Here is a 72,089-nt window from a genome sequence, read left to right as displayed (position 1 = left end):
CCAAAAGTAAAGTAGTTGCAAACTCATGCTTTTAGAGACTTGTTTGGGCTCATGAGAGGAGTAGAAAAACATCAAAAATTTCAGTCCTGCATGATTCTACCAAGAAATGTGTGTTCATTCAAACCGCTGGTTTTTGATAGTTTGGGCCCTATTGAATAATGAATGTTTTGAATTTTCTCCAAAAGTAAAGTAGTTGCAAACTCATGCTTTTAGAGACTTGTTTGGGCTCATGAGAGGAGTAGAAAAATATCAAAAATTTCAGTCCTGCATGATTCTACCAAGAAATGTGTGTTCATTGAAACCACTGGTTTTTGATAGTTTGGGCCCTATTGAATAATGAATGTTTTGAATTTTCTCCAAAAGTAAAGTAGTTGCAAACTCATCCTTTTAGAACTTTGTTTGGGCTGTTGAGAGGAGTAAAAAACCATCAAAAATTTCAATCCTGCATGATTCTACCAAGAAATGTGATTCTTCATTCAAAACGCTGGTTTTTGCTATTGGGCTCTATTGAATAATGAATGTTTTGAATTTTCTCCAAAAGTAAAGTAGTTGCAAACTCATGCTTTTAGAGACTTGTTTGGGCTCATGAGATGAGTAGAAAAACATCAAAAATTTCAGTCCTGCATAATTCTACCAAGACATGTGTGTTCATTGAAACGGCTGGTTTTTGATAGTTTGGGCCCTATTGAATAATGAATGTTTTGAATTTTCTCCAAAAGTAAAGTAGTTGCAAACTCATCCTTTTAGAAACTTGTTTGGGCTGTTGAGAGGAGTAAAAAACCATCAAAAATTTCAATCCTGCATGATTCTACCAAGAAATGTGATTCTTCATTCAAAACGCTGGTTTTTGCTATTGGGCTCTATTGAATAATGAATGTTTTGAATTTTCTCCAAAAGTAAAGTAGTTGCAAACTCATGCTTTTAGAGACTTGTTTGGGCTCATGAGAGGAGTAGAAAAACATCAAAAATTTCAGTCCTGCATGATTCTACCAAGAAATGTGTGTTCATTCAAAACGCTGGTTTTTGATAGTTTGGGCCCTATTGAATAATGAATGTTTTGAATTTTCTCCAAAAGTAAAGTAGTTGCAAACTCATGCTTTTAGAGACTTGTTTGGGCTCATGAGAGGAGTAGAAAAACAACAAAAATTTCAGTCCTGCATGATTCTACCAAGAAATGTGTGTTCATTGAAACCGCTGGTTTTTGATAGTTTGGGCCCTATTGAATAATGAATGTTTTGAATTTTCTCCAAAAGTAAAGTAGTTGCAAACTCATCCTTTTAGAAACTTGTTTGGGCTGTTGAGAGGAGTAAAAAACCATCAAAAATTTCAATCCTGCATGATTCTACCAAGAAATGTGATTCTTCATTCAAAACGCTGGTTTTTGCTATTGGGCTCTATTGAATAATGAATGTTTTGAATTTTCTCCAAAAGTAAAGTAGTTGCAAACTCATGCTTTTAGAGACTTGTGTGGGCTCATGAGAAGAGTAGAAAAACATCAAAAATTTCAGTCCTGCATGATTCTACCAAGAAATGTGTGTTCATTGAAACGGCTGGTTTTTGATAGTTTGGGCCCTATTGAATAATGAATGTTTTGAATTTTCTCCAAAAGTAAAGTAGTTGCAAACTCATCCTTTTAGAAACTTGTTTGGGCTGTTGATAGGAGTAAAAAACCATCAAAAATTTCAATCCTGCATGATTCTACCAAGAAATGTGATTCTTCATTCAAAACGCTGGTTTTTGCTATTGTGCTCTATTGAATAATGAATGTTTTGAATTTTCTCCAAAAGTAAAGTAGTTGCAAACTCATGCTTTTAGAGACTTGTTTGGGCTCATGAGAGGAGTAGAAAAACATCAAAAATTTCAGTCCTGCATGTTTCTACCAAGAAATGTGTGTTCATTCAAACCGCTGGTTTTTGATAGTTTGGGCCCTATTGAATAATGAATGTTTTGAATTTTCTCCAAAAGTAAAGTAGTTGCAAACTCATCCTTTTAGAAACTTGTTTGGGCTGTTGAGAGGAGTAAAAAACCATCAAAAATTTCAATCCTGCATGATTCTACCAAGAAATGTGATTCTTCATTCAAAACGCTGGTTTTTGCTATTGGGCTCTATTGAATAATGAAAGTTTTGAATTTTCTCCAAAAGTAAAGTAGTTGCAAACTCATGCTTTTAGAGACTTGTTTGGGCTCATGAGAGGAGTAGAAAAACATCAAAAATTTCAGTCCTGCATGATTCTACCAAGAAATGTGTGTTCATTGAAACGGCTGGTTTTTGATAGTTTGGGCCCTATTGAATAATGAATGTTTTGAATTTTCTCCAAAAGTAAAGTAGTTGCAAACTCATCCTTTTAGAAACTTGTTTGGGCTGTTGAGAGGAGTAAAAAACCATCAAAAATTTCAATCCTGCATGATTCTACCAAGAAATGTGATTCTTCATTCAAAACGCTGGTTTTTGCTATTGGGCTCTATTGAATAATGAATGTTTTGAATTTTCTCCAAAAGTAAAGTAGTTGCAAACTCATGCTTTTAGAGACTTGTTTGGGCTCATGAGAGGAGTAGAAAAACATCAAAAATTTCAGTCCTGCATGATTCTACCAAGAAATGTGTGTTCATTGAAACCGCTGGTTTTTGATAGTTTGGGCCCTATTGAATAATGAATGTTTTGAATTTTCTCCAAAAGTAAAGTAGTTGCAAACTCATCCTTTTAGAAACTTGTTTGGGCTGTTGAGAGGAGTAAAAAACCATCAAAAATTTCAATCCTGCATGATTTTACGAAAAAATGTGATTCTTCATTCAAAACCTGATTTTTGCTATTGGGCTCTATTGAATAGTGAATGTTTTGAATTTTCTCCAAAAGTAAAGTAGTTGCAAACTCATGCTTTTAGAGACTTGTTTGGGCTCATGAGATGAGTAGAAAAACATCAAAAAGTTCAGTCCTGCATGATTCTACCAAGAAATGTGTTCATTGAAACCGCTGGTTTTTGATAGTTTGGGCCCTATTGAATAATGAATGTTTTGAATTTTCTCCAAAAGTAAAGTAGTTGCAAACTCATCCTTTTAGAAACTTGTTTGGGCTGTTGAGAGGAGTAAAAAACCATCAAAAATTTCAATCCTGCATGATTCTACCAAGAAATGTGATTCTTCATTCAAAACGCTGGTTTTTGCTATTGGGCTCTATTGAATAATGAATGTTTTGAATTTTCTCCAAAAGTAAAGTAGTTGCAAACTCATCCTTTTAGAAACTTGTTTGGGCTGTTGAGAGGAGTAAAAAACCATCAAAAATTTCAATCCTGCATGATTCTACCAAGAAATGTGATTCTTCATTCAAAACGCTGGTTTTTGCTATTGGGCTCTATTGAATAATGAATGTTTTGAATTTTCTCCAAAAGTAAAGTAGTTGCAAACTCATGCTTTTAGAGACTTGTTTGGGCTCATGAGAGGAGTAGAAAAACATCAAAAATTTCAGTCCTGCATGATTCTACCAAGAAATGTGTGTTCATTGAAACCGCTGGTTTTTGATAGTTTGGGCCCTATTGAATAATGAATGTTTTGAATTTTCTCCAAAAGTAAAGTAGTTGCAAACTCATCCTTTTAGAAACTTGTTTGGGCTGTTGAGAGGAGTAAAAAACCATCAAAAATTTCAATCCTGCATGATTTTACCAAGAAATGTGATTCTTCATTCAAAACCTGATTTTTGCTATTGGGCTCTATTGAATAGTGAATGTTTTGAATTTTCTCCAAAAGTAAAGTAGTTGCAAACTCATGCTTTTAGAGACTTGTTTGGGCTCATGAGAGGAGTAGAAAAACATCAAAAATTTCAGTCCTGCATGATTCTACCAAGAAATGTGTGTTCATTCAAACCGCTGGTTTTTGATAGTTTGGGCCCTATTGAATAATGAATGTTTTGAATTTTCTCCAAAAGTAAAGTAGTTGCAAACTCATCCTTTTAGAAACTTGATTGGGCTGTTGAGAGGAGTAAAAAACCATCAAAAATTTCAATCCTGCATGATTCTACCAAGAAATGTGATTCTTCATTCAAAACGCTGGTTTTTGCAATTGGGCAAAAATTGCAAAAGTAAAGTAGTTGCAAACTCATGCTTTTAGAGACTTGTTTGGGCTCATGAGAGGAGTAGAAAAACATCAAAAATTTCAGTCCTGCATGATTCTACCAAGAAATGTGTGTTCATTGAAACCGCTGGTTTTTGATAGTTTGGGCCCTATTGAATAATGAGTGTTTTGAATTTTCCAAAAGTAAAGTAGTTGCAAACTCATGCTTTTAGAGACTTGTTTGGGCTCATGAGAGGAGTAGAAAAACATCAAAAATTTCAGTCCTGCATGATTCTACCAAGAAATGTGTGTTCATTGAAACCGCTGGTTTTTGATAGTTTGGGCCCTATTGAATAATGAGTGTTTTGAATTTTCTCCAAAAGTAAAGTAGTTGCAAACTCATCCTTTTAGAAACTTGTTTGGGCTGTTGAGAGGAGTAAAAAACCATCAAAAATTTCAATCCTGCATGATTCTACCAAGAAATGTGATTCTTCATTCAAAACGCTGGTTTTTGCTATTGGGCTCTATTGAATAATGAATGTTTTGAATTATCTCCAAAAGTAAAGTAGTTGCAAACTCATGCTTTTAGAGACTTGTTTGGGCTCATGAGATGAGTAGAAAAACATCAAAAATTTCAGTCCTGCATGATTCTACCAAGACATGTGTGTTCATTGAAACGGCTGGTTTTTGATAGTTTGGGCCCTATTGAATAATGAATGTTTTGAATTTGCTCCAAAAGTAAAGTAGTTGCAAACTCATCCTTTTAGAAACTTGTTTGGGCTGTTGAGAGGAGTAAAAAACCATCAAAAATTTCAATCCTGCATGATTCTACCAAGAAATGTGATTCTTCATTCAAAACGCTGGTTTTTGCTATTGGGCTCTATTGAATAATGAATGTTTTGAATTTTCTCCAAAAGTAAAGTAGTTGCAAACTCATGCTTTTAGAGACTTGTTTGGGCTCATGAGAGGAGTAGAAAAACATCAAAAATTTCAGTCCTGCATGATTCTACCAAGAAATGTGTGTTCATTGAAACCGCTGGTTTTTGATAGTTTGGGCCCTATTGAATAATGAATGTTTTGAATTTTCTCCAAAAGTAAAGTAGTTGCAAACTCATCCTTTTAGAAACTTGTTTGGGCTGTTGAGAGGAGTAAAAAACCATCAAAAATTTCAATCCTGCATGATTTTACCAAGAAATGTGATTCTTCATTCAAAACCTGATTTTTGCTATTGGGCTCTATTGAATAATGAATGTTTTGAATTTTCTCCAAAAGTAAAGTAGTTGCAAACTCATGCTTTTAGAGACTTGTTTGGGCTCATGAGAGGAGTAGAAAAACATCAAAAATTTCAGTCCTGCATGATTCTACCAAGAAATGTGTGTTCATTGAAACCGCTGGTTTTTGATAGTTTGGGCCCTATTGAATAATGAATGTTTTGAATTTTCTCCAAAAGTAAAGTAGTTGCAATCTCATCCTTTTAGAAACTTGTTTGGGCTGTTGAGAGGAGTAAAAAACCATCAAAAATTTCAATCCTGCATGATTTTACGAAAAAATGTGATTCTTCATTCAAAACCTGATTTTTGCTATTGGGCTCTATTGAATAGTGAATGTTTTGAATTTTCTCCAAAAGTAAAGTAGTTGCAAACTCATGCTTTTAGAGACTTGTTTGGGCTCATGAGATGAGTAGAAAAACATCAAAAATTTCAGTCCTGCATGATTCTACCAAGAAATGTGTTCATTGAAACCGCTGGTTTTTGATAGTTTGGGCCCTATTGAATAATGAATGTTTTGAATTTTCTCCAAAAGTAAAGTAGTTGCAAACTCATCCTTTTAGAAACTTGTTTGGGCTGTTGAGAGGAGTAAAAAAGCATCAAAAATTTCAATCCTGCATGATTCTACCAAGAAATGTGATTCTTCATTCAAAACGCTGGTTTTTGCTATTGGGCTCTATTGAATAATGAATGTTTTGAATTTTCTCCAAAAGTAAAGTAGTTGCAAACTCATCCTTTTAGAAACTTGTTTGGGCTGTTGAGAGGAGTAAAAAACCATCAAAAATTTCAATCCTGCATGATTCTACCAAGAAATGTGATTCTTCATTCAAAACGCTGGTTTTTGCTATTGGGCTCTATTGAATAATTAATGTTTTGAATTTTCTCCAAAAGTAAAGTAGTTGCAAACTCATGCTTTTAGAGACTTGTTTGGGCTCATGAGAGGAGTAGAAAAACATCAAAAATTTCAGTCCTGCATGATTCTACCAAGAAATGTGTGTTCATTGAAACCGCTGGTTTTTGATAGTTTGGGCCCTATTGAATAATGACTGTTTTGAATTTTCTCCAAAAGTAAAGTAGTTGCAAACTCATCCTTTTAGAAACTTGTTTGGGCTGTTGAGAGGAGTAAAAAACCATCAAAAATTTCAATCCTGCATGATTTTACCAAGAAATGTGATTCTTCATTCAAAACCTGATTTTTGCTATTGGGCTCTATTGAATAGTGAATGTTTTGAATTTTCTCCAAAAGTAAAGTAGTTGCAAACTCATGCTTTTAGAGACTTGTTTGGGCTCATGAGAGGAGTAGAAAAACATCAAAAATTTCAGTCCTGCATGATTCTACCAAGAAATGTGTGTTCATTCAAACCGCTGGTTTTTGATAGTTTGGGCCCTATTGAATAATGAATGTTTTGAATTTTCTCCAAAAGTAAAGTAGTTGCAAACTCATCCTTTTAGAAACTTGTTTGGGCTGTTGAGAGGAGTAAAAAACCATCAAAAATTTCAATCCTGCATGATTCTACCAAGAAATGTGATTCTTCATTCAAAACGCTGGTTTTTGCAATTGGGCAAAAATTGCAAAAGTAAAGTAGTTGCAAACTCATGCTTTTAGAGACTTGTTTGGGCTCATGAGAGGAGTAGAAAAACATCAAAAATTTCAGTCCTGCATGATTCTACCAAGAAATGTGTGTTCATTGAAACCGCTGGTTTTTGATAGTTTGGGCCCTATTGAATAATGAGTGTTTTGAATTTTCCAAAAGTAAAGTAGTTGCAAACTCATGCTTTTAGAGACTTGTTTGGGCTCATGAGAGAAGTAGAAAAACATCAAAAATTTCAGTCCTGCATGATTCTACCAAGAAATGTGTGTTCATTGAAACCGCTGGTTTTTGATAGTTTGGGCCCTATTGAATAATGAGTGTTTTGAATTTTCTCCAAAAGTAAAGTAGTTGCAAACTCATCCTTTTAGAAACTTGTTTGGGCTGTTGAGAGGAGTAAAAAACCATCAAAAATTTCAATCCTGCATGATTCTACCAAGAAATGTGATTCTTCATTCAAAACGCTGGTTTTTGCTATTGGGCTCTATTGAATAATGAATGTTTTGAATTTTCTCCAAAAGTAAAGTAGTTGCAAACTCATGCTTTTAGAGACTTGTTTGGGCTCATGAGAGGAGTAGAAAAACATCAAAAATTTCAGTCCTGCATGATTCTACCAAGAAATGTGTGTTCATTGAAACCGCTGGTTTTTGATAGTTTGGGCCCTATTGAATAATGAATGTTTTGAATTTTCTCCAAAAGTAAAGTAGTTGCAAACTCATGCTTTTAGAGACTTGTTTGGGCTCATGAGAGGAGTAGAAAAACATCAAAAATTTCAGTCCTGCATGATTCTACCAAGAAATGTGTGTTCATTGAAACCGCTGGTTTTTGATAGTTTGGGCCCTATTGAATAATGAATGTTTTGAATTTTCTCCAAAAGTAAAGTAGTTGCAAACTCATCCTTTTAGAAACTTGTTTGGGCTGTTGAGAGGAGTAAAAAACCATCAAAAATTTCAATCCTGCATGATTTTACCAAGAAATGTGATTCTTCATTCAAAACCTGATTTTTGCTATTGGGCTCTATTGAATAATGAATGTTTTGAATTTTCTCCAAAAGTAAAGTAGTTGCAAACTCATGCTTTTAGAGACTTGTTTGGGCTCATGAGAGGAGTAGAAAAACATCAAAAATTTCAGTCCTGCATGATTCTACCAAGAAATGTGTGTTCATTGAAACCGCTGGTTTTTGATAGTTTGGGCCCTATTGAATAATGAATGTTTTGAATTTTCTCCAAAAGTAAAGTAGTTGCAATCTCATCCTTTTAGAAACTTGTTTGGGCTGTTGAGAGGAGTAAAAAACCATCAAAAATTTCAATCCTGCATGATTTTACGAAAAAATGTGATTCTTCATTCAAAACCTGATTTTTGCTATTGGGCTCTATTGAATAGTGAATGTTTTGAATTTTCTCCAAAAGTAAAGTAGTTGCAAATTCATGCTTTTAGAGACTTGTTTGGGCTCATGAGATGAGTAGAAAAACATCAAAAATTTCAGTCCTGCATGATTCTACCAAGAAATGTGTTCATTGAAACCGCTGGTTTTTGATAGTTTGGGCCCTATTGAATAATGAATGTTTTGAATTTTCTCCAAAAGTAAAGTAGTTGCAAACTCATCCTTTTAGAAACTTGTTTGGGCTGTTGAGAGGAGTAAAAAACCATCAAAAATTTCAATCCTGCATGATTCTACCAAGAAATGTGATTCTTCATTCAAAACGCTGGTTTTTGCTATTGGGCTCTATTGAATAATGAATGTTTTGAATTTTCAACAAAAGTAAAGTAGTTGCAAACTCATCCTTTTAGAAACTTGTTTGGGCTGTTGAGAGGAGTAAAAAACCATCAAAAATTTCAATCCTGCATGATTCTACCAAGAAATGTGATTCTTCATTCAAAACGCTGGTTTTTGCTATTGGGCTCTATTGAATAATGAATGTTTTGAATTTTCTCCAAAAGTAAAGTAGTTGCAAACTCATGCTTTTAGAGACTTGTTTGGGCTCATGAGAGGAGTAGAAAAACATCAAAAATTTCAGTCCTGCATGATTCTACCAAGAAATGTGTGTTCATTGAAACCGCTGGTTTTTGATAGTGTGGGCCCTATTGAATAATGAATGTTTTGAATTTTCTCCAAAAGTAAAGTAGTTGCAAACTCATCCTTTTAGAAACTTGTTTGGGCTGTTGAGAGGAGTAAAAAACCATCAAAAATTTCAATCCTGCATGATTTTACCAAGAAATGTGATTCTTCATTCAAAACCTGATTTTTGCTATTGGGCTCTATTGAATAGTGAATGTTTTGAATTTTCTCCAAAAGTAAAGTAGTTGCAAACTCATGCTTTTAGAGACTTGTTTGGGCTCATGACAGGAGTAGAAAAACATCAAAAATTTCAGTCCTGCATGATTCTACCAAGAAATGTGTTCATTCAAACCGCTGGTTTTTGATAGTTTGGGCCCTATTGAATAATGAATGTTTTGAATTTTCTCCAAAAGTAAAGTAGATGCAAACTCATCCTTTTAGAAACTTGTTTGGCCTGTTGAGAGGAGTAAAAAACCATCAAAAATTTCAATACTGCATGATTCTACCAAGAAATGTGATTCTTCATTCAAAACGCTGGTTTTTGCAATTGGGCAAAAATTGCAAAAGTAAAGTAGTTGCAAACTCATGCTTTTAGAGACTTGTTTGGGCTCATGAGAGGAGTAGAAAAACATCAAAAATTTCAATCCTGCATGATTCTACCAAGAAATGTGTGTTCATTGAAACCGCTGGTTTTTGATAGTTTGGGCCCTATTGAATAATGAGTGTTTTGAATTTTCCAAAAGTAAAGTAGTTGCAAACTCATGCTTTTAGAGACTTGTTTGGGCTCATGAGAGGAGTAGAAAAACATCAAAAATTTCAGTCCTGCATGATTCTACCAAGAAATGTGTGTTCATTGAAACCGCTGGTTTTTGATAGTTTGGGCCCTATTGAATAATGAGTGTTTTGAATTTTCTCCAAAAGTAAAGTAGTTGCAAACTCATCCTTTTAGAAACTTGTTTGGGCTGTTGAGAGGAGTAAAAAACCATCAAAAATTTCAATCCTGCATGATTCTACCAAGAAATGTGATTCTTCATTCAAAACGCTGGTTTTTGCTATTGGGCTCTATTGAATAATGAATGTTTTGAATTTTCTCCAAAAGTAAAGTAGTTGCAAACTCATGCTTTTAGAGACTTGTTTGGGCTCATGAGATGAGTAGAAAAACATCAAAAATTTCAGTCCTGCATGATTCTACCAAGACATGTGTGTTCATTGAAACGGCTGTTTTTTGATAGTTTGGGCCCTATTGAATAATGAATGTTTTGAATTTTCTCCAAAAGTAAAGTAGTTGCAAACTCATCCTTTTAGAAACTTGTTTGGGCTGTTGAGAGGAGTAAAAAACCATAAAAAATTTCAATCCTGCATGATTCTACCAAGAAATGTGATTCTTCATTCAAAACGCTGGTTTTTGTTATGGGGCTCTATTGAATAATGAATGTTTTGAATTTTCTCCAAAAGTAAAGTAGTTGCAAACTCATGCTTTTAGAGACTTGTTTGGGCTCATGAGAGGAGTAGAAAAACATCAAAAATTTCAGTCCTGCATGATTCTACCAAGAAATGTGTGTTCATTCAAACCGCTGGTTTTTGATAGTTTGGGCCCTATTGAATAATGAATGTTTTGAATTTTCTCCAAAAGTAAAGTAGTTGCAAACTCATGCTTTTAGAGACTTGTTTGGGCTCATGAGAGGAGTAGAAAAATATCAAAAATTTCAGTCCTGCATGATTCTACCAAGAAATGTGTGTTCATTGAAACCACTGGTTTTTGATAGTTTGGGCCCTATTGAATAATGAATGTTTTGAATTTTCTCCAAAAGTAAAGTAGTTGCAAACTCATCCTTTTAGAAATTTGTTTGGGCTGTTGAGAGGAGTAAAAAACCATCAAAAATTTCAATCCTGCATGATTCTACCAAGAAATGTGATTCTTCATTCAAAACGCTGGTTTTTGCTATTGGGCTCTATTGAATAATGAATGTTTTGAATTTTCTCCAAAAGTAAAGTAGTTGCAAACTCATGCTTTTAGAGACTTGTTTGGGCTCATGAGATGAGTAGAAAAACATCAAAAATTTCAGTCCTGCATAATTCTACCAAGACATGTGTGTTCATTGAAACGGCTGGTTTTTGATAGTTTGGGCCCTATTGAATAATGAATGTTTTGAATTTTCTCCAAAAGTAAAGTAGTTGCAAACTCATCCTTTTAGAAACTTGTTTGGGCTGTTGAGAGGAGTAAAAAACCATCAAAAATTTCAATCCTGCATGATTCTACCAAGAAATGTGATTCTTCATTCAAAACGCTGGTTTTTGCTATTGGGCTCTATTGAATAATGAATGTTTTGAATTTTCTCCAATAGTAAAGTAGTTGCAAACTCATGCTTTTAGAGACTTGTTTGGGCTCATGAGAGGAGTAGAAAAACATCAAAAATTTCAGTCCTGCATGATTCTACCAAGAAATGTGTGTTCATTCAAAACGCTGGTTTTTGATAGTTTGGGCCCTATTGAATAATGAATGTTTTGAATTTTCTCCAAAAGTAAAGTAGTTGCAAACTCATGCTTTTAGAGACTTGTTTGGGCTCATGAGAGGAGTAGAAAAACAACAAAAATTTCAGTCCTGCATGATTCTACCAAGAAATGTGTGTTCATTGAAACCGCTGGTTTTTGATAGTTTGGGCCCTATTGAATAATGAATGTTTTGAATTTTCTCCAAAAGTAAAGTAGTTGCAAACTCATCCTTTTAGAAACTTGTTTGGGCTGTTGAGAGGAGTAAAAAACCATCAAAAATTTCAATCCTGCATGATTCTACCAAGAAATGTGATTCTTCATTCAAAACGCTGGTTTTTGCTATTGGGCTCTATTGAATAATGAATGTTTTGAATTTTCTCCAAAAGTAAAGTAGTTGCAAACTCATGCTTTTAGAGACTTGTGTGGGCTCATGAGAAGAGTAGAAAAACATCAAAAATTTCAGTCCTGCATGATTCTACCAAGAAATGTGTGTTCATTGAAACGGCTGGTTTTTGATAGTTTGGGCCCTATTGAATAATGAATGTTTTGAATTTTCTCCAAAAGTAAAGTAGTTGCAAACTCATCCTTTTAGAAACTTGTTTGGGCTGTTGAGAGGAGTAAAAAACCATCAAAAATTTCAATCCTGCATGATTCTACCAAGAAATGTGATTCTTCATTCAAAACGCTGGTTTTTGCTATTGGGCTCTATTGAATAATGAAAGTTTTGAATTTTCTCCAAAAGTAAAGTAGTTGCAAACTCATGCTTTTAGAGACTTGTTTGGGCTCATGAGAGGAGTAGAAAAACATCAAAAATTTCAGTCCTGCATGATTCTACCAAGAAATGTGTGTTCATTGAAACGGCTGGTTTTTGATAGTTTGGGCCCTATTGAATAATGAATGTTTTGAATTTTCTCCAAAAGTAAAGTAGTTGCAAACTCATCCTTTTAGAAACTTGTTTGGGCTGTTGAGAGGAGTAAAAAACCATCAAAAATTTCAATCCTGCATGATTCTACCAAGAAATGTGATTCTTCATTCAAAACGCTGGTTTTTGCTATTGGGCTCTATTGAATAATGAATGTTTTGAATTTTCTCCAAAAGTAAAGTAGTTGCAAACTCATGCTTTTAGAGACTTGTTTGGGCTCATGAGAGGAGTAGAAAAACATCAAAAATTTCAGTCCTGCATGATTCTACCAAGAAATGTGTCTTCATTGAAACCGCTGGTTTTTGATAGTTTGGGCCCTATTGAATAATGAATGTTTTGAATTTTCTCCAAAAGTAAAGTAGTTGCAAACTCATCCTTTTAGAAACTTGTTTGGGCTGTTGAGAGGAGTAAAAAACCATCAAAAATTTCAATCCTGCATGATTTTACCAAGAAATGTGATTCTTCATTCAAAACCTGATTTTTGCTATTGGGCTCTATTGAATAATGAATGTTTTGAATTTTCTCCAAAAGTAAAGTAGTTGCAAACTCATGCTTTTAGAGACTTGTTTGGGCTCATGAGAGGAGTAGAAAAACATCAAAAATTTCAGTCCTGCATGATTCTACCAAGAAATGTGTGTTCATTGAAACCGCTGGTTTTTGATAGTTTGGGCCCTATTGAATAATGAATGTTTTGAATTTTCTCCAAAAGTAAAGTAGTTGCAAACTCATCCTTTTAGAAACTTGTTTGGGCTGTTGAGAGGAGTAAAAAACCATCAAAAATTTCAATCCTGCATGATTTTACGAAAAAATGTGATTCTTCATTCAAAACCTGATTTTTGCTATTGGGCTCTATTGAATAGTGAATGTTTTGAATTTTCTCCAAAAGTAAAGTAGTTGCAAACTCATGCTTTTAGAGACTTGTTTGGGCTCATGAGATGAGTAGAAAAACATCAAAAATTTCAGTCCTGCATGATTCTACCAAGAAATGTGTTCATTGAAACCGCTGGTTTTTGATAGTTTGGGCCCTATTGAATAATGAATGTTTTGAATTTTCTCCAAAAGTAAAGTAGTTGCAAACTCATCCTTTTAGAAACTTGTTTGGGCTGTTGAGAGGAGTAAAAAACCATCAAAAATTTCAATCCTGCATGATTCTACCAAGAAATGTGATTCTTCATTCAAAACGCTGGTTTTTGCTATTGGGCTCTATTGAATAATGAATGTTTTGAATTTTCTCCAAAAGTAAAGTAGTTGCAAACTCATGCTTTTAGAGACTTGTTTGGGCTCATGAGAGGAGTAGAAAAACATCAAAAATTTCAGTCCTGCATGATTCTACCAAGAAATGTGTGTTCATTGAAACCGCTGGTTTTTGATAGTTTGGGCCCTATTGAATAATGAATGTTTTGAATTTTCTCCAAAAGTAAAGTAGTTGCAAACTCATCCTTTTAGAAACTTGTTTGGGCTGTTGAGAGGAGTAAAAAACCATCAAAAATTTCAATCCTGCATGATTTTACCAAGAAATGTGATTCTTCATTCAAAACCTGATTTTTGCTATTGGGCTCTATTGAATAGTGAATGTTTTGAATTTTCTCCAAAAGTAAAGTAGTTGCAAACTCATGCTTTTAGAGACTTGTTTGGGCTCATGAGAGGAGTAGAAAAACATCAAAAATTTCAGTCCTGCATGATTCTACCAAGAAATGTGTGTTCATTCAAACCGCTGGTTTTTGATAGTTTGGGCCCTATTGAATAATGAATGTTTTGAATTTTCTCCAAAAGTAAAGTAGTTGCAAACTCATCCTTTTAGAAACTTGTTTGGGCTGTTGAGAGGAGTAAAAAACCATCAAAAATTTCAATCCTGCATGATTCTACCAAGAAATGTGATTCTTCATTCAAAACGCTGGTTTTTGCAATTGGGCAAAAATTGCAAAAGTAAAGTAGTTGCAAACTCATGCTTTTAGAGACTTGTTTGGGCTCATGAGAGGAGTAGAAAAACATCAAAAATTTCAGTCCTGCATGATTCTACCAAGAAATGTGTGTTCATTGAAACCGCTGGTTTTTGATAGTTTGGGCCCTATTGAATAATGAGTGTTTTGAATTTTCCAAAAGTAAAGTAGTTGCAAACTCATGCTTTTAGAGACTTGTTTGGGCTCATGAGAGGAGTAGAAAAACATCAAAAATTTCAGTCCTGCATGATTCTACCAAGAAATGTGTGTTCATTGAAACCGCTGGTTTTTGATAGTTTGGGCACTATTGAATAATGAGTGTTTTGAATTTTCTCCAAAAGTAAAGTAGTTGCAAACTCATCCTTTTAGAAACTTGTTTGGGCTGTTGAGAGGAGTAAAAAACCATCAAAAATTTCAATCCTGCATGATTCTACCAAGAAATGTGATTCTTCATTCAAAACGCTGGTTTTTGCTATTGGGCTCTATTGAATAATGAATGTTTTGAATTATCTCCAAAAGTAAAGTAGTTGCAAACTCATGCTTTTAGAGACTTGTTTGGGCTCATGAGATGAGTAGAAAAACATCAAAAATTTCAGTCCTGCATGATTCTACCAAGACATGTGTGTTCATTGAAACGGCTGGTTTTTGATAGTTTGGGCCCTATTGAATAATGAATGTTTTGAATTTGTTCCAAAAGTAAAGTAGTTGCAAACTCATCCTTTTAGAAACTTGTTTGGGCTGTTGAGAGGAGTAAAAAACCATCAAAAATTTCAATCCTGCATGATTCTACCAAGAAATGTGATTCTTCATTCAAAACGCTGGTTTTTGCTATTGGGCTCTATTGAATAATGAATGTTTTGAATTTTCTCCAAAAGTAAAGTAGTTGCAAACTCATGCTTTTAGAGACTTGTTTGGGCTCATGAGAGGAGTAGAAAAACATCAAAAATTTCAGTCCTGCATGATTCTACCAAGAAATGTGTGTTCATTGAAACCGCTGGTTTTTGATAGTTTGGGCCCTATTGAATAATGAATGTTTTGAATTTTCTCCAAAAGTAAAGTAGTTGCAAACTCATGCTTTTAGAGACTTGTTTGGGCTCATGAGAGGAGTAGAAAAACATCAAAAATTTCAGTCCTGCATGATTCTACCAAGAAATGTGTGTTCATTGAAACCGCTGGTTTTTGATAGTTTGGGCCCTATTGAATAATGAATGTTTTGAATTTTCTCCAAAAGTAAAGTAGTTGCAAACTCATCCTTTTAGAAACTTGTTTGGGCTGTTGAGAGGAGTAAAAAACCATCAAAAATTTCAATCCTGCATGATTTTACCAAGAAATGTGATTCTTCATTCAAAACCTGATTTTTGCTATTGGGCTCTATTGAATAATGAATGTTTTGAATTTTCTCCAAAAGTAAAGTAGTTGCAAACTCATGCTTTTAGAGACTTGTTTGGGCTCATGAGAGGAGTAGAAAAACATCAAAAATTTCAGTCCTGCATGATTCTACCAAGAAATGTGTGTTCATTGAAACCGCTGGTTTTTGATAGTTTGGGCCCTATTGAATAATGAATGTTTTGAATTTTCTCCAAAAGTAAAGTAGTTGCAATCTCATCCTTTTAGAAACTTGTTTGGGCTGTTGAGAGGAGTAAAAAACCATCAAAAATTTCAATCCTGCATGATTTTACGAAAAAATGTGATTCTTCATTCAAAACCTGATTTTTGCTATTGGGCTCTATTGAATAGTGAATGTTTTGAATTTTCTCCAAAAGTAAAGTAGTTGCAAACTCATGCTTTTAGAGACTTGTTTGGGCTCATGAGATGAGTAGAAAAACATCAAAAATTTCAGTCCTGCATGATTCTACCAAGAAATGTGTTCATTGAAACCGCTGGTTTTTGATAGTTTGGGCCCTATTGAATAATGAATGTTTTGAATTTTCTCCAAAAGTAAAGTAGTTGCAAACTCATCCTTTTAGAAACTTGTTTGGGCTGTTGAGAGGAGTAAAAAAGCATCAAAAATTTCAATCCTGCATGATTCTACCAAGAAATGTGATTCTTCATTCAAAACGCTGGTTTTTGCTATTGGGCTCTATTGAATAATGAATGTTTTGAATTTTCTCCAAAAGTAAAGTAGTTGCAAACTCATCCTTTTAGAAACTTGTTTGGGCTGTTGAGAGGAGTAAAAAACCATCAAAAATTTCAATCCTGCATGATTCTACCAAGAAATGTGATTCTTCATTCAAAACGCTGGTTTTTGCTATTGGGCTCTATTGAATAATGAATGTTTTGAATTTTCTCCAAAAGTAAAGTAGTTGCAAACTCATGCTTTTAGAGACTTGTTTGGGCTCATGAGAGGAGTAGAAAAACATCAAAAATTTCAGTCCTGCATGATTCTACCAAGAAATGTGTGTTCATTGAAACCGCTGGTTTTTGATAGTTTGGGCCCTATTGAATAATGACTGTTTTGAATTTTCTCCAAAAGTAAAGTAGTTGCAAACTCATCCTTTTAGAAACTTGTTTGGGCTGTTGAGAGGAGTAAAAAACCATCAAAAATTTCAATCCTGCATGATTTTACCAAGAAATGTGATTCTTCATTCAAAACCTGATTTTTGCTATTGGGCTCTATTGAATAGTGAATGTTTTGAATTTTCTCCAAAAGTAAAGTAGTTGCAAACTCATGCTTTTAGAGACTTGTTTGGGCTCATGAGAGGAGTAGAAAAACATCAAAAATTTCAGTCCTGCATGATTCTACCAAGAAATGTGTGTTCATTCAAACCGCTGGTTTTTGATAGTTTGGGCCCTATTGAATAATGAATGTTTTGAATTTTCTCCAAAAGTAAAGTAGTTGCAAACTCATCCTTTTAGAAACTTGTTTGGGCTGTTGAGAGGAGTAAAAAACCATCAAAAATTTCAATCCTGCATGATTCTACCAAGAAATGTGATTCTTCATTCAAAACGCTGGTTTTTGCAATTGGGCAAAAATTGCAAAAGTAAAGTAGTTGCAAACTCATGCTTTTAGAGACTTGTTTGGGCTCATGAGAGGAGTAGAAAAACATCAAAAATTTCAGTCCTGCATGATTCTACCAAGAAATGTGTGTTCATTGAAACCGCTGGTTTTTGATAGTTTGGGCCCTATTGAATAATGAGTGTTTTGAATTTTCCAAAAGTAAAGTAGTTGCAAACTCATGCTTTTAGAGACTTGTTTGGGCTCATGAGAGAAGTAGAAAAACATCAAAAATTTCAGTCCTGCATGATTCTACCAAGAAATGTGTGTTCATTGAAACCGCTGGTTTTTGATAGTTTGGGCCCTATTGAATAATGAGTGTTTTGAATTTTCTCCAAAAGTAAAGTAGTTGCAAACTCATCCTTTTAGAAACTTGTTTGGGCTGTTGAGAGGAGTAAAAAACCATCAAAAATTTCAATCCTGCATGATTCTACCAAGAAATGTGATTCTTCATTCAAAACGCTGGTTTTTGCTATTGGGCTCTATTGAATAATGAATGTTTTGAATTATCTCCAAAAGTAAAGTAGTTGCAAACTCATGCTTTTAGAGACTTGTTTGGGCTCATGAGATGAGTAGAAAAACATCAAAAATTTCAGTCCTGCATGATTCTACCAAGACATGTGTGTTCATTGAAACGGCTGGTTTTTGATAGTTTGGGCCCTATTGAATAATGAATGTTTTGAATTTGCTCCAAAAGTAAAGTAGTTGCAAACTCATCCTTTTAGAAACTTGTTTGGGCTGTTGAGAGGAGTAAAAAACCATCAAAAATTTCAATCCTGCATGATTCTACCAAGAAATGTGATTCTTCATTCAAAACGCTGGTTTTTGCTATTGGGCTCTATTGAATAATGAATGTTTTGAATTTTCTCCAAAAGTAAAGTAGTTGCAAACTCATGCTTTTAGAGACTTGTTTGGGCTCATGAGAGGAGTAGAAAAACATCAAAAATTTCAGTCCTGCATGATTCTACCAAGAAATGTGTGTTCATTGAAACCGCTGGTTTTTGATAGTTTGGGCCCTATTGAATAATGAATGTTTTGAATTTTCTCCAAAAGTAAAGTAGTTGCAAACTCATGCTTTTAGAGACTTGTTTGGGCTCATGAGAGGAGTAGAAAAACATCAAAAATTTCAGTCCTGCATGATTCTACCAAGAAATGTGTGTTCATTGAAACCGCTGGTTTTTGATAGTTTGGGCCCTATTGAATAATGAATGTTTTGAATTTTCTCCAAAAGTAAAGTAGTTGCAAACTCATCCTTTTAGAAACTTGTTTGGGCTGTTGAGAGGAGTAAAAAACCATCAAAAATTTCAATCCTGCATGATTTTACCAAGAAATGTGATTCTTCATTCAAAACCTGATTTTTGCTATTGGGCTCTATTGAATAATGAATGTTTTGAATTTTCTCCAAAAGTAAAGTAGTTGCAAACTCATGCTTTTAGAGACTTGTTTGGGCTCATGAGAGGAGTAGAAAAACATCAAAAATTTCAGTCCTGCATGATTCTACCAAGAAATGTGTGTTCATTGAAACCGCTGGTTTTTGATAGTTTGGGCCCTATTGAATAATGAATGTTTTGAATTTTCTCCAAAAGTAAAGTAGTTGCAATCTCATCCTTTTAGAAACTTGTTTGGGCTGTTGAGAGGAGTAAAAAACCATCAAAAATTTCAATCCTGCATGATTTTACGAAAAAATGTGATTCTTCATTCAAAACCTGATTTTTGCTATTGGGCTCTATTGAATAGTGAATGTTTTGAATTTTCTCCAAAAGTAAAGTAGTTGCAAATTCATGCTTTTAGAGACTTGTTTGGGCTCATGAGATGAGTAGAAAAACATCAAAAATTTCAGTCCTGCATGATTCTACCAAGAAATGTGTTCATTGAAACCGCTGGTTTTTGATAGTTTGGGCCCTATTGAATAATGAATGTTTTGAATTTTCTCCAAAAGTAAAGTAGTTGCAAACTCATCCTTTTAGAAACTTGTTTGGGCTGTTGAGAGGAGTAAAAAACCATCAAAAATTTCAATCCTGCATGATTCTACCAAGAAATGTGATTCTTCATTCAAAACGCTGGTTTTTGCTATTGGGCTCTATTGAATAATGAATGTTTTGAATTTTCAACAAAAGTAAAGTAGTTGCAAACTCATCCTTTTAGAAACTTGTTTGGGCTGTTGAGAGGAGTAAAAAACCATCAAAAATTTCAATCCTGCATGATTCTACCAAGAAATGTGATTCTTCATTCAAAACGCTGGTTTTTGCTATTGGGCTCTATTGAATAATGAATGTTTTGAATTTTCTCCAAAAGTAAAGTAGTTGCAAACTCATGCTTTTAGAGACTTGTTTGGGCTCATGAGAGGAGTAGAAAAACATCAAAAATTTCAGTCCTGCATGATTCTACCAAGAAATGTGTGTTCATTGAAACCGCTGGTTTTTGATAGTGTGGGCCCTATTGAATAATGAATGTTTTGAATTTTCTCCAAAAGTAAAGTAGTTGCAAACTCATCCTTTTAGAAACTTGTTTGGGCTGTTGAGAGGAGTAAAAAACCATCAAAAATTTCAATCCTGCATGATTTTACCAAGAAATGTGATTCTTCATTCAAAACCTGATTTTTGCTATTGGGCTCTATTGAATAGTGAATGTTTTGAATTTTCTCCAAAAGTAAAGTAGTTGCAAACTCATGCTTTTAGAGACTTGTTTGGGCTCATGAGAGGAGTAGAAAAACATCAAAAATTTCAGTCCTGCATGATTCTACCAAGAAATGTGTTCATTCAAACCGCTGGTTTTTGATAGTTTGGGCCCTATTGAATAATGAATGTTTTGAATTTTCTCCAAAAGTAAAGTAGATGCAAACTCATCCTTTTAGAAACTTGTTTGGCCTGTTGAGAGGAGTAAAAAACCATCAAAAATTTCAATACTGCATGATTCTACCAAGAAATGTGATTCTTCATTCAAAACGCTGGTTTTTGCAATTGGGCAAAAATTGCAAAAGTAAAGTAGTTGCAAACTCATGCTTTTAGAGACTTGTTTGGGCTCATGAGAGGAGTAGAAAAACATCAAAAATTTCAGTCCTGCATGATTCTACCAAGAAATGTGTGTTCATTGAAACCGCTGGTTTTTGATAGTTTGGGCCCTATTGAATAATGAGTGTTTTGAATTTTCCAAAAGTAAAGTAGTTGCAAACTCATGCTTTTAGAGACTTGTTTGGGTTCATGAGAGGAGTAGAAAAACATCAAAAATTTCAGTCCTGCATGATTCTACCAAGAAATGTGTGTTCATTGAAACCGCTGGTTTTTGATAGTTTGGGCCCTATTGAATAATGAGTGTTTTGAATTTTCTCCAAAAGTAAAGTAGTTGCAAACTCATCCTTTTAGAAACTTGTTTGGGCTGTTGAGAGGAGTAAAAAACCATCAAAAATTTCAATCCTGCATGATTCTACCAAGAAATGTGATTCTTCATTCAAAACGCTGGTTTTTGCTATTGGGCTCTATTGAATAATGAATGTTTTGAATTTTCTCCAAAAGTAAAGTAGTTGCAAACTCATGCTTTTAGAGACTTGTTTGGGCTCATGAGATGAGTAGAAAAACATCAAAAATTTCAGTCCTGCATGATTCTACCAAGACATGTGTGTTCATTGAAACGGCTGGTTTTTGATAGTTTGGGCCCTATTGAATAATGAATGTTTTGAATTTTCTCCAAAAGTAAAGTAGTTGCAAACTCATCCTTTTAGAAACTTGTTTGGGCTGTTGAGAGGAGTAAAAAACCATCAAAAATTTCAATCCTGCATGATTCTACCAAGAAATGTGATTCTTCATTCAAAACGCTGGTTTTTGCTATTGGGCTCTATTGAATAATGAATGTTTTGAATTTTCTCCAAAAGTAAAGTAGTTGCAAACTCATGCTTTTAGAGACTTGTTTGGGCTCATGAGAGGAGTAGAAAAACATCAAAAATTTCAGTCCTGCATGATTCTACCAAGAAATGTGTGTTCATTGAAACCGCTGGTTTTTGATAGTTTGGGCCCTATTGAATAATGAATGTTTTGAATTTTCTCCAAAAGTAAAGTAGTTGCAAACTCATGCTTTTAGAGACTTGTTTGGGCTCATGAGAGGAGTAGAAAAACATCAAAAATTTCAGTCCTGCATGATTCTACCAAGAAATGTGATTCTTCATTCAAAACCTGATTTTTGCTATTGGGCTCTATTGAATAATGAATGTTTTGAATTTTCTCCAAAAGTAAAGTAGTTGCAAACTCATCCTTTTAGAGACTTGTTTGGGCTCATGAGAGGAGTAGAAAAACATCAAAAATTTCAGTCCTACACGATTCTACCAAGAAATGTGTGTTCATTCAAACTGCTGGTTTTTGATATTTTGGGCCCTATTGAATAATGAATGTTTTGAATTTTCTCCAAAAGTAAAGTAGTTGCAAACTCATCCTTTTAGAAACTTGTTTGGGCTGTTGAGAGGAGTAAAAAACCATCAAAAATTTCAATCGTGCATGATTCTACCAAGAAATGTGATTCTTCATTCAAAACCTGATTTTTGCTATTGGGCTCTATTGAATAATGAATGTTTTGAATTTTCTCCAAAAGTAAAGTAGTTGCAAACTCATGCTTTTAGAGTCTTGTTTGCCCTCATGAGAGGAGTAGAAAAACATCAAAAATTTCAGTCCTGCATGATTCTACCAAGAAATGTGTGTTCATTCAAACCGCTGGTTTTTGATAGTTTGAGCCCTATTGAATAATGAATGTTTTGAATTTTCTCCAAAAGTAAAGTAGTTGCAAACTCATCCTTTTAGAAACTTGTTTGGGCTGTTGAGAGGAGTAAAAAACCATCAAAAATTTCAATCCTGCATGATTCTACCAAGAAATGTGATTCTTCATTCAAAACGCTGGTTTTTGCTATTGGGCTCTATTGAATAATGAATGTTTTGAATTTTCTCCAAAAGTAAAGTAGTTGCAAACTCATCCTTTTAGAGACTTGTTTGGGCTCATGAGAGGAGTAGAAAAACATCAAAAATTTCAGTCCTGCACGATTCTACCAAGAAATGTGTGTTCATTCAAACTGCTGGTTTTTGATATTTTGGGCCCTATTGAATAATGAATGTTTTGAATTTTCTCCAAAAGTAAAGTAGCTGCAAACTCATCCTTTTAGAAACTTGTTTGGGCTGTTGAGAGGAGTAAAAAACCATCAAAAATTTCAATCCTGCATGATTCTACCAAGAAATGTGATTCTTCATTCAAAACGCTGGTTTTTGCTATTGGGCTCTATTGAATAATGAATGTTTTGAATTTTCTCCAAAAGTAAAGTAGTTGCAAACTCATGCTTTTAGAGACTTGTTTGGGCTCATGAGAGGAGTACAAAAACATCAAAAATTTCAGTCCTGCATGATTCTACCAAGAAATGTGTGTTCATTGAAACCGCTGGTTTTTGATAGTTTGGGCCCTATTGAATAATGAATGTTTTGAATTTTCTCCAAAAGTAAAGTAGTTGCAAACTCATCCTTTTAGAAACTTGTTTGGGCTGTTGAGAGGAGTAAAAAACCATCAAAAATTTCAATCCTGCATGATTTTACCAAGAAATGTGATTCTTCATTCAAAACCTGATTTTTGCTATTGGTCTCTATAGAATAGTGAATGTTTTGAATTTTCTCCAAAAGTAAAGTAGTTGCAAGCTCATGCTTTTAGAGACTTGTTTGGGCTCATGAGAGGAGTAGAAAAACATCAAAAATTTCAGTCCTGCATGATTCTACCAAGAAATGTGTTCATTGAAACCGCTGGTTTTTGATAGTTTGGGCCCTATTGAATAATGAATGTTTTGAATTTTCTCCAAAAGTAAAGTAGTTGCAAACTCATCCTTTTAGAAACTTGTTTGGGCTGTTGAGAGGAGTAAAAAACCATCAAAAATTTCAATCCTGCATGATTCTACCAAGAAATGTGATTCTTCATTCAAAACGCTGGTTTTTGCTATTGGGCTCTATTGAATAATGAATGTTTTGAATTTTCTCCAAAAGTAAAGTAGTTGCAAACTCATGCTTTTAGAGACTTGTTTGGGCTCATGAGAGGAGTAGAAAAACATCAAAAATTTCAGTCCTGCATGATTCTACCAAGAAATGTGTGTTCATTGAAACCGCTGGTTTTTGATAGTTTGGGCCCTATTGAATAATGAATGTTTTGAATTTTCTCCAAAAGTAAAGTAGTTGCAAACTCATCCTTTTAGAAACTTGTTTGGGCTGTTGAGAGGAGTAAAAAACCATCAAAAATTTCAATCCTGCATGATTTTACCAAGAAATGTGATTCTTCATTCAAAACCTGATTTTTGCTATTGGGCTCTATTGAATAGTGAATGTTTTGAATTTTCTCCAAAAGTAAAGTAGTTGCAAACTCATGCTTTTAGAGACTTGTTTGGGCTCATGAGAGGAGTAGAAAAACATCAAAAATTTCAGTCCTGCATGATTCTACCAAGAAATGTGTGTTCATTCAAACCGCTGGTTTTTGATAGTTTGGGCCCTATTGAATAATGAATGTTTTGAATTTTCTCCAAAAGTAAAGTAGTTGCAAACTCATCCTTTTAGAAACTTGTTTGGGCTGTTGAGAGGAGTAAAAAACCATCAAAAATTTCAACCCTGCATGATTCTACCAAGAAATGTGATTCTTCATTCAAAACGCTGGTTTTTGCTATTGGGCTCTATTGAATAATGAATGTTTTGAATTTTCTCCAAAAGTAAAGTAGTTGCAAACTCATGCTTTTAGAGACTTGTTTGGGCTCATGAGAGGAGTAGAAAAACATCAAAAATTTCAGTCCTGCATGATTCTACCAAGAAATGTGTGTTCATTGAAACCGCTGGTTTTTGATAGTTTGGGCCCTATTGAATAATGAATGTTTTGAATTTTCTCCAAAAGTAAAGTAGTTGCAAACTCATCCTTTTAGAAACTTGTTTGGGCTGTTGAGAGGAGTAAAAAACCATCAAAAATTTCAATCCTGCATGATTCTACCAAGAAATGTGATTCTTCATTCAAAACGCTTTTTTTTGCTATTGGGCTCTATTGAATAATGAATGTTTTGAATTTTCTCCAAAAGTAAAGTAGTTGCAAACTCATGCTTTTAGAGACTTGTTTGGGCTCATGAGAGGAGTAGAAAAACATCAAAAATTTCAGTCCTGCATGATTCTACCAAGAAATGTGTGTTCATTGAAACCGCTGGTTTTTGATAGTTTGGGCCCTATTGAATAATGAATGTTTTGAATTTTCTCCAAAAGTAAAGTAGTTGCAAACTCATCCTTTTAGAAACTTGTTTGGGCTGTTGAGAGGAGTAAAAAACCATCAAAAATTTCAATCCTGCATGATTCTACCAAGAAATGTGATTCTTCATTCAAAACGCTTTTTTTTGCTATTGGGCTCTATTGAATAATGAGTGTTTTGAATTTTCTCCAAAAGTAAAGTAGTTGCAAACTCATCCTTTTAGAAACTTGTTTGGGCTGTTGAGAGGAGTAAAAAACCATCAAAAATTTCAATCCTGCATGATTCTACCAAGAAATGTGATTCTTCATTCAAAACGCTGGTTTTTGCTATTGGGCTCTATTGAATAATGAATGTTTTGAATTATCTCCAAAAGTAAAGTAGTTGCAAACTCATGCTTTTAGAGACTTGTTTGGGCTCATGAGATGAGTAGAAAAACATCAAAAATTTCAGTCCTGCATGATTCTACCAAGACATGTGTGTTCATTGAAACGGCTGGTTTTTGATAGTTTGGGCCCTATTGAATAATGAATGTTTTGAATTTGCTCCAAAAGTAAAGTAGTTGCAAACTCATCCTTTTAGAAACTTGTTTGGGCTGTTGAGAGGAGTAAAAAACCATCAAAAATTTCAATCCTGCATGATTCTACCAAGAAATGTGATTCTTCATTCAAAACGCTGGTTTTTGCTATTGGGCTCTATTGAATAATGAATGTTTTGAATTTTCTCCAAAAGTAAAGTAGTTGCAAACTCATGCTTTTAGAGACTTGTTTGGGCTCATGAGAGGAGTAGAAAAACATCAAAAATTTCAGTCCTGCATGATTCTACCAAGAAATGTGTGTTCATTGAAACCGCTGGTTTTTGATAGTTTGGGCCCTATTGAATAATGAATGTTTTGAATTTTCTCCAAAAGTAAAGTAGTTGCAAACTCATGCTTTTAGAGACTTGTTTGGGCTCATGAGAGGAGTAGAAAAACATCAAAAATTTCAGTCCTGCATGATTCTACCAAGAAATGTGTGTTCATTGAAACCGCTGGTTTTTGATAGTTTGGGCCCTATTGAATAATGAATGTTTTGAATTTTCTCCAAAAGTAAAGTAGTTGCAAACTCATCCTTTTAGAAACTTGTTTGGGCTGTTGAGAGGAGTAAAAAACCATCAAAAATTTCAATCCTGCATGATTTTACCAAGAAATGTGATTCTTCATTCAAAACCTGATTTTTGCTATTGGGCTCTATTGAATAATGAATGTTTTGAATTTTCTCCAAAAGTAAAGTAGTTGCAAACTCATGCTTTTAGAGACTTGTTTGGGCTCATGAGAGGAGTAGAAAAACATCAAAAATTTCAGTCCTGCATGATTCTACCAAGAAATGTGTGTTCATTGAAACCGCTGGTTTTTGATAGTTTGGGCCCTATTGAATAATGAATGTTTTGAATTTTCTCCAAAAGTAAAGTAGTTGCAATCTCATCCTTTTAGAAACTTGTTTGGGCTGTTGAGAGGAGTAAAAAACCATCAAAAATTTCAATCCTGCATGATTTTACGAAAAAATGTGATTCTTCATTCAAAACCTGATTTTTGCTATTGGGCTCTATTGAATAGTGAATGTTTTGAATTTTCTCCAAAAGTAAAGTAGTTGCAAATTCATGCTTTTAGAGACTTGTTTGGGCTCATGAGATGAGTAGAAAAACATCAAAAATTTCAGTCCTGCATGATTCTACCAAGAAATGTGTTCATTGAAACCGCTGGTTTTTGATAGTTTGGGCCCTATTGAATAATGAATGTTTTGAATTTTCTCCAAAAGTAAAGTAGTTGCAAACTCATCCTTTTAGAAACTTGTTTGGGCTGTTGAGAGGAGTAAAAAACCATCAAAAATTTCAATCCTGCATGATTCTACCAAGAAATGTGATTCTTCATTCAAAACGCTGGTTTTTGCTATTGGGCTCTATTGAATAATGAATGTTTTGAATTTTCAACAAAAGTAAAGTAGTTGCAAACTCATCCTTTTAGAAACTTGTTTGGGCTGTTGAGAGGAGTAAAAAACCATCAAAAATTTCAATCCTGCATGATTCTACCAAGAAATGTGATTCTTCATTCAAAACGCTGGTTTTTGCTATTGGGCTCTATTGAATAATGAATGTTTTGAATTTTCTCCAAAAGTAAAGTAGTTGCAAACTCATGCTTTTAGAGACTTGTTTGGGCTCATGAGAGGAGTAGAAAAACATCAAAAATTTCAGTCCTGCATGATTCTACCAAGAAATGTGTGTTCATTGAAACCGCTGGTTTTTGATAGTGTGGGCCCTATTGAATAATGAATGTTTTGAATTTTCTCCAAAAGTAAAGTAGTTGCAAACTCATCCTTTTAGAAACTTGTTTGGGCTGTTGAGAGGAGTAAAAAACCATCAAAAATTTCAATCCTGCATGATTTTACCAAGAAATGTGATTCTTCATTCAAAACCTGATTTTTGCTATTGGGCTCTATTGAATAGTGAATGTTTTGAATTTTCTCCAAAAGTAAAGTAGTTGCAAACTCATGCTTTTAGAGACTTGTTTGGGCTCATGAGAGGAGTAGAAAAACATCAAAAATTTCAGTCCTGCATGATTCTACCAAGAAATGTGTTCATTCAAACCGCTGGTTTTTGATAGTTTGGGCCCTATTGAATAATGAATGTTTTGAATTTTCTCCAAAAGTAAAGTAGATGCAAACTCATCCTTTTAGAAACTTGTTTGGCCTGTTGAGAGGAGTAAAAAACCATCAAAAATTTCAATACTGCATGATTCTACCAAGAAATGTGATTCTTCATTCAAAACGCTGGTTTTTGCAATTGGGCAAAAATTGCAAAAGTAAAGTAGTTGCAAACTCATGCTTTTAGAGACTTGTTTGGGCTCATGAGAGGAGTAGAAAAACATCAAAAATTTCAGTCCTGCATGATTCTACCAAGAAATGTGTGTTCATTGAAACCGCTGGTTTTTGATAGTTTGGGCCCTATTGAATAATGAGTGTTTTGAATTTTCCAAAAGTAAAGTAGTTGCAAACTCATGCTTTTAGAGACTTGTTTGGGTTCATGAGAGGAGTAGAAAAACATCAAAAATTTCAGTCCTGCATGATTCTACCAAGAAATGTGTGTTCATTGAAACCGCTGGTTTTTGATAGTTTGGGCCCTATTGAATAATGAGTGTTTTGAATTTTCTCCAAAAGTAAAGTAGTTGCAAACTCATCCTTTTAGAAACTTGTTTGGGCTGTTGAGAGGAGTAAAAAACCATCAAAAATTTCAATCCTGCATGATTCTACCAAGAAATGTGATTCTTCATTCAAAACGCTGGTTTTTGCTATTGGGCTCTATTGAATAATGAATGTTTTGAATTTTCTCCAAAAGTAAAGTAGTTGCAAACTCATGCTTTTAGAGACTTGTTTGGGCTCATGAGATGAGTAGAAAAACATCAAAAATTTCAGTCCTGCATGATTCTACCAAGACATGTGTGTTCATTGAAACGGCTGGTTTTTGATAGTTTGGGCCCTATTGAATAATGAATGTTTTGAATTTTCTCCAAAAGTAAAGTAGTTGCAAACTCATCCTTTTAGAAACTTGTTTGGGCTGTTGAGAGGAGTAAAAAACCATCAAAAATTTCAATCCTGCATGATTCTACCAAGAAATGTGATTCTTCATTCAAAACGCTGGTTTTTGCTATTGGGCTCTATTGAATAATGAATGTTTTGAATTTTCTCCAAAAGTAAAGTAGTTGCAAACTCATGCTTTTAGAGACTTGTTTGGGCTCATGAGAGGAGTAGAAAAACATCAAAAATTTCAGTCCTGCATGATTCTACCAAGAAATGTGTGTTCATTGAAACCGCTGGTTTTTGATAGTTTGGGCCCTATTGAATAATGAATGTTTTGAATTTTCTCCAAAAGTAAAGTAGTTGCAAACTCATGCTTTTAGAGACTTGTTTGGGCTCATGAGAGGAGTAGAAAAACATCAAAAATTTCAGTCCTGCATGATTCTACCAAGAAATGTGATTCTTCATTCAAAACCTGATTTTTGCTATTGGGCTCTATTGAATAATGAATGTTTTGAATTTTCTCCAAAAGTAAAGTAGTTGCAAACTCATCCTTTTAGAGACTTGTTTGGGCTCATGAGAGGAGTAGAAAAACATCAAAAATTTCAGTCCTACACGATTCTACCAAGAAATGTGTGTTCATTCAAACTGCTGGTTTTTGATATTTTGGGCCCTATTGAATAATGAATGTTTTGAATTTTCTCCAAAAGTAAAGTAGTTGCAAACTCATCCTTTTAGAAACTTGTTTGGGCTGTTGAGAGGAGTAAAAAACCATCAAAAATTTCAATCGTGCATGATTCTACCAAGAAATGTGATTCTTCATTCAAAACCTGATTTTTGCTATTGGGCTCTATTGAATAATGAATGTTTTGAATTTTCTCCAAAAGTAAAGTAGTTGCAAACTCATGCTTTTAGAGTCTTGTTTGCCCTCATGAGAGGAGTAGAAAAACATCAAAAATTTCAGTCCTGCATGATTCTACCAAGAAATGTGTGTTCATTCAAACCGCTGGTTTTTGATAGTTTGAGCCCTATTGAATAATGAATGTTTTGAATTTTCTCCAAAAGTAAAGTAGTTGCAAACTCATCCTTTTAGAAACTTGTTTGGGCTGTTGAGAGGAGTAAAAAACCATCAAAAATTTCAATCCTGCATGATTCTACCAAGAAATGTGATTCTTCATTCAAAACGCTGGTTTTTGCTATTGGGCTCTATTGAATAATGAATGTTTTGAATTTTCTCCAAAAGTAAAGTAGTTGCAAACTCATGCTTTTAGAGACTTGTTTGAGCTCATGAGAGGAGTAGAAAAACATCAAAAATTTCAGTCCTGCATGATTCTACCAAGAAATGTGTGTTCATTCAAACTGCTGGTTTTTGATATTTTGGGCCCTATTGAATAATGAATGTTTTGAATTTTCTCCAAAAGTAAAGTAGCTGCAAACTCATCCTTTTAGAAACTTGTTTGGGCTGTTGAGAGGAGTAAAAAACCATCAAAAATTTCAATCCTGCATGATTCTACCAAGAAATGTGATTCTTCATTCAAAACGCTGGTTTTTGCTATTGGGCTCTATTGAATAATGAATGTTTTGAATTTTCTCCAAAAGTAAAGTAGTTGCAAACTCATGCTTTTAGAGACTTGTTTGGGCTCATGAGAGGAGTACAAAAACATCAAAAATTTCAGTCCTGCATGATTCTACCAAGAAATGTGTGTTCATTGAAACCGCTGGTTTTTGATAGTTTGGGCCCTATTGAATAATGAATGTTTTGAATTTTCTCCAAAAGTAAAGTAGTTGCAAACTCATCCTTTTAGAAACTTGTTTGGGCTGTTGAGAGGAGTAAAAAACCATCAAAAATTTCAATCCTGCATGATTTTACCAAGAAATGTGATTCTTCATTCAAAACCTGATTTTTGCTATTGGTCTCTATAGAATAGTGAATGTTTTGAATTTTCTCCAAAAGTAAAGTAGTTGCAAGCTCATGCTTTTAGAGACTTGTTTGGGCTCATGAGAGGAGTAGAAAAACATCAAAAATTTCAGTCCTGCATGATTCTACCAAGAAATGTGTTCATTGAAACCGCTGGTTTTTGATAGTTTGGGCCCTATTGAATAATGAATGTTTTGAATTTTCTCCAAAAGTAAAGTAGTTGCAAACTCATCCTTTTAGAAACTTGTTTGGGCTGTTGAGAGGAGTAAAAAACCATCAAAAATTTCAATCCTGCATGATTCTACCAAGAAATGTGATTCTTCATTCAAAACGCTGGTTTTTGCTATTGGGCTCTATTGAATAATGAATGTTTTGAATTTTCTCCAAAAGTAAAGTAGTTGCAAACTCATGCTTTTAGAGACTTGTTTGGGCTCATGAGAGGAGTAGAAAAACATCAAAAATTTCAGTCCTGCATGATTCTACCAAGAAATGTGTGTTCATTGAAACCGCTGGTTTTTGATAGTTTGGGCCCTATTGAATAATGAATGTTTTGAATTTTCTCCAAAAGTAAAGTAGTTGCAAACTCATCCTTTTAGAAACTTGTTTGGGCTGTTGAGAGGAGTAAAAAACCATCAAAAATTTCAATCCTGCATGATTTTACCAAGAAATGTGATTCTTCATTCAAAACCTGATTTTTGCTATTGGGCTCTATTGAATAGTGAATGTTTTGAATTTTCTCCAAAAGTAAAGTAGTTGCAAACTCATGCTTTTAGAGACTTGTTTGGGCTCATGAGAGGAGTAGAAAAACATCAAAAATTTCAGTCCTGCATGATTCTACCAAGAAATGTGTGTTCATTCAAACCGCTGGTTTTTGATAGTTTGGGCCCTATTGAATAATGAATGTTTTGAATTTTCTCCAAAAGTAAAGTAGTTGCAAACTCATCCTTTTAGAAACTTGTTTGGGCTGTTGAGAGGAGTAAAAAACCATCAAAAATTTCAACCCTGCATGATTCTACCAAGAAATGTGATTCTTCATTCAAAACGCTGGTTTTTGCTATTGGGCTCTATTGAATAATGAATGTTTTGAATTTTCTCCAAAAGTAAAGTAGTTGCAAATTCATGCTTTTAGAGACTTGTTTGGGCTCATGAGATGAGTAGAAAAACATCAAAAATTTCAGTCCTGCATGATTCTACCAAGAAATGTGTTCATTGAAACCGCTGGTTTTTGATAGTTTGGGCCCTATTGAATAATGAATGTTTTGAATTTTCTCCAAAAGTAAAGTAGTTGCAAACTCATCCTTTTAGAAACTTGTTTGGGCTGTTGAGAGGAGTAAAAAACCATCAAAAATTTCAATCCTGCATGATTCTACCAAGAAATGTGATTCTTCATTCAAAACGCTGGTTTTTGCTATTGGGCTCTATTGAATAATGAATGTTTTGAATTTTCAACAAAAGTAAAGTAGTTGCAAACTCATCCTTTTAGAAACTTGTTTGGGCTGTTGAGAGGAGTAAAAAACCATCAAAAATTTCAATCCTGCATGATTCTACCAAGAAATGTGATTCTTCATTCAAAACGCTGGTTTTTGCTATTGGGCTCTATTGAATAATGAATGTTTTGAATTTTCTCCAAAAGTAAAGTAGTTGCAAACTCATGCTTTTAGAGACTTGTTTGGGCTCATGAGAGGAGTAGAAAAACATCAAAAATTTCAGTCCTGCATGATTCTACCAAGAAATGTGTGTTCATTGAAACCGCTGGTTTTTGATAGTGTGGGCCCTATTGAATAATGAATGTTTTGAATTTTCTCCAAAAGTAAAGTAGTTGCAAACTCATCCTTTTAGAAACTTGTTTGGGCTGTTGAGAGGAGTAAAAAACCATCAAAAATTTCAATCCTGCATGATTTTACCAAGAAATGTGATTCTTCATTCAAAACCTGATTTTTGCTATTGGGCTCTATTGAATAGTGAATGTTTTGAATTTTCTCCAAAAGTAAAGTAGTTGCAAACTCATGCTTTTAGAGACTTGTTTGGGCTCATGAGAGGAGTAGAAAAACATCAAAAATTTCAGTCCTGCATGATTCTACCAAGAAATGTGTTCATTCAAACCGCTGGTTTTTGATAGTTTGGGCCCTATTGAATAATGAATGTTTTGAATTTTCTCCAAAAGTAAAGTAGATGCAAACTCATCCTTTTAGAAACTTGTTTGGCCTGTTGAGAGGAGTAAAAAACCATCAAAAATTTCAATACTGCATGATTCTACCAAGAAATGTGATTCTTCATTCAAAACGCTGGTTTTTGCAATTGGGCAAAAATTGCAAAAGTAAAGTAGTTGCAAACTCATGCTTTTAGAGACTTGTTTGGGCTCATGAGAGGAGTAGAAAAACATCAAAAATTTCAGTCCTGCATGATTCTACCAAGAAATGTGTGTTCATTGAAACCGCTGGTTTTTGATAGTTTGGGCCCTATTGAATAATGAGTGTTTTGAATTTTCCAAAAGTAAAGTAGTTGCAAACTCATGCTTTTAGAGACTTGTTTGGGTTCATGAGAGGAGTAGAAAAACATCAAAAATTTCAGTCCTGCATGATTCTACCAAGAAATGTGTGTTCATTGAAACCGCTGGTTTTTGATAGTTTGGGCCCTATTGAATAATGAGTGTTTTGAATTTTCTCCAAAAGTAAAGTAGTTGCAAACTCATCCTTTTAGAAACTTGTTTGGGCTGTTGAGAGGAGTAAAAAACCATCAAAAATTTCAATCCTGCATGATTCTACCAAGAAATGTGATTCTTCATTCAAAACGCTGGTTTTTGCTATTGGGCTCTATTGAATAATGAATGTTTTGAATTTTCTCCAAAAGTAAAGTAGTTGCAAACTCATGCTTTTAGAGACTTGTTTGGGCTCATGAGATGAGTAGAAAAACATCAAAAATTTCAGTCCTGCATGATTCTACCAAGACATGTGTGTTCATTGAAACGGCTGGTTTTTGATAGTTTGGGCCCTATTGAATAATGAATGTTTTGAATTTTCTCCAAAAGTAAAGTAGTTGCAAACTCATCCTTTTAGAAACTTGTTTGGGCTGTTGAGAGGAGTAAAAAACCATCAAAAATTTCAATCCTGCATGATTCTACCAAGAAATGTGATTCTTCATTCAAAACGCTGGTTTTTGCTATTGGGCTCTATTGAATAATGAATGTTTTGAATTTTCTCCAAAAGTAAAGTAGTTGCAAACTCATGCTTTTAGAGACTTGTTTGGGCTCATGAGAGGAGTAGAAAAACATCAAAAATTTCAGTCCTGCATGATTCTACCAAGAAATGTGTGTTCATTGAAACCGCTGGTTTTTGATAGTTTGGGCCCTATTGAATAATGAATGTTTTGAATTTTCTCCAAAAGTAAAGTAGTTGCAAACTCATGCTTTTAGAGACTTGTTTGGGCTCATGAGAGGAGTAGAAAAACATCAAAAATTTCAGTCCTGCATGATTCTACCAAGACATGTGTGTTCATTGAAACGGCTGGTTTTTGATAGTTTGGGCCCTATTGAATAATGAATGTTTTGAATTTGCTCCAAAAGTAAAGTAGTTGCAAACTCATCCTTTTAGAAACTTGTTTGGGCTGTTGAGAGGAGTAAAAAACCATCAAAAATTTCAATCCTGCATGATTCTACCAAGAAATGTGATTCTTCATTCAAAACGCTGGTTTTTGCTATTGGGCTCTATTGAATAATGAATGTTTTGAATTTTCTCCAAAAGTAAAGTAGTTGCAAACTCATGCTTTTAGAGACTTGTTTGGGCTCATGAGAGGAGTAGAAAAACATCAAAAATTTCAGTCCTGCATGATTCTACCAAGAAATGTGTGTTCATTGAAACCGCTGGTTTTTGATAGTTTGGGCCCTATTGAATAATGAATGTTTTGAATTTTCTCCAAAAGTAAAGTAGTTGCAAACTCATGCTTTTAGAGACTTGTTTGGGCTCATGAGAGGAGTAGAAAAACATCAAAAATTTCAGTCCTGCATGATTCTACCAAGAAATGTGTGTTCATTGAAACCGCTGGTTTTTGATAGTTTGGGCCCTATTGAATAATGAATGTTTTGAATTTTCTCCAAAAGTAAAGTAGTTGCAAACTCATCCTTTTAGAAACTTGTTTGGGCTGTTGAGAGGAGTAAAAAACCATCAAAAATTTCAATCCTGCATGATTTTACCAAGAAATGTGATTCTTCATTCAAAACCTGATTTTTGCTATTGGGCTCTATTGAATAATGAATGTTTTGAATTTTCTCCAAAAGTAAAGTAGTTGCAAACTCATGCTTTTAGAGACTTGTTTGGGCTCATGAGAGGAGTAGAAAAACATCAAAAATTTCAGTCCTGCATGATTCTACCAAGAAATGTGTGTTCATTGAAACCGCTGGTTTTTGATAGTTTGGGCCCTATTGAATAATGAATGTTTTGAATTTTCTCCAAAAGTAAAGTAGTTGCAATCTCATCCTTTTAGAAACTTGTTTGGGCTGTTGAGAGGAGTAAAAAACCATCAAAAATTTCAATCCTGCATGATTTTACGAAAAAATGTGATTCTTCATTCAAAACCTGATTTTTGCTATTGGGCTCTATTGAATAGTGAATGTTTTGAATTTTCTCCAAAAGTAAAGTAGTTGCAAATTCATGCTTTTAGAGACTTGTTTGGGCTCATGAGATGAGTAGAAAAACATCAAAAATTTCAGTCCTGCATGATTCTACCAAGAAATGTGTTCATTGAAACCGCTGGTTTTTGATAGTTTGGGCCCTATTGAATAATGAATGTTTTGAATTTTCTCCAAAAGTAAAGTAGTTGCAAACTCATCCTTTTAGAAACTTGTTTGGGCTGTTGAGAGGAGTAAAAAACCATCAAAAATTTCAATCCTGCATGATTCTACCAAGAAATGTGATTCTTCATTCAAAACGCTGGTTTTTGCTATTGGGCTCTATTGAATAATGAATGTTTTGAATTTTCAACAAAAGTAAAGTAGTTGCAAACTCATCCTTTTAGAAACTTGTTTGGGCTGTTGAGAGGAGTAAAAAACCATCAAAAATTTCAATCCTGCATGATTCTACCAAGAAATGTGATTCTTCATTCAAAACGCTGGTTTTTGCTATTGGGCTCTATTGAATAATGAATGTTTTGAATTTTCTCCAAAAGTAAAGTAGTTGCAAACTCATGCTTTTAGAGACTTGTTTGGGCTCATGAGAGGAGTAGAAAAACATCAAAAATTTCAGTCCTGCATGATTCTACCAAGAAATGTGTGTTCATTGAAACCGCTGGTTTTTGATAGTGTGGGCCCTATTGAATAATGAATGTTTTGAATTTTCTCCAAAAGTAAAGTAGTTGCAAACTCATCCTTTTAGAAACTTGTTTGGGCTGTTGAGAGGAGTAAAAAACCATCAAAAATTTCAATCCTGCATGATTTTACCAAGAAATGTGATTCTTCATTCAAAACCTGATTTTTGCTATTGGGCTCTATTGAATAGTGAATGTTTTGAATTTTCTCCAAAAGTAAAGTAGTTGCAAACTCATGCTTTTAGAGACTTGTTTGGGCTCATGAGAGGAGTAGAAAAACATCAAAAATTTCAGTCCTGCATGATTCTACCAAGAAATGTGTTCATTCAAACCGCTGGTTTTTGATAGTTTGGGCCCTATTGAATAATGAATGTTTTGAATTTTCTCCAAAAGTAAAGTAGATGCAAACTCATCCTTTTAGAAACTTGTTTGGCCTGTTGAGAGGAGTAAAAAACCATCAAAAATTTCAATACTGCATGATTCTACCAAGAAATGTGATTCTTCATTCAAAACGCTGGTTTTTGCAATTGGGCAAAAATTGCAAAAGTAAAGTAGTTGCAAACTCATGCTTTTAGAGACTTGTTTGGGCTCATGAGAGGAGTAGAAAAACATCAAAAATTTCAGTCCTGCATGATTCTACCAAGAAATGTGTGTTCATTGAAACCGCTGGTTTTTGATAGTTTGGGCCCTATTGAATAATGAGTGTTTTGAATTTTCCAAAAGTAAAGTAGTTGCAAACTCATGCTTTTAGAGACTTGTTTGGGTTCATGAGAGGAGTAGAAAAACATCAAAAATTTCAGTCCTGCATGATTCTACCAAGAAATGTGTGTTCATTGAAACCGCTGGTTTTTGATAGTTTGGGCCCTATTGAATAATGAGTGTTTTGAATTTTCTCCAAAAGTAAAGTAGTTGCAAACTCATCCTTTTAGAAACTTGTTTGGGCTGTTGAGAGGAGTAAAAAACCATCAAAAATTTCAATCCTGCATGATTCTACCAAGAAATGTGATTCTTCATTCAAAACGCTGGTTTTTGCTATTGGGCTCTATTGAATAATGAATGTTTTGAATTTTCTCCAAAAGTAAAGTAGTTGCAAACTCATGCTTTTAGAGACTTGTTTGGGCTCATGAGATGAGTAGAAAAACATCAAAAATTTCAGTCCTGCATGATTCTACCAAGACATGTGTGTTCATTGAAACGGCTGGTTTTTGATAGTTTGGGCCCTATTGAATAATGAATGTTTTGAATTTTCTCCAAAAGTAAAGTAGTTGCAAACTCATCCTTTTAGAAACTTGTTTGGGCTGTTGAGAGGAGTAAAAAACCATCAAAAATTTCAATCCTGCATGATTCTACCAAGAAATGTGATTCTTCATTCAAAACGCTGGTTTTTGCTATTGGGCTCTATTGAATAATGAATGTTTTGAATTTTCTCCAAAAGTAAAGTAGTTGCAAACTCATGCTTTTAGAGACTTGTTTGGGCTCATGAGAGGAGTAGAAAAACATCAAAAATTTCAGTCCTGCATGATTCTACCAAGAAATGTGTGTTCATTGAAACCGCTGGTTTTTGATAGTTTGGGCCCTATTGAATAATGAATGTTTTGAATTTTCTCCAAAAGTAAAGTAGTTGCAAACTCATCCTTTTAGAAACTTGTTTGGGCTGTTGAGAGGAGTAAAAAACCATCAAAAATTTCAATCCTGCATGATTCTACCAAGAAATGTGATTCTTCATTCAAAACGCTGGTTTTTGCTATTGGGCTCTATTGAATAATGAATGTTTTGAATTTTCTCCAAAAGTAAAGTAGTTGCAAACTCATGCTTTTAGAGACTTGTTTGGGCTCATGAGAGGAGTAGAAAAACATCAAAAATTTCAGTCCTGCATGATTCTACCAAGAAATGTGTGTTCATTGAAACCGCTGGTTTTTGATAGTTTGGGCCCTATTGAATAATGAATGTTTTGAATTTTCTCCAAAAGTAAAGTAGTTGCAAACTCATCCTTTTGGAAACTTGTTTGGGCTGTTGAGAGGAGTAAAAAACCATCAAAAATTTCAATCCTGCATGATTCTACCAAGAAATGTGATTCTTCATTCAAAACGCTGGTTTTTGCTATTGGGCTCTATTGAATAATGAATGTTTTGAATTTTCTCCAAAAGTAAAGTAGTTGCAAACTCATGCTTTTAGAGACTTGTTTGGGCTCATGAGAGGAGTAGAAAAACATCAAAAATTTCAGTCCTGCATGATTCTACCAAGAAATGTGTGTTCATTGAAACCGCTGGTTTTTGATAGTTTGGGCCCTATGGAATAATGAATGTTTTGAATTTTCTCCAAAAGTAAAGTAGTTGCAAACTCATCCTTTTAGAAACTTGTTTGGGCTGTTGAGAGGAGTAAAAAACCATCAAAAATTTCAATCCTGCATGATTCTACCAAGAAATGTGATTCTTCATTCAAAACGCTGGTTTTTGCTATTGGGCTCTATTGAATAATGAATGTTTTGAATTTTCTCCAAAAGTAAAGTAGTTGCAAACTCATGCTTTTAGAGACTTGTTTGGGCTTATGAGAGGAGTAGAAAAACATCAAAAATTTCAGTCCTGCATGATTCTACCAAGAAATGTGTGTTCATTGAAACCGCTGGTTTTTGATAGTTTGGGCCCTATTGAATAATGAATGTTTTGAATTTTCTCCAAAAGTAAAGTAGTTGCAAACTCATCCTTTTAGAAACTTGTTTGGGCTGTTGAGAGGAGTAAAAAACCATCAAAAATTTCAATCCTGCATGATTTTACCAAGAAATGTGATTCTTCATTCAAAACCTGATTTTTGCTATTGGGCTCTATTGAATAGTGAATGTTTTGAATTTTCTCCAAAAGTAAAGTAGTTGCAAACTCATGCTTTTAGAGACTTGTATGGGCTCATGAGAGGAGTAGAAAAACATCAAAAATTTCAGTCCTGCATGATTCTACCAAGAAATGTGTTCATTCAAACCGCTGGTTTTTGATAGTTTGGGCCCTATTGAATAATGAATGTTTTGAATTTTCTCCAAAAGTAAAGTAGTTGCAAACTCATCCTTTTAGAAACTTGTTTGGGCTGTTGAGAGGAGTAAAAAACCATCAAAAATTTCAATCCTGCATGATTCTACCAAGAAATGTGATTCTTCATTCAAAATGCTGGTTTTTGCTATTGGGCTCTATTGAATAATGAATGTTTTGAATTTTCTCCAAAAGTAAAGTAGTTGCAAACTCATGCTTTTAGAGACTTGTTTGGGCTCATGAGATGAGTAGAAAAACATCAAAAATTTCAGTCCTGCATGATTCTACCAAGACATGTGTGTTCATTGAAATGGCTGTTTTTTGATAGTTTGGGCCCTATTGAATAATGAATGTTTTGAATTTTCTCCAAAAGTAAAGTAGTTGCAAACTCATCCTTTTAGAAACTTGTTTGGGCTGTTGAGAGGAGTAAAAAACCATAAAAAATTTCAATCCTGCATGATTCTACCAAGAAATGTGATTCTTCATTCAAAACGCTGGTTTTTGCTATGGGGCTCTATTGAATAATGAATGTTTTGAATTTTCTCCAAAAGTAAAGTAGTTGCAAACTCATGCTTTTAGAGACTTGTTTGGGCTCATGAGAGGAGTAGAAAAACATCAAAAATTTCAGTCCTGCATGATTCTACCAAGAAATGTGTGTTCATTCAAACCGCTGGTTTTTGATAGTTTGGGCCCTATTGAATAATGAATGTTTTGAATTTTCTCCAAAAGTAAAGTAGTTGCAAACTCATGCTTTTAGAGACTTGTTTGGGCTCATGAGAGGAGTAGAAAAACATCAAAAATTTCAGTCCTGCATGATTCTACCAAGAAATGTGTGTTCATTGAAACCACTGGTTTTTGATAGTTTGGGCCCTATTGAATAATGAATGTTTTGAATTTTCTCCAAAAGTAAAGTAGTTGCAAACTCATCCTTTTAGAAATTTGTTTGGGCTGTTGAGAGGAGTAAAAAACCATCAAAAATTTCAATCCTGCATGATTCTACCAAGAAATGTGATTCTTCATTCAAAACGCTGGTTTTTGCTATTGGGCTCTATTGAATAATGAATGTTTTGAATTTTCTCCAAAAGTAAAGTAGTTGCAAACTCATGCTTTTAGAGACTTGTTTGGGCTCATGAGATGAGTAGAAAAACATCAAAAATTTCAGTCCTGCATAATTCTACCAAGACATGTGTGTTCATTGAAACGGCTGGTTTTTGATAGTTTGGGCCCTATTGAATAATGAATGTTTTGAATTTTCTCCAAAAGTAAAGTAGTTGCAAACTCATCCTTTTAGAAACTTGTTTGGGCTGTTGAGAGGAGTAAAAAACCATCAAAAATTTCAATCCTGCATGATTCTACCAAGAAATGTGATTCTTCATTCAAAACGCTGGTTTTTGCTATTGGGCTCTATTGAATAATGAATGTTTTGAATTTTCTCCAAAAGTAAAGTAGTTGCAAACTCATGCTTTTAGAGACTTGTTTGGGCTCATGAGAGGAGTAGAAAAACATCAAAAATTTCAGTCCTGCATGATTCTACCAAGAAATGTGTTCATTGAAACCGCTGGTTTTTGATAGTTTGGGCCCTATTGAATAATGAATGTTTTGAATTTTCTCCAAAAGTAAAGTAGTTGCAAACTCATCCTTTTAGAAACTTGTTTGGGCTGTTGAGAGGAGTAAAAAACCATCAAAAATTTCAATCCTGCATGATTCTACCAAGAAATGTGATTCTTCATTCAAAACGCTGGTTTTTGCTATTGGGCTCTATTGAATAATGAATGTTTTGAATTTTCTCCAAAAGTAAAGTAGTTGCAAACTCATCCTTTTAGAAACTTGTTTGGGCTGTTGAGAGGAGTAAAAAACCATCAAAAATTTCAATCCTGCATGATTCTACCAAGAAATGTGATTCTTCATTCAAAACGCTGGTTTTTGCTATTGGGCTCTATTGAATAATGAATGTTTTGAATTTTCTCCAAAAGTAAAGTAGTTGCAAACTCATGCTTTTAGAGACTTGTTTGGGCTCATGAGAGGAGTAGAAAAACATCAAAAATTTCAGTCCTGCATGATTCTACCAAGAAATGTGTGTTCATTGAAACCGCTGGTTTTTGATAGTTTGGGCCCTATTGAATAATGAATGTTTTGAATTTTCTCCAAAAGTAAAGTAGTTGCAAACTCATCCTTTTAGAAACTTGTTTGGGCTGTTGAGAGGAGTAAAAAACCATCAAAAATTTCAATCCTGCATGATTTTACCAAGAAATGTGATTCTTCATTCAAAACCTGATTTTTGCTATTGGGCTCTATTGAACAGTGAATGTTTTGAATTTTCTCCAAAAGTAAAGTAGTTGCAAACTCATGCTTTTAGAGACTTGTTTGGGCTCATGAGAGGAGTAGAAAAACATCAAAAATTTCAGTCCTGCATGATTCTACCAAGAAATGTGTGTTCATTCAAACCGCTGGTTTTTGATAGTTTGGGCCCTATTGAATAATGAATGTTTTGAATTTTCTCCAAAAGTAAAGTAGTTGCAAACTCATCCTTTTAGAAACTTGTTTGGGCTGTTGAGAGGAGTAAAAAACCATCAAAAATTTCAATCCTGCATGATTCTACCAAGAAATGTGATTCTTCATTCAAAACGCTGGTTTTTGCAATTGGGCAAAAATTGCAAAAGTAAAGTAGTTGCAAACTCATGCTTTTAGAGACTTGTTTGGGCTCATGAGAGGAGTAGAAAAACATCAAAAATTTCAGTCCTGCATGATTCTACCAAGAAATGTGTGTTCATTGAAACCGCTGGTTTTTGATAGTTTGGGCCCTATTGAATAATGAGTGTTTTGAATTTTCCAAAAGTAAAGTAGTTGCAAACTCATGCTTTTAGAGACTTGTTTGGGCTCATGAGAGGAGTAGAAAAACATCAAAAATTTCAGTCCTGCATGATTCTACCAAGAAATGTGTGTTCATTGAAACCGCTGGTTTTTGATAGTTTGGGCCCTATTGAATAATGAGTGTTTTGAATTTTCTCCAAAAGTAAAGTAGTTGCAAACTCATCCTTTTAGAAACTTGTTTGGGCTGTTGAGAGGAGTAAAAAACCATCAAAAATTTCAATCCTGCATGATTCTACCAAGAAATGTGATTCTTCATTCAAAACGCTGGTTTTTGCTATTGGGCTCTATTGAATAATGAATGTTTTGAATTTTCTCCAAAAGTAAAGTAGTTGCAAACTCATGCTTTTAGAGACTTGTTTGGGCTCATGAGAGGAGTAGAAAAACATCAAAAATTTCAGTCCTGCATGATTCTACCAAGACATGTGTGTTCATTGAAACGGCTGGTTTTTGATAGTTTGGGCCCTATTGAATAATGAATGTTTGGAATTTGCTCCAAAAGTAAAGTAGTTGCAAACTCATCCTTTTAGAAACTTGTTTGGGCTGTTGAGAGGAGTAAAAAACCATCAAAAATTTCAATCCTGCATGATTCTACCAAGAAATGTGATTCTTCATTCAAAACGCTGGTTTTTGCTATTGGGCTCTGTTGAATAATGAATGTTTTGAATTTTCTCCAAAAGTAAAGTAGTTGCAAACTCATGCTTTTAGAGACTTGTTTGGGCTCATGAGAGGAGTAGAAAAACATCAAAAATTTCAGTCCTGCATGATTCTACCAAGAAATGTGTGTTCATTCAAACCGCTGGTTTTTGATAGTTTGGGCCCTATTGAATAATGAATGTTTTGAATTTTCTCCAAAAGTAAAGTAGTTGCAAACTCATCCTTTTAGAAACTTGTTTGGGCTGTTGAGAGGAGTAAAAAACCATCAAAAATTTCAATCCTGCATGATTTTACCAAGAAATGTGATTCTTCATTGAAAACCTGATTTTTGCTATTGGGCTCTATTGAATAATGAATGTTTTGAATTTTCTCCAAAAGTAAAGTAGTTGCAAACTCATGCTTTTAGAGACTTGTTTGGGCTCATGAGAGGAGTAGAAAAACATCAAAAATTTCAGTCCTGCATGATTCTACCAAGAAATGTGTGTTCATTGAAACCGCTGGTTTTTGATAGTTTGGGCCCTATTGAATAATGAATGTTTTGAATTTTCTCCAAAAGTAAAGTAGTTGCAAACTCATCCTTTTAGAAACTTGTTTGGGCTGTTGAGAGGAGTAAAAAACCATCAAAAATTTCAATCCTGCATGATTTTACGAAAAAATGTGATTCTTCATTCAAAACCTGATTTTTGCTATTGGGCTCTATTGAATAGTGAATGTTTTGAATTTTCTCCAAAAGTAAAGTAGTTGCAAACTCATGCTTTTAGAGACTTGTTTGGGCTCATGAGATGAGTAGAAAAACATCAAAAATTTCAGTCCTGCATGATTCTACCAAGAAATGTGTTCATTGAAACGGCTGGTTTTTGATAGTTTGGGCCCTATGGAATAATGAATGTTTTGAATTTTCTCCAAAAGTAAAGTAGTTGCAAACTCATCCTTTTAGAAACTTGTTTGGGCTGTTGAGAGGAGTAAAAAACCATCAAAAATTTCAATCCTGCATGATTCTACCAAGAAATGTGATTCTTCATTCAAAACGCTGGTTTTTGCTATTGGGCTCTATTGAATAATGAATGTTTTGAATTTTCTCCAAAAGTAAAGTAGTTGCAAACTCATCCTTTTAGAAACTTGTTTGGGCTGTTGAGAGGAGTAAAAAACCATCAAAAATTTCAATCCTGCATGATTCTACCAAGAAATGTGATTCTTCATTCAAAACGCTGGTTTTTGCTATTGGGCTCTATTGAATAATGAATGTTTTGAATTTACTCCAAAAGTAAAGTAGTTGCAAACTCATGCTTTTAGTGACTTGTTTGGGCTCATGAGAGGAGTAGAAAAACATCAAAAATTTCAGTCCTGCATGATTCTACCAAGAAATGTGTGTTCATTGAAACCGCTGGTTTTTGATAGTTTGGGCCCTATTGAATAATGAATGTTTTGAATTTTCTCCAAAAGTAAAGTAGTTGCAAACTCATCCTTTTAGAAACTTGTTTGGGCTGTTGAGAGGAGTAAAAAACCATCAAAAATTTCAATCCTGCATGATTTTACCAAGAAATGTGATTCTTCATTCAAAACCTGATTTTTGCTATTGGGCTCTATTGAATAGTGAATGTTTTGAATTTTCTCCAAAAGTAAAGTAGTTGCAAACTCATGCTTTTAGAGACTTGTTTGGGCTCATGAGAGGAGTAGAAAAACATCAAAAATTTCAGTCCTGCATGATTCTACCAAGAAATGTGTGTTCATTCAAACCGCTGGTTTTTGATAGTTTGGGCCCTATTGAATAATGAATGTTTTGAATTTTCTCCAAAAGTAAAGTAGTTGCAAACTCATCCTTTTAGAAACTTGTTTGGGCTGTTGAGAGGAGTAAAAAACCATCAAAAATTTCAATCCTGCATGATTTTACCAAGAAATGTGATTCTTCATTCAAAACCTGATTTTTGCTATTGGGCTCTATTGAATAGTGAATGTTTTGAATTTTCTCCAAAAGTAAAGTAGTTGCAAACTCATGCTTTTAGAGACTTGTATGGGCTCATGAGAGGAGTAGAAAAACATCAAAAATTTCAGTCCTGCATGATTCTACCAAGAAATGTGTTCATTCAAACCGCTGGTTTTTGATAGTTTGGGCCCTATTGAATAATGAATGTTTTGAATTTTCTCCAAAAGTAAAGTAGTTGCAAACTCATCCTTTTAGAAACTTGTTTGGGCTGTTGAGAGGAGTAAAAAACCATCAAAAATTTCAATCCTGCATGATTTTACCAAGAAATGTGATTCTTCATTCAAAACCTGATTTTTGCTATTGGGCTCTATTGAATAGTGAATGTTTTGAATTTTCTCCAAAAGTAAAGTAGTTGCAAACTCATGCTTTTAGAGACTTGTATGGGCTCATGAGAGGAGTAGAAAAACATCAAAAATTTCAGTCCTGCATGATTCTACCAAGAAATGTGTTCATTCAAACCGCTGGTTTTTGATAGTTTGGGCCCTATTGAATAATGAATGTTTTGAATTTTCTCCAAAAGTAAAGTAGTTGCAAACTCATCCTTTTAGAAACTTGTTTGGGCTGTTGAGAGGAGTAAAAAACCATCAAAAATTTCAATCCTGCATGATTCTACCAAGAAATGTGATTCTTCATTCAAAACGCTGGTTTTTGCTATTGGGCTCTATTGAATAATGAATGTTTTGAATTTTCTCCAAAAGTAAAGTAGTTGCAAACTCATGCTTTTAGAGACTTGTTTGGGCTCATGAGATGAGTAGAAAAACATCAAAAATTTCAGTCCTGCATGATTCTACCAAGACATGTGTGTTCATTGAAACGGCTGTTTTTTGATAGTTTGGGCCCTATTGAATAATGAATGTTTTGAATTTTCTCCAAAAGTAAAGTAGTTGCAAACTCATCCTTTTAGAAACTTGTTTGGGCTGTTGAGAGGAGTAAAAAACCATAAAAAATTTCAATCCTGCATGATTCTACCAAGAAATGTGATTCTTCATTCAAAACGCTGGTTTTTGCTATGGGGCTCTATTGAATAATGAATGTTTTGAATTTTCTCCAAAAGTAAAGTAGTTGCAAACTCATGCTTTTAGAGACTTGTTTGGGCTCATGAGAGGAGTAGAAAAACATCAAAAATTTCAGTCCTGCATGATTCTACCAAGAAATGTGTGTTCATTCAAACCGCTGGTTTTTGATAGTTTGGGCCCTATTGAATAATGAATGTTTTGAATTTTCTCCAAAAGTAAAGTAGTTGCAAACTCATGCTTTTAGAGACTTGTTTGGGCTCATGAGAGGAGTAGAAAAACATCAAAAATTTCAGTCCTGCATGATTCTACCAAGAAATGTGTGTTCATTGAAACCACTGGTTTTTGATAGTTTGGGCCCTATTGAATAATGAATGTTTTGAATTTTCTCCAAAAGTAAAGTAGTTGCAAACTCATCCTTTTAGAAATTTGTTTGGGCTGTTGAGAGGAGTAAAAAACCATCAAAAATTTCAATCCTGCATGATTCTACCAAGAAATGTGATTCTTCATTCAAAACGCTGGTTTTTGCTATTGGGCTCTATTGAATAATGAATGTTTTGAATTTTCTCCAAAAGTAAAGTAGTTGCAAACTCATGCTTTTAGAGACTTGTTTGGGCTCATGAGAGGAGTAGAAAAACATCAAAAATTTCAGTCCTGCATGATTCTACCAAGAAATGTGTGTTCATTGAAACCGCTGGTTTTTGATAGTTTGGGCCCTATGGAATAATGAATGTTTTGAATTTTCTCCAAAAGTAAAGTAGTTGCAAACTCATCCTTTTAGAAACTTGTTTGGGCTGTTGAGAGGAGTAAAAAACCATCAAAAATTTCAATCCTGCATGATTCTACCAAGAAATGTGATTCTTCATTCAAAACGCTGGTTTTTGCTATTGGGCTCTATTGAATAATGAATGTTTTGAATTTTCTCCAAAAGTAAAGTAGTTGCAAACTCATGCTTTTAGAGACTTGTTTGGGCTTATGAGAGGAGTAGAAAAACATCAAAAATTTCAGTCCTGCATGATTCTACCAAGAAATGTGTGTTCATTGAAACCGCTGGTTTTTGATAGTTTGGGCCCTATTGAATAATGAATGTTTTGAATTTTCTCCAAAAGTAAAGTAGTTGCAAACTCATCCTTTTAGAAACTTGTTTGGGCTGTTGAGAGGAGTAAAAAACCATCAAAAATTTCAATCCTGCATGATTTTACCAAGAAATGTGATTCTTCATTCAAAACCTGATTTTTGCTATTGGGCTCTATTGAATAGTGAATGTTTTGAATTTTCTCCAAAAGTAAAGTAGTTGCAAACTCATGCTTTTAGAGACTTGTAAGGGCTCATGAGAGGAGTAGAAAAACATCAAAAATTTCAGTCCTGCATGATTCTACCAAGAAATGTGTTCATTCAAACCGCTGGTTTTTGATAGTTTGGGCCCTATTGAATAATGAATGTTTTGAATTTTCTCCAAAAGTAAAGTAGTTGCAAACTCATCCTTTTAGAAACTTGTTTGGGCTGTTGAGAGGAGTAAAAAACCATCAAAAATTTCAATCCTGCATGATTTTACCAAGAAATGTGATTCTTCATTCAAAACGCTGGTTTTTGCTATTGGGCTCTATTGAATAATGAATGTTTTGAATTTTCTCCAAAAGTAAAGTAGTTGCAAACTCATGCTTTTAGAGACTTGTTTGGGCTCATGAGATGAGTAGAAAAACATCAAAAATTTCAGTCCTGCATGATTCTACCAAGACATGTGTGTTCATTGAAACGGCTGTTTTTTGATAGTTTGGGCCCTATTGAATAATGAATGTTTTGAATTTTCTCCAAAAGTAAAGTAGTTGCAAACTCATCCTTTTAGAAACTTGTTTGGGCTGTTGAGAGGAGTAAAAAACCATAAAAAATTTCAATCCTGCATGATTCTACCAAGAAATGTGATTCTTCATTCAAAACGCTGGTTTTTGCTATGGGGCTCTATTGAATAATGAATGTTTTGAATTTTCTCCAAAAGTAAAGTAGTTGCAAACTCATGCTTTTAGAGACTTGTTTGGGCTCATGAGAGGAGTAGAAAAACATCAAAAATTTCAGTCCTGCATGATTCTACCAAGAAATGTGTGTTCATTCAAACCGCTGGTTTTTGATAGTTTGGGCCCTATTGAATAATGAATGTTTTGAATTTTCTCCAAAAGTAAAGTAGTTGCAAACTCATGCTTTTAGAGACTTGTTTGGGCTCATGAGAGGAGTAGAAAAACAACAAAAATTTCAGTCCTGCATGATTCTACCAAGAAATGTGTGTTCATTGAAACCACTGGTTTTTGATAGTTTGGGCCCTATTGAATAATGAATGTTTTGAATTTTCTCCAAAAGTAAAGTAGTTGCAAACTCATCCTTTTAGAAACTTGTTTGGGCTGTTGAGAGGAGTAAAAAACCATCAAAAATTTCAATCCTGCATGATTCTACCAAGAAATGTGATTCTTCATTCAAAACGCTGGTTTTTGCTATTGGGCTCTATTGAATAATGAATGTTTTGAATTTTCTCCAAAAGTAAAGTAGTTGCAAACTCATGCTTTTAGAGACTTGTGTGGGCTCATGAGAAGAGTAGAAAAACATCAAAAATTTCAGTCCTGCATGATTCTACCAAGAAATGTGTGTTCATTGAAACGGCTGGTTTTTGATAGTTTGGGCCCTATTGAATAATGAATGTTTTTAATTTTCTCCAAAAGTAAAGTAGTTGCAAACTCATCCTTTTAGAAACTTGTTTGGGCTGTTGAGAGGAGTAAAAAACCATCAAAAATTTCAATCCTGCATGATTCTACCAAGAAATGTGATTCTTCATTCAAAACGCTGGTTTTTGCTATTGGGCTCTATTGAATAATGAATGTTTTGAATTTTCTTCAAAAGTAAAGTAGTTGCAAACTCATGCTTTTAGAGACTTGTTTGGGCTCATGAGAGGAGTAGAAAAACATCAAAAATTTCAGTCCTGCATGTTTCTACCAAGAAATGTGTGTTCATTGAAACCGCTGGTTTTTGATAGTTTGGGCCCTATTGAATAATGAATGTTTTGAATTTTCTCCAAAAGTAAAGTAGTTGCAAACTCATCCTTTTAGAAACTTGTTTGGGCTGTTGAGAGGAGTAAAAAACCATCAAAAATTTCAATCCTGCATGATTCTACCAAGAAATGTGATTCTTCATTCAAAACGCTGGTTTTTGCTATTGGGCTCTATTGAATAATGAATGTTTTGAATTTTCTCCAAAAGTAAAGTAGTTGCAAACTCATGCTTTTAGAGACTTGTTTGGGCTCATGAGAGGAGTAGAAAAACATCAAAAATTTCAGTCCTGCATGATTCTACCAAGAAATGTGTGTTCATTGAAACCGCTGGTTTTTGATAGTTTGGGCCCTATTGAATAATGAATGTTTTGAATTTTCTCCAAAAGTAAAGTAGTTGCAAACTCATCCTTTTAGAAACTTGTTTGGGCTGTTGAGAGGAGTAAAAAACCATCAAAAATTTCAATCCTGCATGATTCTACCAAGAAATGTGATTCTTCATTCAAAACGCTGGTTTTTGCTATTGGGCTCTATTGAATAATGAATGTTTTGAATTTTCTCCAAAAGTAAAGTAGTTGCAAACTCATGCTTTTAGAGACTTGTTTGGGCTCATGAGAGGAGTAGAAAAACATCAAAAATTTCAGTCCTGCATGATTCTACCAAGAAATGTGTGTTCATTGAAACCGCTGGTTTTTGATAGTTTGGGCCCTATTGAATAATGAATGTTTTGAATTTTCTCCAAAAGTAAAGTAGTTGCAAACTCATCCTTTTGGAAACTTGTTTGGGCTGTTGAGAGGAGTAAAAAACCATCAAAAATTTCAATCCTGCATGATTCTACCAAGAAATGTGATTCTTCATTCAAAACGCTGGTTTTTGCTATTGGGCTCTATTGAATAATGAATGTTTTGAATTTTCTCCAAAAGTAAAGTAGTTGCAAACTCATGCTTTTAGAGACTTGTTTGGGCTCATGAGAGGAGTAGAAAAACATCAAAAATTTCAGTCCTGCATGATTCTACCAAGAAATGTGTGTTCATTGAAACCGCTGGTTTTTGATAGTTTGGGCCCTATGGAATAATGAATGTTTTGAATTTTCTCCAAAAGTAAAGTAGTTGCAAACTCATCCTTTTAGAAACTTGTTTGGGCTGTTGAGAGGAGTAAAAAACCATCAAAAATTTCAATCCTGCATGATTCTACCAAGAAATGTGATTCTTCATTCAAAACGCTGGTTTTTGCTATTGGGCTCTATTGAATAATGAATGTTTTGAATTTTCTCCAAAAGTAAAGTAGTTGCAAACTCATGCTTTTAGAGACTTGTTTGGGCTTATGAGACGAGTAGAAAAACATCAAAAATTTCAGTCCTGCATGATTCTACCAAGAAATGTGTGTTCATTGAAACCGCTGGTTTTTGATAGTTTGGGCCCTATTGAATAATGAATGTTTTGAATTTTCTCCAAAAGTAAAGTAGTTGCAAACTCATCCTTTTAGAAACTTGTTTGGGCTGTTGAGAGGAGTAAAAAACCATCAAAAATTTCAATCCTGCATGATTTTACCAAGAAATGTGATTCTTCATTCAAAACCTGATTTTTGCTATTGGGCTCTATTGAATAGTGAATGTTTTGAATTTTCTCCAAAAGTAAAGTAGTTGCAAACTCATGCTTTTAGAGACTTGTTTGGGCTCATGAGAGGAGTAGAAAAACATCAAAAATTTCAGTCCTGCATGATTCTACCAAGAAATGTGTGTTCATTCAAACCGCTGGTTTTTGATAGTTTGGGCCCTATTGAATAATGAATGTTTTGAATTTTCTCCAAAAGTAAAGTAGTTGCAAACTCATGCTTTTAGAGACTTGTTTGGGCTCATGAGAGGAGTAGAAAAACAACAAAAATTTCAGTCCTGCATGATTCTACCAAGAAATGTGTGTTCATTGAAACCACTGGTTTTTGATAGTTTGGGCCCTATTGAATAATGAATGTTTTGAATTTTCTCCAAAAGTAAAGTAGTTGCAAACTCATCCTTTTAGAAACTTGTTTGGGCTGTTGAGAGGAGTAAAAAACCATCAAAAATTTCAATCCTGCATGATTCTACCAAGAAATGTGATTCTTCATTCAAAACGCTGGTTTTTGCTATTGGGCTCTATTGAATAATGAATGTTTTGAATTTTCTCCAAAAGTAAAGTAGTTGCAAACTCATGCTTTTAGAGACTTGTGTGGGCTCATGAGAAGAGTAGAAAAACATCAAAAATTTCAGTCCTGCATGATTCTACCAAGAAATGTGTGTTCATTGAAACGGCTGGTTTTTGATAGTTTGGGCCCTATTGAATAATGAATGTTTTGAATTTTCTCCAAAAGTAAAGTAGTTGCAAACTCATCCTTTTAGAAACTTGTTTGGGCTGTTGAGAGGAGTAAAAAACCATCAAAAATTTCAATCCTGCATGATTCTACCAAGAAATGTGATTCTTCATTCAAAACGCTGGTTTTTGCTATTGGGCTCTATTGAATAATGAATGTTTTGAATTTTCTTCAAAAGTAAAGTAGTTGCAAACTCATGCTTTTAGAGACTTGTTTGGGCTCATGAGAGGAGTAGAAAAACATCAAAAATTTCAGTCCTGCATGTTTCTACCAAGAAATGTGTGTTCATTGAAACCGCTGGTTTTTGATAGTTTGGGCCCTATTGAATAATGAATGTTTTGAATTTTCTCCAAAAGTAAAGTAGTTGCAAACTCATCCTTTTAGAAACTTGTTTGGGCTGTTGAGAGGAGTAAAAAACCATCAAAAATTTCAATCCTGCATGATTCTACCAAGAAATGTGATTCTTCATTCAAAACGCTGGTTTTTGCTATTGGGCTCTATTGAATAATGAATGTTTTGAATTTTCTCCAAAAGTAAAGTAGTTGCAAACTCATGCTTTTAGAGACTTGTTTGGGCTCATGAGAGGAGTAGAAAAACATCAAAAATTTCAGTCCTGCATGATTCTACCAAGAAATGTGTGTTCATTGAAACCGCTGGTTTTTGATAGTTTGGGCCCTATTGAATAATGAATGTTTTGAATTTTCTCCAAAAGTAAAGTAGTTGCAAACTCATCCTTTTAGAAACTTGTTTGGGCTGTTGAGAGGAGTAAAAAACCATCAAAAATTTCAATCCTGCATGATTCTACCAAGAAATGTGATTCTTCATTCAAAACGCTGGTTTTTGCTATTGGGCTCTATTGAATAATGAATGTTTTGAATTTTCTCCAAAAGTAAAGTAGTTGCAAACTCATGCTTTTAGAGACTTGTTTGGGCTCATGAGAGGAGTAGAAAAACATCAAAAATTTCAGTCCTGCATGATTCTACCAAGAAATGTGTGTTCATTGAAACCGCTGGTTTTTGATAGTTTGGGCCCTATTGAATAATGAATGTTTTGAATTTTCTCCAAAAGTAAAGTAGTTGCAAACTCATCCTTTTGGAAACTTGTTTGGGCTGTTGAGAGGAGTAAAAAACCATCAAAAATTTCAATCCTGCATGATTCTACCAAGAAATGTGATTCTTCATTCAAAACGCTGGTTTTTGCTATTGGGCTCTATTGAATAATGAATGTTTTGAATTTTCTCCAAAAGTAAAGTAGTTGCAAACTCATGCTTTTAGAGACTTGTTTGGGCTCATGAGAGGAGTAGAAAAACATCAAAAATTTCAGTCCTGCATGATTCTACCAAGAAATGTGTGTTCATTGAAACCGCTGGTTTTTGATAGTTTGGGCCCTATGGAATAATGAATGTTTTGAATTTTCTCCAAAAGTAAAGTAGTTGCAAACTCATCCTTTTAGAAACTTGTTTGGGCTGTTGAGAGGAGTAAAAAACCATCAAAAATTTCAATCCTGCATGATTCTACCAAGAAATGTGATTCTTCATTCAAAACGCTGGTTTTTGCTATTGGGCTCTATTGAATAATGAATGTTTTGAATTTTCTCCAAAAGTAAAGTAGTTGCAAACTCATGCTTTTAGAGACTTGTTTGGGCTTATGAGACGAGTAGAAAAACATCAAAAATTTCAGTCCTGCATGATTCTACCAAGAAATGTGTGTTCATTGAAACCGCTGGTTTTTGATAGTTTGGGCCCTATTGAATAATGAATGTTTTGAATTTTCTCCAAAAGTAAAGTAGTTGCAAACTCATCCTTTTAGAAACTTGTTTGGGCTGTTGAGAGGAGTAAAAAACCATCAAAAATTTCAATCCTGCATGATTTTACCAAGAAATGTGATTCTTCATTCAAAACCTGATTTTTGCTATTGGGCTCTATTGAATAGTGAATGTTTTGAATTTTCTCCAAAAGTAAAGTAGTTGCAAACTCATGCTTTTAGAGACTTGTATGGGCTCATGAGAGGAGTAGAAAAACATCAAAAATTTCAGTCCTGCATGATTCTACCAAGAAATGTGTTCATTCAAACCGCTGGTTTTTGATAGTTTGGGCCCTATTGAATAATGAATGTTTTGAATTTTCTCCAAAAGTAAAGTAGTTGCAAACTCATCCTTTTAGAAACTTGTTTGGGCTGTTGAGAGGAGTAAAAAACCATCAAAAATTTCAATCCTGCATGATTCTACCAAGAAATGTGATTCTTCATTCAAAACGCTGGTTTTTGCTATTGGGCTCTATTGAATAATGAATGTTTTGAATTTTCTCCAAAAGTAAAGTAGTTGCAAACTCATGCTTTTAGAGACTTGTTTGGGCTCATGAGATGAGTAGAAAAACATCAAAAATTTCAGTCCTGCATGATTCTACCAAGACATGTGTGTTCATTGAAACGGCTGTTTTTTGATAGTTTGGGCCCTATTGAATAATGAATGTTTTGAATTTTCTCCAAAAGTAAAGTAGTTGCAAACTCATCCTTTTAGAAACTTGTTTGGGCTGTTGAGAGGAGTAAAAAACCATAAAAAATTTCAATCCTGCATGATTCTACCAAGAAATGTGATTCTTCATTCAAAACGCTGGTTTTTGTTATGGGGCTCTATTGAATAATGAATGTTTTGAATTTTCTCCAAAAGTAAAGTAGTTGCAAACTCATGCTTTTAGAGACTTGTTTGGGCTCATGAGAGGAGTAGAAAAACATCAAAAATTTCAGTCCTGCATGATTCTACCAAGAAATGTGTGTTCATTCAAACCGCTGGTTTTTGATAGTTTGGGCCCTATTGAATAATGAATGTTTTGAATTTTCTCCAAAAGTAAAGTAGTTGCAAACTCATGCTTTTAGAGACTTGTTTGGGCTCATGAGAGGAGTAGAAAAATATCAAAAATTTCAGTCCTGCATGATTCTACCAAGAAATGTGTGTTCATTGAAACCACTGGTTTTTGATAGTTTGGGCCCTATTGAATAATGAATGTTTTGAATTTTCTCCAAAAGTAAAGTAGTTGCAAACTCATCCTTTTAGAACTTTGTTTGGGCTGTTGAGAGGAGTAAAAAACCATCAAAAATTTCAATCCTGCATGATTCTACCAAGAAATGTGATTCTTCATTCAAAACGCTGGTTTTTGCTATTGGGCTCTATTGAATAATGAATGTTTTGAATTTTCTCCAAAAGTAAAGTAGTTGCAAACTCATGCTTTTAGAGACTTGTTTGGGCTCATGAGATGAGTAGAAAAACATCAAAAATTTCAGTCCTGCATAATTCTACCAAGACATGTGTGTTCATTGAAACGGCTGGTTTTTGATAGTTTGGGCCCTATTGAATAATGAATGTTTTGAATTTTCTCCAAAAGTAAAGTAGTTGCAAACTCATCCTTTTAGAAACTTGTTTGGGCTGTTGAGAGGAGTAAAAAACCATCAAAAATTTCAATCCTGCATGATTCTACCAAGAAATGTGATTCTTCATTCAAAACGCTGGTTTTTGCTATTGGGCTCTATTGAATAATGAATGTTTTGAATTTTCTCCAAAAGTAAAGTAGTTGCAAACTCATGCTTTTAGAGACTTGTTTGGGCTCATGAGAGGAGTAGAAAAACATCAAAAATTTCAGTCCTGCATGATTCTACCAAGAAATGTGTGTTCATTCAAAACGCTGGTTTTTGATAGTTTGGGCCCTATTGAATAATGAATGTTTTGAATTTTCTCCAAAAGTAAAGTAGTTGCAAACTCATCCTTTTAGAAACTTGTTTGGGCTGTTGAGAGGAGTAAAAAACCATCAAAAATTTCAATCCTGCATGATTCTACCAAGAAATGTGATTCTTCATTCAAAACGCTGGTTTTTGCTATTGGGCTCTATTGAATAATGAATGTTTTGAATTTTCTCCAAAAGTAAAGTAGTTGCAAACTCATCCTTTTAGAAACTTGTTTGGGCTGTTGAGAGGAGTAAAAAACCATCAAAAATTTCAATCCTGCATGATTCTACCAAGAAATGTGATTCTTCATTCAAAACGCTGGTTTTTGCTATTGGGCTCTATTGAATAATGAATGTTTTGAATTTACTCCAAAAGTAAAGTAGTTGCAAACTCATGCTTTTAGTGACTTGTTTGGGCTCATGAGAGGAGTAGAAAAACATCAAAAATTTCAGTCCTGCATGATTCTACCAAGAAATGTGTGTTCATTGAAACCGCTGGTTTTTGATAGTTTGGGCCCTATTGAATAATGAATGTTTTGAATTTTCTCCAAAAGTAAAGTAGTTGCAAACTCATCCTTTTAGAAACTTGTTTGGGCTGTTGAGAGGAGTAAAAAACCATCAAAAATTTCAATCCTGCATGATTTTACCAAGAAATGTGATTCTTCATTCAAAACCTGATTTTTGCTATTGGGCTCTATTGAATAGTGAATGTTTTGAATTTTCTCCAAAAGTAAAGTAGTTGCAAACTCATGCTTTTAGAGACTTGTTTGGGCTCATGAGAGGAGTAGAAAAACATCAAAAATTTCAGTCCTGCATGATTCTACCAAGAAATGTGTGTTCATTCAAACCGCTGGTTTTTGATAGTTTGGGCCCTATTGAATAATGAATGTTTTGAATTTTCTCCAAAAGTAAAGTAGTTGCAAACTCATGCTTTTAGAGACTTGTTTGGGCTCATGAGAGGAGTAGAAAAACATCAAAAATTTCAGTCCTGCATGATTCTACCAAGAAATATGTGTTCATTGAAACCGCTGGTTTTTGATAGTTTGGGCCCTATTGAATAATGAATGTTTTGAATTTTCTCCAAAAGTAAAGTAGTTGCAAACTCATCCTTTTAGAAACTTGTTTGGGCTGTTGAGAGGAGTAAAAAACCATCAAAAATTTCAATCCTGCATGATTCTACCAAGAAATGTGATTCTTCATTCAAAACGCTGGTTTTTGCTATTGGGCTCTATTGAATAATGAATGTTTTGAATTTTCTCCAAAAGTAAAGTAGTTGCAAACTCATGCTTTTAGAGACTTGTTTGGGCTCATGAGAGGAGTAGAAAAACATCAAAAATTTCAGTCCTGCATGATTCTACCAAGAAATGTGTGTTCATTGAAACGGCTGGTTTTTGATAGTTTGGGCCCTATTGAATAATGAATGTTTTGAATTTTCTCCAAAAGTAAAGTAGTTGCAAACTCATCCTTTTAGAAACTTGTTTGGGCTGTTGAGAGGAGTAAAAAACCATAAAAAATTTCAATCCTGCATGATTCTACCAAGAAATGTGATTCTTCATTCAAAACGCTGGTTTTTGCTATGGGGCTCTATTGAATAATGAATGTTTTGAATTTTCTCCAAAAGTAAAGTAGTTGCAAACTCATGCTTTTAGAGACTTGTTTGGGCTCATGAGAGGAGTAGAAAAACATCAAAAATTTCAGTCCTGCATGATTCTACCAAGAAATGTGTGTTCATTCAAACCGCTGGTTTTTGATAGTTTGGGCCCTATTGAATAATGAATGTTTTGAATTTTCTCCAAAAGTAAAGTAGTTGCAAACTCATGCTTTTAGAGACTTGTTTGGGCTCATGAGAGGAGTAGAAAAACAACAAAAATTTCAGTCCTGCATGATTCTACCAAGAAATGTGTGTTCATTGAAACCACTGGTTTTTGATAGTTTGGGCCCTATTGAATAATGAATGTTTTGAATTTTCTCCAAAAGTAAAGTAGTTGCAAACTCATCCTTTTAGAAACTTGTTTGGGCTGTTGAGAGGAGTAAAAAACCATCAAAAATTTCAATCCTGCATGATTCTACCAAGAAATGTGATTCTTCATTCAAAACGCTGGTTTTTGCTATTGGGCTCTATTGAATAATGAATGTTTTGAATTTTCTCCAAAAGTAAAGTAGTTGCAAACTCATGCTTTTAGAGACTTGTGTGGGCTCATGAGAAGAGTAGAAAAACATCAAAAATTTCAGTCCTGCATGATTCTACCAAGAAATGTGTGTTCATTGAAACGGCTGGTTTTTGATAGTTTGGGCCCTATTGAATAATGAATGTTTTGAATTTTCTCCAAAAGTAAAGTAGTTGCAAACTCATCCTTTTAGAAACTTGTTTGGGCTGTTGAGAGGAGTAAAAAACCATCAAAAATTTCAATCCTGCATGATTCTACCAAGAAATGTGATTCTTCATTCAAAACGCTGGTTTTTGCTATTGGGCTCTATTGAATAATGAATGTTTTGAATTTTCTTCAAAAGTAAAGTAGTTGCAAACTCATGCTTTTAGAGACTTGTTTGGGCTCATGAGAGGAGTAGAAAAACATCAAAAATTTCAGTCCTGCATGTTTCTACCAAGAAATGTGTGTTCATTGAAACCGCTGGTTTTTGATAGTTTGGGCCCTATTGAATAATGAATGTTTTGAATTTTCTCCAAAAGTAAAGTAGTTGCAAACTCATCCTTTTAGAAACTTGTTTGGGCTGTTGAGAGGAGTAAAAAACCATCAAAAATTTCAATCCTGCATGATTCTACCAAGAAATGTGATTCTTCATTCAAAACGCTGGTTTTTGCTATTGGGCTCTATTGAATAATGAATGTTTTGAATTTTCTCCAAAAGTAAAGTAGTTGCAAACTCATGCTTTTAGAGACTTGTTTGGGCTCATGAGAGGAGTAGAAAAACATCAAAAATTTCAGTCCTGCATGATTCTACCAAGAAATGTGTGTTCATTGAAACCGCTGGTTTTTGATAGTTTGGGCCCTATTGAATAATGAATGTTTTGAATTTTCTCCAAAAGTAAAGTAGTTGCAAACTCATCCTTTTAGAAACTTGTTTGGGCTGTTGAGAGGAGTAAAAAACCATCAAAAATTTCAATCCTGCATGATTCTACCAAGAAATGTGATTCTTCATTCAAAACGCTGGTTTTTGCTATTGGGCTCTATTGAATAATGAATGTTTTGAATTTTCTCCAAAAGTAAAGTAGTTGCAAACTCATGCTTTTAGAGACTTGTTTGGGCTCATGAGAGGAGTAGAAAAACATCAAAAATTTCAGTCCTGCATGATTCTACCAAGAAATGTGTGTTCATTGAAACCGCTGGTTTTTGATAGTTTGGGCCCTATTGAATAATGAATGTTTTGAATTTTCTCCAAAAGTAAAGTAGTTGCAAACTCATCCTTTTGGAAACTTGTTTGGGCTGTTGAGAGGAGTAAAAAACCATCAAAAATTTCAATCCTGCATGATTCTACCAAGAAATGTGATTCTTCATTCAAAACGCTGGTTTTTGCTATTGGGCTCTATTGAATAATGAATGTTTTGAATTTTCTCCAAAAGTAAAGTAGTTGCAAACTCATGCTTTTAGAGACTTGTTTGGGCTCATGAGAGGAGTAGAAAAACATCAAAAATTTCAGTCCTGCATGATTCTACCAAGAAATGTGTGTTCATTGAAACCGCTGGTTTTTGATAGTTTGGGCCCTATGGAATAATGAATGTTTTGAATTTTCTCCAAAAGTAAAGTAGTTGCAAACTCATCCTTTTAGAAACTTGTTTGGGCTGTTGAGAGGAGTAAAAAACCATCAAAAATTTCAATCCTGCATGATTCTACCAAGAAATGTGATTCTTCATTCAAAACGCTGGTTTTTGCTATTGGGCTCTATTGAATAATGAATGTTTTGAATTTTCTCCAAAAGTAAAGTAGTTGCAAACTCATGCTTTTAGAGACTTGTTTGGGCTTATGAGACGAGTAGAAAAACATCAAAAATTTCAGTCCTGCATGATTCTACCAAGAAATGTGTGTTCATTGAAACCGCTGGTTTTTGATAGTTTGGGCCCTATTGAATAATGAATGTTTTGAATTTTCTCCAAAAGTAAAGTAGTTGCAAACTCATCCTTTTAGAAACTTGTTTGGGCTGTTGAGAGGAGTAAAAAACCATCAAAAATTTCAATCCTGCATGATTTTACCAAGAAATGTGATTCTTCATTCAAAACCTGATTTTTGCTATTGGGCTCTATTGAATAGTGAATGTTTTGAATTTTCTCCAAAAGTAAAGTAGTTGCAAACTCATGCTTTTAGAGACTTGTATGGGCTCATGAGAGGAGTAGAAAAACATCAAAAATTTCAGTCCTGCATGATTCTACCAAGAAATGTGTTCATTCAAACCGCTGGTTTTTGATAGTTTGGGCCCTATTGAATAATGAATGTTTTGAATTTTCTCCAAAAGTAAAGTAGTTGCAAACTCATCCTTTTAGAAACTTGTTTGGGCTGTTGAGAGGAGTAAAAAACCATCAAAAATTTCAATCCTGCATGATTCTACCAAGAAATGTGATTCTTCATTCAAAACGCTGGTTTTTGCTATTGGGCTCTATTGAATAATGAATGTTTTGAATTTTCTCCAAAAGTAAAGTAGTTGCAAACTCATGCTTTTAGAGACTTGTTTGGGCTCATGAGATGAGTAGAAAAACATCAAAAATTTCAGTCCTGCATGATTCTACCAAGACATGTGTGTTCATTGAAACGGCTGTTTTTTGATAGTTTGGGCCCTATTGAATAATGAATGTTTTGAATTTTCTCCAAAAGTAAAGTAGTTGCAAACTCATCCTTTTAGAAACTTGTTTGGGCTGTTGAGAGGAGTAAAAAACCATAAAAAATTTCAATCCTGCATGATTCTACCAAGAAATGTGATTCTTCATTCAAAACGCTGGTTTTTGTTATGGGGCTCTATTGAATAATGAATGTTTTGAATTTTCTCCAAAAGTAAAGTAGTTGCAAACTCATGCTTTTAGAGACTTGTTTGGGCTCATGAGAGGAGTAGAAAAACATCAAAAATTTCAGTCCTGCATGATTCTACCAAGAAATGTGTGTTCATTCAAACCGCTGGTTTTTGATAGTTTGGGCCCTATTGAATAATGAATGTTTTGAATTTTCTCCAAAAGTAAAGTAGTTGCAAACTCATGCTTTTAGAGACTTGTTTGGGCTCATGAGAGGAGTAGAAAAATATCAAAAATTTCAGTCCTGCATGATTCTACCAAGAAATGTGTGTTCATTGAAACCACTGGTTTTTGATAGTTTGGGCCCTATTGAATAATGAATGTTTTGAATTTTCTCCAAAAGTAAAGTAGTTGCAAACTCATCCTTTTAGAACTTTGTTTGGGCTGTTGAGAGGAGTAAAAAACCATCAAAAATTTCAATCCTGCATGATTCTACCAAGAAATGTGATTCTTCATTCAAAACGCTGGTTTTTGCTATTGGGCTCTATTGAATAATGAATGTTTTGAATTTTCTCCAAAAGTAAAGTAGTTGCAAACTCATGCTTTTAGAGACTTGTTTGGGCTCATGAGATGAGTAGAAAAACATCAAAAATTTCAGTCCTGCATAATTCTACCAAGACATGTGTGTTCATTGAAACGGCTGGTTTTTGATAGTTTGGGCCCTATTGAATAATGAATGTTTTGAATTTTCTCCAAAAGTAAAGTAGTTGCAAACTCATCCTTTTAGAAACTTGTTTGGGCTGTTGAGAGGAGTAAAAAACCATCAAAAATTTCAATCCTGCATGATTCTACCAAGAAATGTGATTCTTCATTCAAAACGCTGGTTTTTGCTATTGGGCTCTATTGAATAATGAATGTTTTGAATTTTCTCCAAAAGTAAAGTAGTTGCAAACTCATGCTTTTAGAGACTTGTTTGGGCTCATGAGAGGAGTAGAAAAACATCAAAAATTTCAGTCCTGCATGATTCTACCAAGAAATGTGTGTTCATTCAAAACGCTGGTTTTTGATAGTTTGGGCCCTATTGAATAATGAATGTTTTGAATTTTCTCCAAAAGTAAAGTAGTTGCAAACTCATGCTTTTAGAGACTTGTTTGGGCTCATGAGAGGAGTAGAAAAACAACAAAAATTTCAGTCCTGCATGATTCTACCAAGAAATGTGTGTTCATTGAAACCGCTGGTTTTTGATAGTTTGGGCCCTATTGAATAATGAATGTTTTGAATTTTCTCCAAAAGTAAAGTAGTTGCAAACTCATCCTTTTAGAAACTTGTTTGGGCTGTTGAGAGGAGTAAAAAACCATCAAAAATTTCAATCCTGCATGATTCTACCAAGAAATGTGATTCTTCATTCAAAACGCTGGTTTTTGCTATTGGGCTCTATTGAATAATGAATGTTTTGAATTTTCTCCAAAAGTAAAGTAGTTGCAAACTCATGCTTTTAGAGACTTGTGTGGGCTCATGAGAAGAGTAGAAAAACATCAAAAATTTCAGTCCTGCATGATTCTACCAAGAAATGTGTGTTCATTGAAACGGCTGGTTTTTGATAGTTTGGGCCCTATTGAATAATGAATGTTTTGAATTTTCTCCAAAAGTAAAGTAGTTGCAAACTCATCCTTTTAGAAACTTGTTTGGGCTGTTGAGAGGAGTAAAAAACCATCAAAAATTTCAATCCTGCATGATTCTACCAAGAAATGTGATTCTTCATTCAAAACGCTGGTTTTTGCTATTGTGCTCTATTGAATAATGAATGTTTTGAATTTTCTCCAAAAGTAAAGTAGTTGCAAACTCATGCTTTTAGAGACTTGTTTGGGCTCATGAGAGGAGTAGAAAAACATCAAAAATTTCAGTCCTGCATGTTTCTACCAAGAAATGTGTGTTCATTCAAACCGCTGGTTTTTGATAGTTTGGGCCCTATTGAATAATGAATGTTTTGAATTTTCTCCAAAAGTAAAGTAGTTGCAAACTCATCCTTTTAGAAACTTGTTTGGGCTGTTGAGAGGAGTAAAAAACCATCAAAAATTTCAATCCTGCATGATTCTACCAAGAAATGTGATTCTTCATTCAAAACGCTGGTTTTTGCTATTGGGCTCTATTGAATAATGAAAGTTTTGAATTTTCTCCAAAAGTAAAGTAGTTGCAAACTCATGCTTTTAGAGACTTGTTTGGGCTCATGAGAGGAGTAGAAAAACATCAAAAATTTCAGTCCTGCATGATTCTACCAAGAAATGTGTGTTCATTGAAACGGCTGGTTTTTGATAGTTTGGGCCCTATTGAATAATGAATGTTTTGAATTTTCTCCAAAAGTAAAGTAGTTGCAAACTCATCCTTTTAGAAACTTGTTTGGGCTGTTGAGAGGAGTAAAAAACCATCAAAAATTTCAATCCTGCATGATTCTACCAAGAAATGTGATTCTTCATTCAAAACGCTGGTTTTTGCTATTGGGCTCTATTGAATAATGAATGTTTTGAATTTTCTCCAAAAGTAAAGTAGTTGCAAACTCATGCTTTTAGAGACTTGTTTGGGCTCATGAGAGGAGTAGAAAAACATCAAAAATTTCAGTCCTGCATGATTCTACCAAGAAATGTGTGTTCATTGAAACCGCTGGTTTTTGATAGTTTGGGCCCTATTGAATAATGAATGTTTTGAATTTTCTCCAAAAGTAAAGTAGTTGCAAACTCATCCTTTTAGAAACTTGTTTGGGCTGTTGAGAGGAGTAAAAAACCATCAAAAATTTCAATCCTGCATGATTTTACGAAAAAATGTGATTCTTCATTCAAAACCTGATTTTTGCTATTGGGCTCTATTGAATAGTGAATGTTTTGAATTTTCTCCAAAAGTAAAGTAGTTGCAAACTCATGCTTTTAGAGACTTGTTTGGGCTCATGAGATGAGTAGAAAAACATCAAAAAGTTCAGTCCTGCATGATTCTACCAAGAAATGTGTTCATTGAAACCGCTGGTTTTTGATAGTTTGGGCCCTATTGAATAATGAATGTTTTGAATTTTCTCCAAAAGTAAAGTAGTTGCAAACTCATCCTTTTAGAAACTTGTTTGGGCTGTTGAGAGGAGTAAAAAACCATCAAAAATTTCAATCCTGCATGATTCTACCAAGAAATGTGATTCTTCATTCAAAACGCTGGTTTTTGCTATTGGGCTCTATTGAATAATGAATGTTTTGAATTTTCTCCAAAAGTAAAGTAGTTGCAAACTCATCCTTTTAGAAACTTGTTTGGGCTGTTGAGAGGAGTAAAAAACCATCAAAAATTTCAATCCTGCATAATTCTACCAAGAAATGTGATTCTTCATTCAAAACGCTGGTTTTTGCTATTGGGCTCTATTGAATAATGAATGTTTTGAATTTTCTCCAAAAGTAAAGTAGTTGCAAACTCATGCTTTTAGAGACTTGTTTGGGCTCATGAGAGGAGTAGAAAAACATCAAAAATTTCAGTCCTGCATGATTCTACCAAGAAATGTGTGTTCATTGAAACCGCTGGTTTTTGATAGTTTGGGCCCTATTGAATAATGAATGTTTTGAATTTTCTCCAAAAGTAAAGTAGTTGCAAACTCATCCTTTTAGAAACTTGTTTGGGCTGTTGAGAGGAGTAAAAAACCATCAAAAATTTCAATCCTGCATGATTTTACCAAGAAATGTGATTCTTCATTCAAAACCTGATTTTTGCTATTGGGCTCTATTGAATAGTGAATGTTTTGAATTTTCTCCAAAAGTAAAGTAGTTGCAAACTCATGCTTTTAGAGACTTGTTTGGGCTCATGAGAGGAGTAGAAAAACATCAAAAATTTCAGTCCTGCATGATTCTACCAAGAAATGTGTGTTCATTCAAACCGCTGGTTTTTGATAGTTTGGGCCCTATTGAATAATGAATGTTTTGAATTTTCTCCAAAAGTAAAGTAGTTGCAAACTCATCCTTTTAGAAACTTGTTTGGGCTGTTGAGAGGAGTAAAAAACCATCAAAAATTTCAATCCTGCATGATTCTACCAAGAAATGTGATTCTTCATTCAAAACGCTGGTTTTTGCAATTGGGCAAAAATTGCAAAAGTAAAGTAGTTGCAAACTCATGCTTTTAGAGACTTGTTTGGGCTCATGAGAGGAGTAGAAAAACATCAAAAATTTCAGTCCTGCATGATTCTACCAAGAAATGTGTGTTCATTGAAACCGCTGGTTTTTGATAGTTTGGGCCCTATTGAATAATGAGTGTTTTGAATTTTCCAAAAGTAAAGTAGTTGCAAACTCATGCTTTTAGAGACTTGTTTGGGCTCATGAGAGGAGTAGAAAAACATCAAAAATTTCAGTCCTGCATGATTCTACCAAGAAATGTGTGTTCATTGAAACCGCTGGTTTTTGATAGTTTGGGCCCTATTGAATAATGAGTGTTTTGAATTTTCTCCAAAAGTAAAGTAGTTGCAAACTCATCCTTTTAGAAACTTGTTTGGGCTGTTGAGAGGAGTAAAAAACCATCAAAAATTTCAATCCTGCATGATTCTACCAAGAAATGTGATTCTTCATTCAAAACGCTGGTTTTTGCTATTGGGCTCTATTGAATAATGAATGTTTTGAATTATCTCCAAAAGTAAAGTAGTTGCAAACTCATGCTTTTAGAGACTTGTTTGGGCTCATGAGATGAGTAGAAAAACATCAAAAATTTCAGTCCTGCATGATTCTACCAAGACATGTGTGTTCATTGAAACGGCTGGTTTTTGATAGTTTGGGCCCTATTGAATAATGAATGTTTTGAATTTGCTCCAAAAGTAAAGTAGTTGCAAACTCATCCTTTTAGAAACTTGTTTGGGCTGTTGAGAGGAGTAAAAAACCATCAAAAATTTCAATCCTGCATGATTCTACCAAGAAATGTGATTCTTCATTCAAAACGCTGGTTTTTGCTATTGGGCTCTATTGAATAATGAATGTTTTGAATTTTCTCCAAAAGTAAAGTAGTTGCAAACTCATGCTTTTAGAGACTTGTTTGGGCTCATGAGAGGAGTAGAAAAACATCAAAAATTTCAGTCCTGCATGATTCTACCAAGAAATGTGTGTTCATTGAAACCGCTGGTTTTTGATAGTTTGGGCCCTATTGAATAATGAATGTTTTGAATTTTCTCCAAAAGTAAAGTAGTTGCAAACTCATCCTTTTAGAAACTTGTTTGGGCTGTTGAGAGGAGTAAAAAACCATCAAAAATTTCAATCCTGCATGATTTTACCAAGAAATGTGATTCTTCATTCAAAACCTGATTTTTGCTATTGGGCTCTATTGAATAATGAATGTTTTGAATTTTCTCCAAAAGTAAAGTAGTTGCAAACTCATGCTTTTAGAGACTTGTTTGGGCTCATGAGAGGAGTAGAAAAACATCAAAAATTTCAGTCCTGCATGATTCTACCAAGAAATGTGTGTTCATTGAAACCGCTGGTTTTTGATAGTTTGGGCCCTATTGAATAATGAATGTTTTGAATTTTCTCCAAAAGTAAAGTAGTTGCAATCTCATCCTTTTAGAAACTTGTTTGGGCTGTTGAGAGGAGTAAAAAACCATCAAAAATTTCAATCCTGCATGATTTTACGAAAAAATGTGATTCTTCATTCAAAACCTGATTTTTGCTATTGGGCTCTATTGAATAGTGAATGTTTTGAATTTTCTCCAAAAGTAAAGTAGTTGCAAACTCATGCTTTTAGAGACTTGTTTGGGCTCATGAGATGAGTAGAAAAACATCAAAAATTTCAGTCCTGCATGATTCTACCAAGAAATGTGTTCATTGAAACCGCTGGTTTTTGATAGTTTGGGCCCTATTGAATAATGAATGTTTTGAATTTTCTCCAAAAGTAAAGTAGTTGCAAACTCATCCTTTTAGAAACTTGTTTGGGCTGTTGAGAGGAGTAAAAAAGCATCAAAAATTTCAATCCTGCATGATTCTACCAAGAAATGTGATTCTTCATTCAAAACGCTGGTTTTTGCTATTGGGCTCTATTGAATAATGAATGTTTTGAATTTTCTCCAAAAGTAAAGTAGTTGCAAACTCATCCTTTTAGAAACTTGTTTGGGCTGTTGAGAGGAGTAAAAAACCATCAAAAATTTCAATCCTGCATGATTCTACCAAGAAATGTGATTCTTCATTCAAAACGCTGGTTTTTGCTATTGGGCTCTATTGAATAATGAATGTTTTGAATTTTCTCCAAAAGTAAAGTAGTTGCAAACTCATGCTTTTAGAGACTTGTTTGGGCTCATGAGAGGAGTAGAAAAACATCAAAAATTTCAGTCCTGCATGATTCTACCAAGAAATGTGTGTTCATTGAAACCGCTGGTTTTTGATAGTTTGGGCCCTATTGAATAATGACTGTTTTGAATTTTCTCCAAAAGTAAAGTAGTTGCAAACTCATCCTTTTAGAAACTTGTTTGGGCTGTTGAGAGGAGTAAAAAACCATCAAAAATTTCAATCCTGCATGATTTTACCAAGAAATGTGATTCTTCATTCAAAACCTGATTTTTGCTATTGGGCTCTATTGAATAGTGAATGTTTTGAATTTTCTCCAAAAGTAAAGTAGTTGCAAACTCATGCTTTTAGAGACTTGTTTGGGCTCATGAGAGGAGTAGAAAAACATCAAAAATTTCAGTCCTGCATGATTCTACCAAGAAATGTGTGTTCATTCAAACCGCTGGTTTTTGATAGTTTGGGCCCTATTGAATAATGAATGTTTTGAATTTTCTCCAAAAGTAAAGTAGTTGCAAACTCATCCTTTTAGAAACTTGTTTGGGCTGTTGAGAGGAGTAAAAAACCATCAAAAATTTCAATCCTGCATGATTCTACCAAGAAATGTGATTCTTCATTCAAAACGCTGGTTTTTGCAATTGGGCAAAAATTGCAAAAGTAAAGTAGTTGCAAACTCATGCTTTTAGAGACTTGTTTGGGCTCATGAGAGGAGTAGAAAAACATCAAAAATTTCAGTCCTGCATGATTCTACCAAGAAATGTGTGTTCATTGAAACCGCTGGTTTTTGATAGTTTGGGCCCTATTGAATAATGAGTGTTTTGAATTTTCCAAAAGTAAAGTAGTTGCAAACTCATGCTTTTAGAGACTTGTTTGGGCTCATGAGAGAAGTAGAAAAACATCAAAAATTTCAGTCCTGCATGATTCTACCAAGAAATGTGTGTTCATTGAAACCGCTGGTTTTTGATAGTTTGGGCCCTATTGAATAATGAGTGTTTTGAATTTTCTCCAAAAGTAAAGTAGTTGCAAACTCATCCTTTTAGAAACTTGTTTGGGCTGTTGAGAGGAGTAAAAAACCATCAAAAATTTCAATCCTGCATGATTCTACCAAGAAATGTGATTCTTCATTCAAAACGCTGGTTTTTGCTATTGGGCTCTATTGAATAATGAATGTTTTGAATTATCTCCAAAAGTAAAGTAGTTGCAAACTCATGCTTTTAGAGACTTGTTTGGGCTCATGAGATGAGTAGAAAAACATCAAAAATTTCAGTCCTGCATGATTCTACCAAGACATGTGTGTTCATTGAAACGGCTGGTTTTTGATAGTTTGGGCCCTATTGAATAATGAATGTTTTGAATTTGCTCCAAAAGTAAAGTAGTTGCAAACTCATCCTTTTAGAAACTTGTTTGGGCTGTTGAGAGGAGTAAAAAACCATCAAAAATTTCAATCCTGCATGATTCTACCAAGAAATGTGATTCTTCATTCAAAACGCTGGTTTTTGCTATTGGGCTCTATTGAATAATGAATGTTTTGAATTTTCTCCAAAAGTAAAGTAGTTGCAAACTCATGCTTTTAGAGACTTGTTTGGGCTCATGAGAGGAGTAGAAAAACATCAAAAATTTCAGTCCTGCATGATTCTACCAAGAAATGTGTGTTCATTGAAACCGCTGGTTTTTGATAGTTTGGGCCCTATTGAATAATGAATGTTTTGAATTTTCTCCAAAAGTAAAGTAGTTGCAAACTCATGCTTTTAGAGACTTGTTTGGGCTCATGAGAGGAGTAGAAAAACATCAAAAATTTCAGTCCTGCTTGATTCTACCAAGAAATGTGTGTTCATTGAAACCGCTGGTTTTTGATAGTTTGGGCCCTATTGAATAATGAATGTTTTGAATTTTCTCCAAAAGTAAAGTAGTTGCAAACTCATCCTTTTAGAAACTTGTTTGGGCTGTTGAGAGGAGTAAAAAACCATCAAAAATTTCAATCCTGCATGATTTTACCAAGAAATGTGATTCTTCATTCAAAACCTGATTTTTGCTATTGGGCTCTATTGAATAATGAATGTTTTGAATTTTCTCCAAAAGTAAAGTAGTTGCAAACTCATGCTTTTAGAGACTTGTTTGGGCTCATGAGAGGAGTAGAAAAACATCAAAAATTTCAGTCCTGCATGATTCTACCAAGAAATGTGTGTTCATTGAAACCGCTGGTTTTTGATAGTTTGGGCCCTATTGAATAATGAATGTTTTGAATTTTCTCCAAAAGTAAAGTAGTTGCAAACTCATCCTTTTAGAAACTTGTTTGGGCTGTTGAGAGGAGTAAAAAACCATCAAAAATTTCAATCCTGCATGATTCTACCAAGAAATGTGATTCTTCATTCAAAACGCTGGTTTTTGCAATTGGGCAAAAATTGCAAAAGTAAAGTAGTTGCAAACTCATGCTTTTAGAGACTTGTTTGGGCTCATGAGAGGAGTAGAAAAACATCAAAAATTTCAGTCCTGCATGATTCTACCAAGAAATGTGTGTTCATTGAAACCGCTGGTTTTTGATAGTTTGGGCCCTATTGAATAATGAGTGTTTTGAATTTTCCAAAAGTAAAGTAGTTGCAAACTCATGCTTTTAGAGACTTGTTTGGGCTCATGAGAGAAGTAGAAAAACATCAAAAATTTCAGTCCTGCATGATTCTACCAAGAAATGTGTGTTCATTGAAACCGCTGGTTTTTGATAGTTTGGGCCCTATTGAATAATGAGTGTTTTGAATTTTCTCCAAAAGTAAAGTAGTTGCAAACTCATCCTTTTAGAAACTTGTTTGGGCTGTTGAGAGGAGTAAAAAACCATCAAAAATTTCAATCCTGCATGATTCTACCAAGAAATGTGATTCTTCATTCAAAACGCTGGTTTTTGCTATTGGGCTCTATTGAATAATGAATGTTTTGAATTATCTCCAAAAGTAAAGTAGTTGCAAACTCATGCTTTTAGAGACTTGTTTGGGCTCATGAGATGAGTAGAAAAACATCAAAAATTTCAGTCCTGCATGATTCTACCAAGACATGTGTGTTCATTGAAACGGCTGGTTTTTGATAGTTTGGGCCCTATTGAATAATGAATGTTTTGAATTTGCTCCAAAAGTAAAGTAGTTGCAAACTCATCCTTTTAGAAACTTGTTTGGGCTGTTGAGAGGAGTAAAAAACCATCAAAAATTTCAATCCTGCATGATTCTACCAAGAAATGTGATTCTTCATTCAAAACGCTGGTTTTTGCTATTGGGCTCTATTGAATAATGAATGTTTTGAATTTTCTCCAAAAGTAAAGTAGTTGCAAACTCATGCTTTTAGAGACTTGTTTGGGCTCATGAGAGGAGTAGAAAAACATCAAAAATTTCAGTCCTGCATGATTCTACCAAGAAATGTGTGTTCATTGAAACCGCTGGTTTTTGATAGTTTGGGCCCTATTGAATAATGAATGTTTTGAATTTTCTCCAAAAGTAAAGTAGTTGCAAACTCATGCTTTTAGAGACTTGTTTGGGCTCATGAGAGGAGTAGAAAAACATCAAAAATTTCAGTCCTGCTTGATTCTACCAAGAAATGTGTGTTCATTGAAACCGCTGGTTTTTGATAGTTTGGGCCCTATTGAATAATGAATGTTTTGAATTTTCTCCAAAAGTAAAGTAGTTGCAAACTCATCCTTTTAGAAACTTGTTTGGGCTGTTGAGAGGAGTAAAAAACCATCAAAAATTTCAATCCTGCATGATTTTACCAAGAAATGTGATTCTTCATTCAAAACCTGATTTTTGCTATTGGGCTCTATTGAATAATGAATGTTTTGAATTTTCTCCAAAAGTAAAGTAGTTGCAAACTCATGCTTTTAGAGACTTGTTTGGGCTCATGAGAGGAGTAGAAAAACATCAAAAATTTCAGTCCTGCATGATTCTACCAAGAAATGTGTGTTCATTGAAACCGCTGGTTTTTGATAGTTTGGGCCCTATTGAATAATGAATGTTTTGAATTTTCTCCAAAAGTAAAGTAGTTGCAATCTCATCCTTTTAGAAACTTGTTTGGGCTGTTGAGAGGAGTAAAAAACCATCAAAAATTTCAATCCTGCATGATTTTACGAAAAAATGTGATTCTTCATTCAAAACCTGATTTTTGCTATTGGGCTCTATTGAATAGTGAATGTTTTGAATTTTCTCCAAAAGTAAAGTAGTTGCAAATTCATGCTTTTAGAGACTTGTTTGGGCTCATGAGATGAGTAGAAAAACATCAAAAATTTCAGTCCTGCATGATTCTACCAAGAAATGTGTTCATTGAAACCGCTGGTTTTTGATAGTTTGGGCCCTATTGAATAATGAATGTTTTGAATTTTCTCCAAAAGTAAAGTAGTTGCAAACTCATCCTTTTAGAAACTTGTTTGGGCTGTTGAGAGGAGTAAAAAACCATCAAAAATTTCAATCCTGCATGATTCTACCAAGAAATGTGATTCTTCATTCAAAACGCTGGTTTTTGCTATTGGGCTCTATTGAATAATGAATGTTTTGAATTTTCAACAAAAGTAAAGTAGTTGCAAACTCATCCTTTTAGAAACTTGTTTGGGCTGTTGAGAGGAGTAAAAAACCATCAAAAATTTCAATCCTGCATGATTCTACCAAGAAATGTGATTCTTCATTCAAAACGCTGGTTTTTGCTATTGGGCTCTATTGAATAATGAATGTTTTGAATTTTCTCCAAAAGTAAAGTAGTTGCAAACTCATGCTTTTAGAGACTTGTTTGGGCTCATGAGAGGAGTAGAAAAACATCAAAAATTTCAGTCCTGCATGATTCTACCAAGAAATGTGTGTTCATTGAAACCGCTGGTTTTTGATAGTGTGGGCCCTATTGAATAATGAATGTTTTGAATTTTCTCCAAAAGTAAAGTAGTTGCAAACTCATCCTTTTAGAAACTTGTTTGGGCTGTTGAGAGGAGTAAAAAACCATCAAAAATTTCAATCCTGCATGATTTTACCAAGAAATGTGATTCTTCATTCAAAACCTGATTTTTGCTATTGGGCTCTATTGAATAGTGAATGTTTTGAATTTTCTCCAAAAGTAAAGTAGTTGCAAACTCATGCTTTTAGAGACTTGTTTGGGCTCATGAGAGGAGTAGAAAAACATCAAAAATTTCAGTCCTGCATGATTCTACCAAGAAATGTGTTCATTCAAACCGCTGGTTTTTGATAGTTTGGGCCCTATTGAATAATGAATGTTTTGAATTTTCTCCAAAAGTAAAGTAGATGCAAACTCATCCTTTTAGAAACTTGTTTGGCCTGTTGAGAGGAGTAAAAAACCATCAAAAATTTCAATACTGCATGATTCTACCAAGAAATGTGATTCTTCATTCAAAACGCTGGTTTTTGCAATTGGGCAAAAATTGCAAAAGTAAAGTAGTTGCAAACTCATGCTTTTAGAGACTTGTTTGGGCTCATGAGAGGAGTAGAAAAACATCAAAAATTTCAATCCTGCATGATTCTACCAAGAAATGTGTGTTCATTGAAACCGCTGGTTTTTGATAGTTTGGGCCCTATTGAATAATGAGTGTTTTGAATTTTCCAAAAGTAAAGTAGTTGCAAACTCATGCTTTTAGAGACTTGTTTGGGCTCATGAGAGGAGTAGAAAAACATCAAAAATTTCAGTCCTGCATGATTCTACCAAGAAATGTGTGTTCATTGAAACCGCTGGTTTTTGATAGTTTGGGCCCTATTGAATAATGAGTGTTTTGAATTTTCTCCAAAAGTAAAGTAGTTGCAAACTCATCCTTTTAGAAACTTGTTTGGGCTGTTGAGAGGAGTAAAAAACCATCAAAAATTTCAATCCTGCATGATTCTACCAAGAAATGTGATTCTTCATTCAAAACGCTGGTTTTTGCTATTGGGCTCTATTGAATAATGAATGTTTTGAATTTTCTCCAAAAGTAAAGTAGTTGCAAACTCATGCTTTTAGAGACTTGTTTGGGCTCATGAGATGAGTAGAAAAACATCAAAAATTTCAGTCCTGCATGATTCTACCAAGACATGTGTGTTCATTGAAACGGCTGTTTTTTGATAGTTTGGGCCCTATTGAATAATGAATGTTTTGAATTTTCTCCAAAAGTAAAGTAGTTGCAAACTCATGCTTTTAGAGACTTGTTTGGGCTCATGAGAGGAGTAGAAAAACATCAAAAATTTCAGTCCTGCATGATTCTACCAAGAAATGTGTGTTCATTGAAACCGCTGGTTTTTGATAGTTTGGGCCCTATTGAATAATGAATGTTTTGAATTTTCTCCAAAAGTAAAGTAGTTGCAAACTCATCCTTTTAGAAACTTGTTTGGGCTGTTGAGAGGAGTAAAAAACCATCAAAAATTTCAATCCTGCATGATTCTACCAAGAAATGTGATTCTTCATTCAAAACGCTGGTTTTTGCTATTGGGCTCTATTGAATAATGAATGTTTTGCATTTTCTCCAAAAGTAAAGTAGTTGCAAACTCATGCTTTTAGAGACTTGTTTGGGCTCATGAGATGAGTAGAAAAACATCAAAAATTTCAGTCCTGCATGATTCTACCAAGACATGTGTGTTCATTGAAACGGCTGTTTTTTGATAGTTTGGGCCCTATTGAATAATGAATGTTTTGAATTTTCTCCAAAAGTAAAGTAGTTGCAAACTCATCCTTTTAGAAACTTGTTTGGGCTGTTGAGAGGAGTAAAAAACCATAAAAAATTTCAATCCTGCATGATTCTACCAAGAAATGTGATTCTTCATTCAAAACGCTGGTTTTTGTTATGGGGCTCTATTGAATAATGAATGTTTTGAATTTTCTCCAAAAGTAAAGTAGTTGCAAACTCATGCTTTTAGAGACTTGTTTGGGCTCATGAGAGGAGTAGAAAAACATCAAAAATTTCAGTCCTGCATGATTCTACCAAGAAATGTGTGTTC

The sequence above is a fragment of the Dendrobates tinctorius genome, unplaced genomic scaffold, assembly GCF_039654945.1.
Source record: "Dendrobates tinctorius isolate UK_male_01 unplaced genomic scaffold, ASM3965494v1 ptg000037l, whole genome shotgun sequence".
In the NCBI taxonomy this organism is placed as follows: Eukaryota; Metazoa; Chordata; class Amphibia; order Anura; family Dendrobatidae; genus Dendrobates; species Dendrobates tinctorius.
This window is presented reverse-complemented; position numbering follows the sequence as displayed.